This window comes from Peromyscus eremicus, chromosome X, assembly GCF_949786415.1.
Source record: "Peromyscus eremicus chromosome X, PerEre_H2_v1, whole genome shotgun sequence".
NCBI classification, from domain to species: domain Eukaryota; kingdom Metazoa; phylum Chordata; class Mammalia; order Rodentia; family Cricetidae; genus Peromyscus; species Peromyscus eremicus.
The window spans coordinates 90,149,205-90,221,293 of NC_081439.1; the positions used below are offsets into that span (position 1 = coordinate 90,149,205).

Below are 72,089 nucleotides of genomic sequence, written 5' to 3' on the forward strand. Positions count from 1 at the left end.
TGAAGAGGTAAAGACACTTCCTAACTTATTCAGAAAGTTGTGATCCTGATATGAATAGCAAAGACATCACAGTAAAAGATAACGACATCCAATGCCCCAAAATGTTGAAAACAAATATGCAGATGTGTGCATATTCACAACAGCATTATTCACAACAGCTTAAAGGAAAGCAACAACCCAATATTCATCAAGAGACAAATGGATAAATTAGATGTGTATCTCTACAAAAATATTGTTCAGTCACAAAGATCATTGGTTACCCACCCTTCAACTCCCTTCAACAGTAGAGACTTTAATTCTGTGTGTTAAAATTTGAGTACTTGTAGAAGCCAGGAAACTACAGAGGCCACTGAAAGAGGATTGGCTTAAGAGGACTCGCATGGGGTGGGGAGAGTAGAAAATAGAGAGAGGGAATACTGGGGGTTGAAAGGTTTAATCAGGGAGGGCTGGGGATGGGAGAAAACAAGGGGGCACCAAGAGGGTTTATCAAAGCAAAACGGAATGAAAAAGCCATATGGAAATTTACTATCTTGTTGCCAAGTTAAAAAATATAATTTATGAAAGCCAGGCAGTGGTAGCACATGCTTTTATTCCCAGCACTGGAAAGGCAGAGGCAGGCTGATCTCTGTGAGTCTGAGGCCAGCCTGGTCTACAAAGAGAGTTCCAGGACATGCAGGGCTACACAGAGAAACCTTGTCTTGAAAAACCACAAATAAAAAATAAATAAATAAATAAAATTATTTAAAAAGGAGAAAGTGAAAACTATGTACCCACTGTTGCTGGAAAAAACTGTTCCCAGAATCTATAGATTACTAAACAAAAATTCAAATGCCAGGGCATGAAACATCTCCACAAGTAGACAGGGAAGCATCAGAGGCCCATAAAACAACTCAGGCTTTGGCCATTTCTCTTGGTTGCCCACCAAAACTAAGTGATTACATGACTATTCACTATCTAAAAGATCTACAAATTATTAAAATATTTAAGTGAACACAACAAAGTGCTAGATAAAATTAAACAGACAAAATCATTTGTATGTGTATATAATTATCAGCAAACAACTAGAAATAATTTTAAAAGATTGACCAGATTTGTTACTACGTGCCTGTAATCTCAGCACTTGGGAGGTTGGGGCAAAGGATTTCTGTGAGTTCAGGGCACCTTTAGCTTTGGAATGAGTTCCAGGTCAGACCAGATTATATGGAGACACTATCTAAAGAAGACATTTTTGAGAAAACAAGACCATTTACAGTATCATAAAAATCTGAGCTACTCTGGAAGAAATCTAATAAAAGTTGTTTACTATTTCTCATAAGAAGCATTACTGAGAGAAACCGGAGACCAAAATAAGTAAGAAAGACAGCATGTCATTGTTTTGGAAAGTCAATATTATTATAATTTTAATTTCTTTAAGTTGATCTAATATTCAATGCAATCAAACCCCAAGTCAAAACATAATTTATTGGGAAATCAGAAAAAAATCTGAAACTTTATACCAAGTTTCAAAAGACCCAGAACAGGCAAGAAACATTGAAAAAGAAACATTGAAAAACAAAGAAAAGGTTTTATTTTCACTCTCAGTTTTTAAGAGATATCTGAATATCTAATAATTAAGACAGTAATTCAGAAACAGAAAAAAACAGTGGAACTGAGTGACATTTGTAAAACAAAGACCTGCGCCTGGCTGTGGTGGCGCCTTTAATCCCAGCACTCTGGAGGCAGAGCCAGGTGAGTGAGATCCAGGACAGGCTCCAAAGCTACACAGAGAAATCCTGTCATGAAAAACCGACAAAAAAAAAAAAAAAAAAAAAAAAAAAAAAAAAAAAAAGACCTGACTTATGATGAAGACTACACTGCTGTTTATCAGGGGAAAGGATAGTCTTTGCAATAAAAGCTTACCTGATCCATGCTTCAAATAACACTATGTAATAAAGAACACAAACTGCTAAAGTATAGGAGAATATATTAAAGACCTCCAAGTTAGTCAACTTTCTAAACCGGGACACAATCATTCAAAGGGAAAAGTGACAAATTGCAGCTCATCAAAATTAAAACCTTCTGCTTATCAAAACACACCAGTGAGAGAAGAGAATGGAAAGCCATGAATCTAAAGAGGATATTCATAGTACATACATGGTTTCAGTGTTCAATATATGAAAATTGCATAACGTAATTTCTGGAACACTAAATCCACTAAAATATAAGTATATAAATAAGAAAGGGAGAATTACTACAATATCTTTTTTTAAAATATGACTAGAATATAGAAAATATCTATAAATCAAGTTTTAGAAACACAGACTACCAATTTTTTTGATGATTTTGTTTTTTGTTTGTTTGTTTGCTTGCTTTTTAGTTTTTCAAGATAGGGTCTCACTGTTTAGCCCTGGAGGTCCTGGAACTCACTCTGTTGACCAGGCTGGCCTCCAACTCACAGAGATTAACCTGCCTTTGCCTCCCGAGTGCTAGGATTAAAATGTAAACCATCACTGCCCAGCTAGACTTCTGATTTTTAATTGAGTAAAATATGCAAATAGCCTTTTCTCTATAAAGAGCAAATAAATAGACAATTAAGTATAAGGAGCTCAACTCATTACCTACCAAGAAACATAAATCAAAATGGTGGTGAAATACCAGCACACATCCTCCCGAATAGTTCAAAATAAAATACCAACCACAGAAAAAATGTTGAGTAAGTAGAATTTTTAAAGACTCTTGAGTAGGGCAGTAGTGGTGCCTCAGAAGGCAGAAGCTGTGGTGATTGTGAACACTAATAAATTTATCTGGGGTCAGAGAACAGAACAGTCACCAGATATAGAGGCCAGAAAATGGTGGTGCACGCACACCTTTAATCTTAGCATTCCAGAGGCAGAGATCCATTGGATCTTGTGAGTTTAAAGCCACATTGGAAACAGCCAGGCATGGTGACACGCCTTTAATCCCAGGAAGCGATGGCAGGAAGCAGAAAGGTATATAAGGCGTGAGGACCAGGAAGTAGAGCCTGGTTAAGATTTTAGGCTTTTGAGCAGCAATTCAGCTGAGAACCATTTGGATGAGGACTCAGAGGCTTCCAGTATGAGGAAATAGGATCAGCTGAGGAAGTGGCAAGGTGAGGTAGCTGTGGCTTGTTCTGCTTCTCTGATCTTCCAGCATTCACCCTAATACCTGGCGTCAGGTTTGTTTTTATTAATAAGACCTTTTAAGATTCATGCTACAAGGAGCTGGTGGATCTCTGTGAGTTCAAGGCTAGACTGGTCTACAGGGGGAGTTCCAGGACAGTCAGAGCTACACAAAGAAACCCTGTTCCAAAAAACAAAACAGATAAATAAAAAAAAAAGATTATTGGTGAATGTATCAATTTGAATTATATCTACCAGAATCTCATAGAGCTAATTATATTTGGACACTGTAATCTAGCAATTCCAACTCTATACAGAAAGCAGATGAGTTCTCTTCACATGGTTATCCACAACATCTTTATGTAAAACATCTCCAAACTGAAAACAATGCAAAGGTCAGTTGCTAAGAGAGGAAACAGATATACTGTTATACATTTATATAAACAAATAATACAAATTAATATAAAACAACAAGACAACAACAAGGATTAATCTCACAATAATTTCCAATGGGCGGGGGTGGGGGGGTGGGGGAATCAAGATGTGCTTCAATACCTGTTGAATACCAAAGTGAGAGTGGTTAATAATAAAAGCCTACTATATTTCAAAATTGTAAATGACAGATTGATGTTAAGTGTTTTCTTGACAGAAATGATAATTATGTCAAAGATAGATGTGTTTGATATAGTTATTCTGTGATATATACAAATAATTAGTATTTTAACCACTAAGTCATCACTGCAGCACCTATTAGTCAATTAAAAATTTTAAATTACATTTAAAAAAACAAGCATTAAAAATATATATATTATTTAATGTCATTTCTATGAAGAGCAATAACTGTCAAGTCCTGTCTATAACGAAAGAAGTCATTATAGGTACCTTTAGGAAGTATGTACTGGGAGAGGACAAGAAGGAGCATTCCGGGGCAATGCAATTTTATTATATACTTGAACATTATGCAAATTACTGTAATTATGATGGCTATTCTTGACCATCAACTTGACTACATCTGGAATTAATTAAAACCCAAATGGAAGGGCCCACTTGTGAGGTATTTTTGCTTAATTTGTAATGGAAACATCCAATTCTAATCCAGATCTTCCAGGTGGGAAGACCCACCTCTAATCTGGGCCACATCTTTTATTGGAAGCCTATATAAGGATGTAGAAGAAGGAAGCTTTTGCTCTTTGCCTGCTTGCTCTCATCTCACTAGCAAGTCCATTTCTTCACTAGTACAAAACCTACTTCTTCGGGATTTCAGTGTATACTGAAGACCAGCTGAGACATCCAGCTCGTAGATTGAACAGTTACTGGATTCTTGGACCTTCTGTATATAAGCAGCCATTGTTGGATTAGCTGGACCACAACCTGTAAGTCATTCTAATAAATCCCCTTTATATATCTAGGTAGGTAGGTAGGTAGGTAGGTAGGTAGGTAGGTAGGTAGGTTCATAGATTCATTCTATAAATTCTGTTACTCTGTAGAACCCTGACTAATATAGTAACTAAATCCACCTTTGAAGGTTGGACTGAGATAGGGTCTCACTATGTAGCCCAGACAGGTTTGGAACTCAGTATGTATCCCAGGGTGGTATCAAGCTAATAATGATCTTCCCACCTCAGCCACTCAAGTACTGGGACTACAGGTATATGCTACCACAACATCCAGCTGCCACTATGGGTTTTTGTTTGTTTGTTTGTTTTTAGGAATATTTCCTGGCATAAACCTATGACACAACTATGTGCATTTTTTCATTTTTTAAATTAAAACATAATTACATCATTTCTCCCTTTCCCTTTCCTTCCTCCAATCCCTGCCATGTATCTCTCAATCCCTTGCTCTCTTTCAAATCCATGGCCTCTGGCCTCTTTTTCTTTACTTGTTGTTACATATATGCAATTTTGAAAAGGTAATGTATCTGAGAAGGCTTTTGGGAATCCAGTGCCTGTGGTGTGATGCCTTGGTGCAGTGGGGAGGGGCTTGGACCTGCCTAGGCTCAGTGTGCCAGGCTCTGCTGACTCCTCATGGGAGACCTTGATTTGGGGGATGTGAGGATATGGGGTGGCTTGGGAGGGAGGGCTGGGGAGTGGGAGGAGGGAGGAGGTGGGATCTGTGGGTGGTATGTAGAGTGAGTAGAAAATTTCTTAATAAAGAAAAAATGAAAAAAAATAAAAGGCAATGTATTAATACTAGAATTCAGAAACATTGAAAATAAAATGATGGAATGAAGTTATACCAGACAAATACTAAAAATATTGATTAGGGACATAACTCAGTGGCAGAGAGCTTATGTAGCACAGGTGAAATGCTGGGTTCAATTCTTATTACCATAAAATATTTTGTTACTGAAAACATTAATATATTTATGTTATCAGAAAATATAATTAAAGGTAACAGAAAAACTGAACCATGACATTAGGTCCATAAATACATATTCTTTCTGTTTGGGAAGGCAGGCAGAGGAATCATGTATTGTCTTCATAATTTTTTTTGTTTTGACTGGAGTTTGTGGAAGGGTGAAGTTTGGGACATGATAGGAAGGAAAGAATACAAAAGAAATGGATACTTAGTATGAAGAAGACTTCACTGGTAGAGCAAAGCAAGACAAGGAATTTTTCAAATTTTAGTTTGTCATCTTGTTAATTAAATGCTCATCTCTGTCAGAATCTTTCATGGCAATATCTTAACAATCATAATCATATTTTTCTAAGAAATGTGCAGACTGGATGAACCAGAGTCTCAACAAGATTTCCTGATACCAGAGAGCTCTACTAATAACAAAGCCTTATTACATGTTTTTATTCTGAAAATAATTAATTGAAGGCAAAGTTTCCAGCAGGGAGTTGAAAGAATTGTTCTCCCTTGAAGATAAGACTTGTGAATGCCCCATAGAGGAGGCAATTGAAATGTAATGAGGTGAAAATGGATTATGCTCTCACTTCTGTGTCACAGGAAAAAATAATTCCCTTTACAGGAAATTAATTCACACCTTCACTTCTTTCAGAATGGATTCAGAATGGGGTTGTAGGGAGATTTACAAAGGGAAGAAATTTTATTTGGTCACTCAGGTTCAACCACATACTCTATAAGATTTTAATTGAGTGTCACTGGTTAGGGTGTTAAATATGTGAAAATTATAACATATTCTTCACAGGAATATCAAATCTACTAAAAAATGAGTATATAAATAAGAAAAGGGTGATTACTAGAGAATATTTTAAATATAAATTTCATTGTGTCTATTTAAGGTAGATACTATACTACTCATCTCACAGTTCCCCAATTTCCTTCTATAACAAAATCATCTGCGATCTATTCATTTACCCAATTCCTGAATACAATGTACTACAACTAACTAGGAACCTGTGTTGTGTGCTAGCTCTCTAGACTGCTACTTTGTGTCCTTTGACCTGCATCTCCCCATTCCTTCCCCTATTTGCTCCCAATAATCAGTTTTAGTCTCTGCATATGACAATTTTTAGATTCGACATGTAAAAGAGATCACACAGTATTTTTCTTTCTATGTCTGGCTTATTTTACTTATCATTCATATTTTGTCAAATGGCATGATCTTTTTTTAAAAAAACATTATTATTTCTAATGACCATATACATTATTCGATACTGTGTTGGTTTGAATAAACATGGATCCTATAGGTCCATATATTTGAATGCTTAGTCACCAGAAAGGGACACTATTTGAAAGAATTAGAAGGACTAGGAGATGTAGCCTTGTTGGAGGAAGTGTGTCACTCGGCTTTGAGGCTTCAAAAGTCCATTCCAAGACCAGGCTCTGCCTGCCCACCTGCCTGCCTGCCTGCCCCTTCCTCCCCTGCCAGAGATCGGGATGTAGCTCTCAACTATTTCTGTAGCACCATGCCTGCTGCCATGTTCCCCACCATGATCATAATAGACTAATCCTCTGAAATTGTAAGCAATTAATTACATTAAATTAATTAAATCCCCAATTAAATACTTTCTCTTATAAGGGTTGATATCGTCATGGTGTTTCTTCACAGCAACAGAATAGTGACTAAGACAGATACCACGACATTTTTTCCACAAAGAGTTTCTTTTTCTCCTTCTAAAGACTGAATAATATTCCATTATGTCCACACATATACACATATCACAGTTTATCCATTCTTCCATTCGTGGATACCTATGATTCCATATCATGGCTACTGTGAATGCTGTTACATATCAACAGGCAATAAAAACACCGCTTTCTAAAGTTACTTATACTCCCATAATTATTGGAGCATTATATAGATATATTAGTTCATATTCACTAGGATGGCTGTACTTCAAAAGACAAAAGTATTGGGGAATACATAGAAAAATGGAAACTCTTATATATGCTGGGATGGAATGTAGATGGATGTAAAATGTAGGCAACTATGGAAATCAAGCTAGTAGTTTCTCAGCATATTAATTATGTTACCATATGGTTCAGCAATTCCACTACATGGTATCTGAAATGTGCCCACATAAAAATTAACAAGAATATCCAAAGAAGCATTATTTAAAATGGCCAACATGAGGAAGCTACTCAAATAACAATCAATGGATGAATACATAGATGAAATGTGTTGTGTATGTATAGTGGAATGTTATTCTCCAAATTGAAAGGAATGATGTCTTGACATGTGCTATAAAAATATTCTTAGTGAAAGATACCAAACACAAATGATTACATTTGTACAATTCCACTTCCATGAAATGTACAGAATAGGTAGATACCTAGAGTGAGGCAGAATATTAGTGTTTGCCAAGAGCTGCATTGAAAGGGTGAATAATAATCAGCTGATAAAGGGAAACATATTTATAATAATGCTTGAATAAATCTGTGACTGTATGAAAGCTCTTGGAACTGTATGCTCTAAATGAGTAGCTCACATTGTATATAAAGTATGTCTAAATCCAAGTATTTCAGAACACTGTTCAGTATGAATAAGATGCTTTCCAGTTAGAGACCCGAGAGCAAGTGACTGACTTCTCAGACCGCCCCCACCCCCATTTTCTAGATTATTTCTGCTCAAATCTGATGCAAGAGAAAGATTCAAGGAAAGATTGAGGTAACTACCAAGAACTTTAATTCCCCTAGGTCTACACTATAAAAGAGCTTGTTGTACAATACAGCTACAAGGAATCCTAACCAACCCCAACTATTGCTCCTATAGTCTGTTTTGCCACAGTTCCCAACTCCCTCCTGGAGTGCACTGATGCTGCTCCCTACCTCCCAAATTATCTAATCTCTCCCAACGTCATTTTATCAGAGCTTGGGATGTCTCATCTCTGATATGTAAAGGAAAATGCATTTTTCAAACAGAGAACACGTGGGATTCTGAGTGACTCACTTGATTCTCACAACAGTGGGCTTTTCAAAATACACTTACTTATGTATAGTTATCTGTATGGGGGTAGAGGGAGATGCATGCCATGATGAAAATGTGGAGGTCAGATAATAACTTGCAGGAGTTCATTCTCTCCTTCCACCATGTGCATCCTGGGGACTGAACTGAGGAGGTTCATCAGTTTTGGTGCCAGGCTCCTTTTCCAATAAGCCATTTTGTCTACCCCAGCAATGCTTTTGAGATATTATTTCCATTTTACAGGTTGAAAGACTAAGTTTTATAATGCCTAGGTAATTTCTTCAAAGTCAGAGAGCTAGTCAGGAGCATGGTTAGAATCTGAACTCAGACTGATGGCAAAAATCGTGTGTTTAATCACAATGCTATTTGTATTCACGAAAAGTCCTTTAATACAGCTCCTAGTCGCTCTTCATACTTTCAACAATGGCACTCTTATCTAGTGAAGATGAACCTCATTTCCCACCTGGTGTTTTCTTTCCTACTGGTTGTTTTCTTGTCCTCCCTGCCCCAGCGCACATCCAATGGGTTTTTCAAATATTTTCAGTTCAAACTTTCAACTATCAGAGCCCACTAGTTATTTCTATGTCATCATTTTACCCAGCCTCACACTTTTGTGACACCTCAGTGCCATTCTCCTATCGTAAGACAAAATGAGGTGCAAGAACAATCAGTTCTAACTAATTCAATCTAACTCAAGTATCGAGCTCTTCTCTACTCCTTTAGCATTACTGTCCATCCCAGTAGCCATGTCTACAGTCCTAAGAGTAGCATTCTATACACTGTTTCTAGAAAAATGTAATGAGGGAAAGCTTCACAAAAGTGATCATACTTGCCCAGTTACCTGAAGGACAGGTAGAAATGGAGTAAACAAATCAAAAAATAAGAAGAAATAATGATATATAAGTGAATGAATAAACAAACAGCACAGTGTGTTGATCAGACAGTTTGGGTCTGAAATTCTGGGCCCACTCGCTGTCAGCTTGTTTTAAAATGTTTATATGTATGTGAATGTGCCTGAATGTATGAAGACTTATCACATGCATACTGGTGCCAGAAAAAGCCAGAAGATGTCTGATCTCCTGGAACTGGAGTTATAGACAGTTGCAATTTGACTAATATGGGTGCTAGGAACTGAACCCAGGTCCCCTGCAAGAGCAACAAGTGTTCTTAACTACTGAGCCATTTCTCCAGCCCAGAGCCATGTCATCTTAGCAAAGGTTTTTGTTTTGTTTTTTCTCTTTGAGCTTCATCTCAAATTCTTAAAAATATGGGTCATATTAATATCTACCTCTCTGTGTTTTGTGAGGATTGAATGAAATCATATAAAATACCTTCCCTCATTCAAGAAAAGCCAACACCAATATAATAATGAACAGGAGTCATTTTGTGGAAAAACATAGTTTACTAGCCTTTCTTAAATTTGGGAGAGAACTCTGGGAAAAATAAAACCACAACAAGGTAGGCTTTAAATATTAGGAGGACTGCGGGTGTGGGGATAGAGTGACTAAACTTAGAGGAGGTAAAAGTCAAGGGAGCTGGTGGAAGGGGAGAAGGAAAAAGGAAGAGAGGTTAATAAGGCAGAGAGAAAGAAGATGAGGTAGAAAATGTTTTAGAGATTGGCCAAAACTAGCTACTCAGAATTCATTACTTGGAATTCCTTTAAAATGTATTAATACTTACTTGATTGTTTGCCGCTCTTGTTTGTCCATAAGCTTTGTAAAGATACTGTGTCCACTACGTTCACTGCTTGGCAGAGAGCACGTTCCACAATGCCCAGAGCACAGTAAATGATTATAAATATTTGTTGCAGCAATGAACAATAAGAAGAGAACCAACAGCCGGGCGGTGGTGGCGCACGCCTTTAATCCCAGCACTCGGGAGGCAGAGCCAGGCGGATCTCTGTGAGTTCGAGGCCAGCCTGGGCTACCAAGTGAGTTCCAGGACAGGCGCAAAGCTACACAGAGAAACCCTGTGTCGAAAAAACAAAAACAAAAAAAAAAAAAAAAAAAAGAAGAGAACCAAAAATCAATAAATAAATCATGCAGATTCATGCATAGCTGACGAAGAAGAAAATATAGATTAGAAATTAACTGTAGAAAAATCAGTTTAAATTTTGGACTTGAGAGTCTGAGAAACATGAGAAGCATGCAGAACAGTCTCATTTTCACTATTAGTAAGATTCCATACATATAATTTCAGCTTCATAACTGTAGCGCAGAAGTTATAAAACTGTGACTTATTAGTATATGAAGAACAGTGGAGCATCACGTGGGAGTAGCTGCCCCGGAAGTAATAAGAATAAAGGCAGTAAGCATCATAGCAGGCAAACCGGAAGTGACTGAAGCTGAGTCGCGCGCGCAGTCTGAAGAGAAGGCGGTTGCTGTCGGTGCGGTCGTGAGAGCTCGGCAGAGAATAAAAATATGAAAAAATACAGTAATAGCTGGTCCTATGAGGGCAAACGTTATGGAAGATCTGGCTATTCCTCTCAGGATCCACAAACAAGCTACAGATAGTAAGTTTATAGAAATATTTGATTCGAATTTAGAAGTCTGTCAAGGCCGCTTTGGGATTAACCGTTTTAAGAAATGGTGCCAGGGTACTGAAGCCAGTTTGACCCCGCATTTTCATTACTTAAGCTTAAATCTTAGTCACTTCGTAATCCTGTTTGTTGGTCAGTTTGTTTTAATAATGTGGTGATAAAATTTAACTCACAGTTGCCTTAAATAATTGAATATGGATAAAAATGCTTAGAAAAGTGCTTGTAGTCATTACTAAACTGTTTCTGATCAGGCTGTGCTGAATAAGCTGTACACCATAAAACGTGGGATGTTGGGTTTTGGGGGTTTTTTGGTTTTTGGTTTTTTTGTGGGGTTTTTTTTTTTTTTTTTTTGGCTTTTTGGGGAGGTGCTTGTCATTTAATCCCGTCAGTGTGGAGGAAATCAGTAAAATATTTGTATTTTAAACAGTGGAAAATTTTTTAGGTATCCAACTAAGACATTAGTAGCAGAGGCTCAGAGTAGAGAATGTTCTAGAACTTTAAATGGTTTTCAGCCTCTCGTGCAGTAGGCGGTTTTCTGAGCAGTTCCTCAAGTTCTGCCCCCGTTTCCTATTGGCTACTAACCTAGGTTTTCCCGTTTCTCATTGGCCCTCCAGTTTTGGGCCCGCCTCCTGAAATAAAGACATCCTGGTAATCGGGCCCTTTATTTTTAACTTGTGCCAGGACAGGCAAATGGAAAATTGAGATGCGTTTGTTTTCTGTGTTAAGATTACAAGAGCAGGGTGGTTTGTTTTTTTGTTTTGTTTTGTTTTGTTTTTTTAAGGGGGGATGTTTTGTGTTGTTTTTTTGTTGTTGGTTGGTTTTTCTTTTTTTCTCTCTTTTATGCTAATAAACAGTTTGCAAGTAATTAAAACAGATGGACAGAATCAGTTGGAACTGAAGGGAACTGCTGCTTAAAATTGCAACATGGGGTGATTTTAACACCGGGATACAATGGGCAGGTTGAAAAAATCTATGCCTTTGCCGCCTTTCATTTTCTTGCTAAATATTTCATCCTTCCGCAGCCAAAGGAACCATTCTCGTGGGGAGGTAGTGACACCTCCACTGCTGGAGCGCAAGGAGCACACGGTTTCAAGCTCCCCCATGGCCATGACTGTGGTGAGTGCATGTCACCATGGGGTGCTGAGGAGCTTGAGCCTGGGCTGCAGAGGGGAGGGGAAGCTAGAGCACAGCCTGGACGCTTGAGCAAGTGACTAATCAGGGTCTGGCTTGCCAGGCCTTGGGGCAGGGCTTGCTCCCTCCTCCCCCACCGTCCTAGAAAAGATGGTAGGTGGGAGGAAAGCAACCATGGGTGGATGGGGGCTCAGTCATTTACAGCTTACAGTGACGGCCTTTGCATTGGCGCTTTAAAAATCAGAATCTCCTGATCACTCACAAAGAATGGCGATTATTTTTATTTCAAGAAATACGACTTTCTCAGTAAAAGGGTGGTGGCAAAGTTACTTAATCAGGGATCTTGCAAGAACAGTCTGAGGAGAATCGTTTCTTGGTTTTTGGAATTCATTTACAAACAGTAGTGAATGTTTATTTAATGTAAGAAAAGTTTCTGAGTGAGGCCGTTTAGAATTTTCTAAAATAGTTTTTAGAAAGCTCAATAATTTTTGAGCTTGGTCATAAGTTGAAACTCAACACTTGCTCAGTGACTATCCACCCCTCACACCTTGTCTACACCCACACCCACCACTCACCCCCAAGTTACTGTTTCAATGGTGTCCTTTTGTAGGTGAATGTTTTGTAAAATACTGAGGTATTCTTTACTTAGTTTTCAAGCAAAGATCCCAGAGTTATATGTGAAGAGTGAAAAGGGGGATATGAACACGTTCTAAAGACATAGACCTTAAACTAGCAGCAGTTTGCTTTCAAAGCTGAAAACGTTTGTGCCTTGACCTTTAAAATACTCAAATTTATGTGATAGTGGATTTCCCATGCAGCTTTATAGTGATGAATATAAAGTGATAATAACTTCTGTTGCATATGTTGTGCTGTGGAGGATTGGTGGGATTGTGATTTACCTTTGTGAAAATTTTCTTGTAGGATTTTAAAACTTATGTGGATCAGGCATGCAGAGCTGCTGAGGAATTTGTCAATATTTACTATGAGACAATGGACAAAAGAAGACATGTGAGTTTTATAATCTCTGTTGCTCTTTGTTTAAATAACTTTTATCTGACCCACATAAGTAATTACTGTGCACACATTCTTTAAGAGTTGTTTTTATTTGGTTACAGTTTGGTGTTTTATTTTTCTTTTTTGATGTTGTTTTATTTTCTTGGTTTTGAAGGTTTCTGTATTGCGTTTTTGTTTGGTTTTTTGAGAAACTTCTACTTGGGAAGCTAGGGAAAGGATCTAGAAGGACTTTGGGGAGGGGAAGAATATGATCAAAATATATTTAACTTTAAAAATAGTTTTAAATAATAAAAATATAATATTGCAAGATATTTGATCATACTTTGAGCCTGGAGCTTTCATTGTTTACTGGAAAAAACTGTTTCTGGTTGTGGTGTGGCTCAGCCCTAGCACACACCTTTTTTTTAAAAATTTATTTATTTTTATTTCATGTGCATTGGTGTTTTGCCACAGGTGTCAGGTCCCTTGGAACTGGAGCTACAGACAGTTGTGAGCTGCCATGTGGGTTCTGGGAATTGAACCCAGGTCCTCTGGAAGAGCATCCCTGCTCTTAACCACTGAGCTGTCTCTCCAGCCCCCTAGCACACACCTTTAACACAAAAGTTTTCTGCTTGAGTGTCATAAACAGGATTAAATAAAGTCAACCATAGGTCAAGAGGTGGAGCAGTTGACAGGAAGTGAATATAGGATTATCATGAAAAAACCATAGAGGGTAAGAGGGAGTCAGGAGGATGGATAGAGAGACACACAGGAAGTAGAAGGAAGTAGAAAGGAGGGACATTCAGTTTGAGGAGGCATAGGAGAAGGGGGAGGCTTCTGGGATGTCAGCTGAGGAGAAAGGTCAGTGCTTTCTCTGACTCTCTGAGCTAGCAGGCTTTCACCCTAGCATCTGGCTCCTGTGTCTTTATTGATAAAATCAAACGATTAAGATTTCATTAAAACCAACATTTGGTACACAATGTGGGGCACAACCACAAGGACAGAGAAATCATGCCAGCTGTGGACAAACTGAGAAGCCATCAGATTTGGTAAGATACCTGGGAAGTTCTCAAGGAGAGAATTTAAGTAATATTAAAAGGAAAAATTTCCCCCATGTTAAGGATAGGAAATATAATATGGGGCTTTAGGATCCTATACAGTGTTACTTTCGATGGCTTAAAAATAGAAGCAGAAAATGAAAAGATAAATGACTTAACTGAGATTGACATAGTACCAATTATAATCACTATCAGTCTGTAAATTCATATTTTATCCTTAATAGCCATATTGTTTTTTGTGCCAAATATGAAAATGGGTTTGATAATTATGCCAAATATGAAAAGTGGAGTGATAAGACACAAGCCTTAGAAAGACTTATAAATGAAAATAAGAAAAATGCTCAGACATGGAGGAATTTAGACAAGAACCTACCATGCCATCACATGGTGAAACTGAAGAGGGGTGGGACAAGGTTGTTAGAAAACCAACCTTAGCTTATCCAGAACTACCAGCAGACAGTAGACATCCCCAAGGTTAGAAGTTAAATGGAATCCTATAGAAATACCGGATTTGAGGAGATTTAAGGAAGTAGTCATTTCATATGGTATGCATATGTATATTTTAAAGATGCGTTGACCTCGGAATGGAAACCTGGATATGTGTGTTACGTTAGGGAAGATTTTGCCTTTGTTTCCAAAGGAGAAGAAAAGCTGTAAATACCATCTAGATTGATAAAGATTAGATTCGAACAGGAGAGACCTCCTGAATAAGGAGAGGTAATAGTTTATCAGACAGTTTGGTCATTCAGTCCAAGTTAACTTATAAAGACCAACAAATGCTTTTCATTTAAACAGGCATGAAAAAATAAAAATAGAAATAACAATATTTTCGAATGATAATTTACTAAAGGCACACTTGCCTTACTGGCATGAAAGGTGAATAGTTTTTCTTGAGCCACATGTCTTAATTCCATGTTAGAATGTTAGACTGTAATTGCCATCCAGCACATGCCATCTTGGACATCAGCTTTTGAGTGTTCTTAAATAAAATGGATATTTTTGTTGTTTTGGTTTTAAAAACATAGTTAAGAGATTTAAAATTTTGTAAGTAAATTCAAAAGGTTACTATAGTTCAAACTTGTTTTCTAAATCTCTAAGAGCTGAAGTTATTTGGAGTTAAGATAAAAGATTTGAGCAGGACCCCGCCTGGGCAGCACACTAGAGCTGACCCTGTTGTGTGTGTGTGTGACAGATGAGCCATCCCTGAGGGCATGAGAGTAGGAGTGCTGACCCCACCCCCACACCCCTCTACCCCTAGCCCCACCCCTGCCCCCTCTCCCTGTATGCCCCCTACAGCAATCAGGAGAGAGGGCCCTGCACCTTGCCCGGTCAAAACAATAGAGCTGACCCTGGCAATCTAAGTGTGGAGGACGGGGAGCTGAGGGTATGAGAGCAGAATTGCCCCTCCCCCTCCCTGCTGTAGGTTGCACTGGAGGCAGACACATAAGAATTACAATGATTTAAATGTAAAAGCCACTTGCAAAAGGCAGGCTGAAATTCAAAGTGCATGTCCTTTGTGATCTAAAAATAAAAACACTTAAACCTTGAATTTATATATAAAGAGAACAGGGAAACGGGTATGTTTATCCACACTTACTGAGGTATATTTAGTTTCAGAATTTCAAAAGAATTCTGTAAATTAAAAGATAATAATTTTTCTGTTGCCAAAAAACATCTTGCCCTAGGAAAGATAAAACCTTCCCCAAAAGGAACCCCTTTTTTTTATTATATTGTTGTTAAAAAACATAATGTAACAAGAAAAGAAAACAAGTTGCTTATAGACTGTATGGTAAGGTATTAGTGGGGATGTCAGCTCTGGAATAATATCATAAGTTTGCCTTTACCTAGTACCATGCTCTTAGGCAAAGTCTCAACTTTTCATGACCTCATTTTACTTTTAAGTAGGAAAAAAAATTTGCAATGCTGGAAACTGAACTCAGGGCCTTAACATACTATGCAAATGCTCTACCACTGTCCTGTATCCCCGGCTCAGGAATTAATTTCAATACTGCACATAACATTGGGTCCAGCATACCTGTACTTAAGTAGTTGATCATTTTTTTTGTCCCTTGAATTAACATAGTTAAATAAACAGTGCTGGTATGGAAAGGTCTATATTTTCAGGGACGTCTCCTGGTTTTCCTCTTTTATTTTCTATACTAATGGAAAATTTCTGATTAAGGTTCATAATAACTAAAAATCTCCCCAGTAGTGAGTAACTCCACCAATGCAATAAGTCAGATCGGGCCAAATTAATAAGTCCAGGTTTAATCTGAGCAAAACATTCCCAGATGGTCCCAGGAAAGAGGAGAAGCCATGAGGGGAAACCATGAGGGGAAGTCTGTGGGCCAGACGTTAAATACCTGCCAGAGGTGGAGCTTGCTTGGCTGGCTCTTTGGACAGTGTCTGGAGAGGGCAGCTCCAGGGGAGATTCCCCAACATCCCAACCATTTTGGGTATATGTAGAAACAGGTTCAAGTCAGGCTGCTCCCTGCTGGCAAGGGATGATGTGGAGCGGGGGAGTTGGTGGGGACACACTCAGCAGGAGGTATGGGTGAAGAAGCATTCAGTTTGGTACCATCCCGGAGACATCAGGCATCTGTTCCTTGGGGAGGCGGAGAAGACAAGTTGCTAGGAGAAAAAAAAATAGATTATTAACACTGGCCCCATGAACAGGACTAGCCATGGGGAAAAAATGGAACAGAAATGTGCCCTGGTTGTACAGAAGAGGCAAGGGTGAATGTGCCAGATGAAAGAGCAGATATGCCTTTGAGTCTAGAAAGCTGGTACCAGCACTGATGTTCCAGGAGCTTCAGGGGATGGCAGGCCAAATGGATGGATGATGTGTTCAAGAGTACCTGACCCATCACATCTGCTGTTTCCCTGGAGGTGGGGAGTACATCCATCCTGTAAAGGTGTCAATAAGAGTTAAGAGATAATGGAGCTTTTTATGAATGAGCATGTAGGTGAAATCAGCCTGTCAGTACTCACCCGGTTGGTGTCCTCAGAGCTGGTGCAGGGGCTGGCATATCTGGAGGGCCCCCATGTGGGTTGGCCTTGGCACAAGGAAAGAAGTAGACCTCTGCAGAAACCTGCAGGTGTCTGTAAAACAACTGAAACAGATTCATATCTTGGTGTCATAGCAAAAGGCTATGGCTTTGGGTTAAAAGGTATGAACATTTTTCCTAGGGTCTAGTTTCAGCTTGATGAAACACACCTTTAAGTCTATACTTAGAGGACAACCAGAGGTAATTTACTGAACAGAAGACATTGAGTGAGTAAAGGAGGAGGAGGGAGGAGGGAGGCTGAGGAGCGAGGGAGGAACAGAATTGAAAATGCCTGCAGGCTTCCATACCCTCTCCAATACTAACCAGTCTCTAAAAGCTGGGACCAGTAAAATCCACAGAAATTTAAGAACTTCTGAAAACTGTCTGTAGTCAGTGCTCTATCAGTTTATAAGTACCCTCATCATCAAACACCCTCAGATCTGAGAAGGGTAAGTAAGAAGTGAGACAGCTTTCCAGTTACCTAGGCAATTCAAGGTTTCTCCATGGTCGTTGGGGGCGGGGGGGGGGGGACAGAAGTGCCAGAAGCAGTACCTGTCTTCAGCTGCCGAGCTCAGAGTATCGGACAGGACTTTCCTTTGGGGTAGGAGTTTGGGGAGAGTGACCTGCCTTGCCTTGGCAAAGCTGGGCAGTCGGTTTCCCTGTGTCCTGTTCTTTCCATCTGAACAGGCTCTTGGCAGTGGTTGCAAAGCAGGATTTGGCTGCGTGGCTGGCTTTTTGCCACATTTAAAGCAAGCTTTAAGGTGCAAGTTCTTCTGTGGCCTTGGAGGAGATACAGGATGCTGCTAGGGGTCGGCATGTCTCTAAGATTTTTTATTAAAACGCCATATTCTCAGATCTCTGAAGCACTTGAGGATCAGCGGAACAAAATCTGTTAGATATTTCTAAACTAGACAAATGTTTAGCCTTACTTAACTTTGAGAGCATTTATAAGTTAAATCTGGATTTACAATTCACCCAGTTAGTTACAGCTTACCAATGTTAGTAAAAGCAAGGTTAGAAGGAATATTTTTTAGTCTCTAGTTTTCAGCTGTGGTCCTAAGATACAATCATAAGGCAAAACCAAGTTTTAACATTACAGACAATTTAGTGTTTTTTAAAATCAAAATCAAGGGGTTTATTCTTAGGTTACAAAATCTGGCTGCCAGCAAGATACATCCCTATACACGAATGTACGGAGGTACAGCTTTAATACCTCATTAAACCAGCATTGTTTTACATCCTATCTTTTATAAACCTTGTTTTTAGGACAGGACAGGGATTATCATACAGAAATCTATCCTAATCCAAAATAACTTGGAGACCTAATGTCTCCTGGTGGACCCATTTCCACATGGTCATCTCTTCTCTGTCTTAATGGCATCTGGTCCGCATGGTTGTTTTAAATTCGGAGTTACCAGTTTTAAGTTATTTTTTTGTTAGAGATTTTTAACCATTCCCAATTTCTTAACTATTTTTCTTTATAATAAGGTAGAGTGGGATAAAATAACGTTTTCTGTCATTACAAAATCTGAGCCCAAGTAGCTAGTTGTGAGCATAGCTGTGCTGTTACCAAGACACATGGAACACATAATCTCAGGCATTCAAAACCAGTCAAAAACAAGCACACTGTAACCACATTTCTATCCATACACATGAAATAGACGGGACTTAAGATGAGCAAAACTTTCCCCAGGAAGCCATCCATGTCAGATGGCCAAGTTAAAAATCCTGAAATAAGAGTTTACAGAATAAGCAGAATGTAAGAAAGCATAGTAAAGACATTTCCTGGCCATGGCAGGCAGGCAGGCGGGCGGGCGTTGTCCACCACGGTGCTGGGCTCGAAGTGGCAATGCCTCCAGCACTGAACCCAGAGAAGGCTGGGAGAAGGGGATGAAAAACAGTAGCAGCAGGCTGCCTGAGCTGGAACAGCAAGCGAAGGATTTTGGGAAAAGAGATTTTTAGGAGAGAGGAAGGTGTAGCAGAGTTTATTGAAGGAGAACAGAATAGTTAAGGGCAGAGCGGGTGGGTAGAATTTCAGCACAGTACGATGGGGGGGGGATGCCAGATGGGAAAAAGGGACCCCCACCCCTGGGCTGCAGCATGGCACAGTGACAGCGTTGGTAGGAGGGAGGGAGCAAACAGAGACAGACTACTGCAGGCATAAGAGGCAGGCAGCGGCAAGCAGGGAACTCTGGGGGAGGGTGTGGAGACACAGACCATCAACAAAAGCATGAGATGGAAGGAAAGCAGGGAAAGAGATTTGTTGGGGAGAGGAAGATGTACCGGCATGCAGCAAAAGCAGAGTGAAGGGGTCGGGGCAGAGATGCAGAGAAACAGCAAAGGGGATGCTGGTGGGCCGAGAAAAGGGGTGTGATGCTCATCAACCTGGATGAGGGACCTAATTTGGATAAATTTCATAGCAATTGGAGATGAGACTGAACCTGCAAGCATCCATTCAGAAGGCTTATTCTGGGGGGTTGAAGGCTACAAAAACTGCATCCGGTCTGTAAGCCTACTGACAAGAATGGTGTGCAACTGTCTCTCCGATGTGGAACATCTTCGGGACAGGAGAATTCTGGAATGGGCCTGGGGCTGGAGCTACCTGGTGTTGCAATGACCTTAGCAGGTGCTCTGGAAGTCTCCAGCACAGAGGGTCAAAGGCTTGGAAGGGATCCTGAGTCTTTTATAGGCATTTTGGTTTGGAAGTGGGTGGCTTACCAAGTAAAGTCAGTCTGGTGCATCAGAGGATGTGGTATGTGTGTTGGGGGCTCACCCAGGCCAACACATCAGATAGATGATAAGTAAAAATCCCCCCGTAGCAAGTAACTCCGTCAATGCAATAAGTCAGATCAGGCCAAATTAATAAGTCCAGGTTTAATCTGAGCAAAACATTCCCAGATGGTCCCAGGAAAGAGGAGAAGCCATGAGGGGAAGTCTGTGGGCCAGACGTTAAATACCCTCCGAAGGTAGAGCCGCTGCTTGGCGGGCTTTCTTTGGGCAGCTTCTGAGAGGGCAGCTCCAGGGGAGATCCCCAACAGTTCACAACTGTAGCTGATGTTCAAAATAAGGATCCATGTGATGTAGATGTTTTTAGTAGATCAAGATCTTATGTCAGTTTTTTTATTGTAATTTACCCTTCAACTCTAAGGAATTATTTCAGTATGTGATCAAATAGTCTTGCCTTAGTTTCCTACCAGTATAGGACTCTTTTATTATTTAAAAAAGAACGTTGGTGTTTTTTTTGTTTTTTGTTTTGTTTTGTTTTGTTTTAAGAAAGAAGCACACCTTTAATCCTAGTACTTGGGAGGAAGAGGCAGGCAGATCTCTGTGAGTTCAAGGCCAACCTACTCTACAGAGTGAGTTCCAGGACAGTTAGGGCTACACAAAGAAACCCTGTCTCGAAAAACTTAAACAATGAAAAAAGAAACAAGATAAAATGTGTTGCTATTGCTGACATGGACCCGGAGGTGGGAAAGGCTGTGACTGCAGAGGTTTATTGTCCTTTGTCATGAGTATTTGTCACTTGTCCTGTCTTGGTGTTTCAAAATTAAAGTAGCCTGCTGGTTTTAGTAGCACAGGTGTTTAATCCCAGCACCTGGGAGGCAGAAGCAGGCAAATCTCTAAATTCAAGGCCATTCTGGCCTACATAGTGAGTTCCAGGGCAGCCAGAGCAACATAGTGAAACCCTGTGGGTGCAACAGAGTCAAGTTCATTATCAGTGCAAGGGTATGTGTGAGCCTTTTCATCCAATTTCACTTTGAGTATAAAAGAAGTAATGTGTCACTTGACCCAAAAGAGTTAAAGCTATTAGATGTTGTCTCATTTGGATCTTATCACATTTATTGTGGTCACTCCACTTAAGTGCTTCTGACTCTTTTGTACTTACTGTGGCAATACAAAAACATGAATTAGTCCCTGCATAAAAGCATCAAATGATTCCTATGTATTTAGTCACCAGAATTAAAGCGCGTTAAGGACGTAATTCTCCGAATTGGAAATGAGAAACTTAAAACAAATTTGAGACTGGATATGCTTGGGATTTGTGATCATTTAATTCATTTTCAAATAGCAAAACCTTAAAACTCTTACTGTTTGAAGAATGCAAGTTTTTCTCATTGAATCTAAAGTGGAAATATTAAAATTATATGAATTGCCATGTTTATAGAGTCGGATAATACCTATTTAAGGCAAGATAGACTTCATGATCACATTGTTTTCCAGTAGCAAGGTGGCAAAGGAAGTGGAGATGGAGACAGAGTCATGAAAATGTTTACATTTCATCTATAATCTTATGCATTTCTAGAAAATGTTGCAGAAAAATTAATTTTTAAAAAATTTTCCTTTATTTTTAGGCAATTGTCAGGCTGTATTTGGACAAGGCCACTCTAATCTGGAATGGAAATGTTGTTACAGGGCTGGAAGCCCTTACTAATTTTTTTGAGATGTTGCCTTCCAGTGAGTTCCAGATCAATATGTTGGACTGCCAACCAGTTCATGGTAAGATCATGATCTTTCAAAGCATCTCCTTTATTTGCTGTTAGTAAACATTGAGGTTCACACCTAAAGCAGCAATAACTTTTAATAGTAGATATATTTACTTATTTGAGTAAGTGAAGTGTCATGAAAAGTAATTTATACAGCCAGGCTTTGGGACTTTTAGATGCTTTTCACTCCGGAGAACTATCCAGTTTAGATAGTGTATGATTATTGGTTATTACAATTTATATGAGGAATTGCAACTAAATGTGATTTTTGTTGAAAAGGAGAATGCCTACAGAAAAAAAGTCTATGCTGTATCATAGATTAATATGTTTGCGGTTCTGTTAACATTTCAGAGAACCGTATTCTGTGAAAGAATGACATGATAGAATTTGATTCAGTAGTTGATGTAGTGTATAATATTTACCTCTAGATGGAGTACTTACTATCTTAAGTAGTTGTTTATAGTGATATTTCCCTGTATAGTTCCTGAAGAATGGCTTAAGAAGCAAACTGTGAATGATGTTAGATATCTAATGAAATATTAGTACATATAGGAAACAAATGGTCATGTTAGATTTATAATCTTTATTTTGAAACTTAAGAGTACCCCACAAATCTTTCTGGATAGAAAAATTACCTTAATTTTTTTTTCATATTCAACTTTTGACTTCAGGATGCATGTTCCAAGTGCAGAACATTTATGAAAAAATTTTAGCATTCCATTATAAGCTTATTTAGACATGTAAATTGCTATCTTTCTCTTGTTTGTGTTGCTAAAGAGCAAGCTACCCAGTCCCAGACTACAGTTCTCGTTGTGACCAGTGGAGCTGTGAAGTTTGATGGAAACAAACAACACTTCTTCAACCAGAACTTCCTGCTGACTGCACATAGCACTCGTAACAGCACTGTGTGGAAGATCGCAAGTGACTGCTTCCGCTTTCAAGATTGGGCTAGTACTTAAAGGAGCAAAAGCCCATTCTCTAGGTCCATTAGTTCCAGCAGGAGAGGTTTAATGTGAATTAATATATTTCATTGCCTAAGTACTATATACCAGTACCATATACCAGTATGTGCTGAAACAAAAATGTATGTAATATATTTTTTATTCCTAGCAACACTTTTGCTAGAGCAGTTGCCAGTTTGGATTATTGCCCCTAAGAACTTTAAAGATAGTTTTTTTTACATACCTTATGTATACATTCCACTACTGATACTCTCGGGGTAATATTAAACATGACCCAGGTACTAAGATGCTCACTGTGAACCCAATCTGTTGCACAAATGGAGTCCTTTTGTAATACTGTCTATGGAATAGCACAACATAGCTCTGGAGGAGGAAGTAGTGGCTTTTCTGTCCTTAGGATAATTTTTCAATGAAGCACATGCCTGTTTACAGTCAACACTGGTAATATAGTTTTGATATATAAGCATAGATTTTTGAAGTCAATTCAAATTAGTTTATACACCAGTATTCTGACATATTTGAATTAGATATAAGGGTTTTATAGTCCGTATTATTTTCTTACATCAACATGTTTCCTTTTGAAATAAGGTGATCAACTAGATGGGCGAAAAAATGTGCTTGGCTGATACTTGAGTATTGGGTGCATTTAGTGGCAATAACACCTTTCCAACATTTTCTTGGCAGCTTCAGGTCAATATAGTTATGTGATAAGTGGTAGTGAAACTAAAAGCTTTAATGGGAGAATGGGGAATAGAAAATGTAGAAATCCAAGACTGAAGCCAAAAATGAGAGAGGTGACCAAGTGATAAAATCAGTTCTTGTTTCTTCCTGGCAGTATAACCTAGTTTGGGGATTTGAATCCCCGAGTCTTTTAAGTATTCTTGCCAAATGGTCATAAGTTTGCTTTTGTTCTAAGAATTGGATTTTAAGACCTTACTTCTCTTCATACGTGTCTCTAGTATCCATCCCAGTTTATTTGAGAACTTATATGAGTCAGTCGTCAGCAGTAAACTGAACTTTGTGACAGACTCTGAAAGTTAGAAAGAAAGCTACTGCTGTCTCTGTGCACCCTGAACTCCGAAGGCTCCCACATCAACTTCAGGCCCAAAGACTTCTGTATGTTACCTACCACCCACATGAATGGTTTTCACATCAACTTCAGGCCCAAAGACTTCTGTATGTTACCTACCACCCACATGAATGGTTTTCGCCTCTGCTTTTTGTACTATCAACTGTATTATCTACTATTTAAAGTTGTCTTTAATTTTATAATTTGTTTTTATGTGGCACTGGATAAAAGAAAAATCAATATTAAAACATTTCTGCCTATAGTTAAAAAAAACCATAAAAACAGAAAAGATCTTCATGATAAACTTTAAAGGAACAAACTCATTAATTTTAATGTTTTAACTTCTAGAGAAAAAAGATGTGTTTTTAGTTTTTAGTTAAACTTTAAAATTCTTTGTAATTAAATATTTTAAGCCAAATATGCTAACTTTGTTCTGTAGTACAACCAAAATTAAATTTTTATCACTTAATTTTAAAACTGGTAATTTACTTTGGCCCAGAAATACACACTGTATTTCTAATTAATGTATTATTAAAACTGAATTAAATATAAGGGGATGGAACTGAGATTAAAACCATTCCTTTTTTCAGTGCTTAGCAAGACTTACACGTTCTATTCAGAGTATGTTTACACTTATTTTGAATTAGCTTTTTGAAAAACTACATCTTTAGCAGAAACAATTAAAATGCCCAAGTACTACCCTTTCTGTTGGTAGAGAACAATCTCAAAAGCTGGGTACAGCTAGCAGTAACAGAATTGAACCATTGTGAATTACTTTATCCATACTCTGTATAACTCCATAATCTGTATGACGTTTAAATAGCTGGAACTTCTCACATATGGACTAAACTATATTTTTGACATGTTCATACTTTTATAACTTGAGAAATACAATAAAAATGGCATTTTGACAAGTTTTCTCAAATCTTTCTTAAGGTGTTTTTGTATTTAAGTTCCCAGAATGGGAGCTTATTCTTCATAAGCCTCCTTAAAATGAAAAAAAAAGTTAAAATGTTAAAAATAATAGTAGATAATTTGGATTTTTTTCTTTGTCATTTCTATAGTCCATCGTTTTCTCCCTCTTTTCCTACCAAGTATTCCCATTGCAACTCTTTGAAGTACCAGTGAAGTTTGGGGTGAGAAGTTAGAACTCTTAACATGGAGAAAATAGCTGAAACATTATATTCAGTAAGCATTGAAACAGAAATACATTTGTATTCCAGAAATATTTATTCGTTCAGCTTTAATGTTACGTTAAAAATATGTCAAAAGGATCTGGAGAGAAGGTTCAATGATTAAGAGCTGATGCAATACAAAAGAAAAGAGACTAACCCTTGGTGTTATTTACACAAGAGTTGGCCTGATTTGTGCAGAAGAGTCCTAATCTCTCCCCTAATCTCATTGATCTCTTGAACAAAGGCTATCTACTATATATTGAACAGCATGTCAAATGTATTAAAAAGGAATGAGGAACTTTTGTCTTAATCCTTTACAGAAGTCTTGCAAGAGAATAAATTGGTTTTTTGGTCCTATTGACTCAGAACAGTACATGAAACCACAGTGAGATATATATAACCCCATGTTGCTTTCAACATTTTTCTTAATGGGTGAGATGGGCATTGCTTTTAATGCCTCATTGTTTTCAGCACAACATCTTATGTACATACATTATTCCGATCGAATAAAGGATAAATGTGGTATTTGGGAAGGAAACAAGAAGTCAACTAAGCAAATAACAGCCAAAGAGATAATCCTCTTATTCTAAAATTTCGCTGGATTAACTATTGCCAGCAATTAGAGGGGACATTTAGTAGACAATGCTTTCATTTGTTAACATCTGTTGTAAGATTGAATGTGAGATCGGAAGGATAAGCATGCTTTATTCTGGTTGATGTGGTAATCCAGCATTCAGGAAGCAGAGGCAGGTGGATCTCTTTTGAGTCAGGCCAGCCTGATCTACGTAGTGAATTGCTGGACAACCAGAACCACAAGATAAAAAAGATAAAGTGCAAATAGTCCATGTGCTTTAACACAGCCATGTATTTAGCAGGGAAATGGTAGGCCTTTTTGACTTGAGAGTTGATTGTAAATCAGAGTACTTTTTCAAAACATTACCAAACTGTTCTAGTTAATATGTTTCCTTTGCCAGGTCCTTCTACACAAAAAGATTTCTCTTTGGGCTATATAGTTAAATCTAGCCTTCTATAAAAAGCAATAAAAGGTAGAGGAGTGTGCTGGGTGGTGGTGACACACGCCTTTAATCCCAGCACTCCGGAGGCAGAGGCAGGCAGATCTCTGAGTTCCAGGCCAGCCTAGTCTACAGAGTGAGTTCCAGGACAGTCAGAACTGTATCACAGAGAAACCCTGTCTCGAAAACAAACAAATAAACAAACAAAAAAAGGTAGAGAAGTATAAGGATTATTGTTGTAGTAATGTGTCAGATGAAGGCTTTTAGGTTACAGTCTGTATTTGTGGTTAAATGTGCAATAAAGTTCCAGATAGTAAGGGCTGGTGGGACTACTTAGCTATTAAGAGCACTAGTTGCTCTTCCAGAAGACCTATGTTCAATTCCAAGCATCCACATCATTGCTCACAGTGAAGGAATCTGATGCCCTCGTCTGGCCTCTGCAGGCACTGCATGCATATGGTACTCAAGGATACATGCAGGCAAAGCACCCCCTATGCATGTCAAATAAAAGCAACTCTTAAAAAAACATATTTCCGCTGGGCGGTGGTGGCGCACGCCTTTAATCCCAGCACTTGGGAGGCTGAGCCAGGCAGATCTCTGTGAGTTCGAGGCCAGCCTGGGCTACCAAGTGAGTTCTAGGAAAAGGCGCAAAGCTACACAGAGAAACCCTGTCTCGAAAAACTTAAAAAAAAAACATATTTCCAGATAGTTTGTACAAAGTTTACTCTGACTCACAAGCTGTTATATTTTACTTCACAACCAATTATTAGAATGCACAAATAAATGAAATGTTTATAATTCATACATAACCACACGATATACTCCTGGAATTTATTTATTATTTATTTTGTTTTTTCAAGACAGTTCTGTATAGCCCTTGCTGTCCTGGAACTCACTCTAACAGACCAGGCTGGCCTCAAACTCAGAGATCCACCTCTGCCTGCTAAGTGCTAGGATTAAAGACATATGCCACGAGTACCCTGCATGGAATTATATTTTAATTTCATGCTATTATTTTTTGTTTATTCCAGTTATAACCTGCTCAGCTGACTTTTAGATCATCTTTCTTTTTAAAGATTTATTTATTATGTATACAGTGTTCTGCCTGCATGTGTCCTTGCAGGCCAGAAGAGGGCACCAGATCTCATTACAGGTGGTTTTTGAGCCACCATGTGGTTGCTGGGAATTGAACTCAGGACCTCTGGAAGAGCAGCCAGTGCTCTTAACCACTGAGCCATCTCTCCAGCCCCTACTTTTAGATCATCTTAAAGGATTGAATCAATAGTTGGAAAAAGACAAAAATTGAACTACATGTATCATCACTATCCCTTTCTCATGGGGAATGTAGGGTCCGCCTCCAAAATAATGGGCCGTGTGTCAGTGATGTTACCCTAACGCACAAATTATCAAAACTTTCTCCTTTCATGCTTATCTTCTTTAGTGAGGGCAGTTGTATTGGTTACTTTCTATTGCTGTGATAAAACACCATGAACTTCTAGAAGAAAAAGATGATTTCTTATTAACAATGCCAGGCAGTATCCCTGATGACAGAGGGGAGATGACAGACAGGAACAGCGAGCTGAGAGCCCAAATCTTGAACTGCAAACAGGATTCGGAGAAAGCAAACTGGGAATGGCTGCAGTCTTTAAACTCTCAAAGCCCAACTCCAGTGACATACTTCCTCCACTAAGAAAAAACACATACCTTCCTGAACAGCACCACTAGCTGTGGTCTGAGTATTCAAATCCCTATGGGGGCCATTCTCATTCAAGCCAACACATTCCATGCTGTTTTTCTCTTGAAATCATACATTTTTATTTTATTTAATTTTGCTTCACATGCTTCTTTTCACTGTTGATCTGCATAAGAGTGTGGTGGTTTGAATGAGAATGGACCTCATAGGTTCATATGTTTAAGTACTTGGTTCCCAGTTATAGGGACTGTTTGGGAAGGACTGGGAGGTGTGGCCTTGTTGGAGGAGGTGTGTCACAAGGGACAGGCTTTGATTTGAGGTTTCAAAGGACTAGTACTATTCCCAGTATCTCCCAGTGTCTATTGCCAGCAGCTTGGTTCAGAGAGACTGAGTTCCCTGGAAGGGAGCTCATTTTATGCCACTCCCAAGGTTTTGGCACCAGATGAATGAAAAAAAAGAAAAAGGAAAGTACATGACTGCTCCTAGGTATGCTGGAGGAGAAAATTTATTGTAAATAAAAGGGAGAGCATAGCCAGAAGCAGAGATATTGTGGGAATCTAGCAGAGTCACTGAACGTTTTCTAGACGTACTTTGATCTTGAAGAAATCTTGTTGGAAATCAGCGATTGTTTTCTGTGACTTATAGAGTTATTTTTCTGAAGCAGCTTTACAGCCTTTTTGTGACTTTAGTTACAAGACAGTCCTAGCACACCTGGAGCTCTTGAATTATTGGGTACACAATAAAGACTAAAGTGGCCAGGTGTGATGCTTTCCTTCAGAGAAACATATAGATTAGATCAGAGACTTTAGTATGAGGAATTGTTTACCCCCCAAAACAACTTTGTGTAACAATCAGTAAGTACTCCTTTGAACGGCTGTTCAAGGTTCATTCCAGAGGTTGGACCTTTCTGCTGCCACATAGGCCTAAAATTCATCTCCCCCCCCCCACCGGAGCTGGGGACCAAACCCAGGGCCTTGCGCTCTACCACTGAGCTAAATCCCCAACCCCTAAAATTCGTCTTGAAGTTAGTTATTCTCTTTCTTTAATGGTCTCACACAACACAGAACATTTGACACAGAGATATCTGGGAGAGTCCAGAATGGACAAGACCTTGAGCTATGTGAGGAGAGGGGAAAGAGGACATGAAGGTGCAGTACCCAAGAGGGAAAAAGGTTAAAAAAAGGGATGGTTAACCAAAATGGCTGGATTATATAGGGAAGGGCAGCCCAGCCTCTGGGCTAGAGAGTTCAGGGTAGAAGGTAAGGTATGCTAGCCATAGCCTGTAATAGGTAGGGACTGAGGGATGCTGGGAGAACTTGGAGGACAGGTCTGCTTTGATAGGTTAAATAGGCACCTCAGTCATTTGTCCCAGGGATTGAGACTTAACAATAGGATACTCTTGCCTCAAATGACAAATGACAATTAGATTTATCAACATCTCAAATCAAAATCACTGTGGACATAAATGCATTTAAAAAATAAAAAAGAGAGACGTCAGAACACTGTCCATGAAGGAAGTTGTGTGAGATTTCTGAGAGCCTGTGAGAAAACTCCAAGTAAACAAGACTAATAGTTTAGCAGCAGAAGGTGACCTTGGCGGGTTGGAGCCAAGGGGTACCACACAGTCACAGCATGCAACAGAGCTCATGTGGGACATTTGTTGGGAGGAGGTGCAGAGGCGGCCTCTGAGGGAGAGCAGAATGGAAGAGAGATGGGGGTCAGGAAGGGCTTGCCTTTTATAAGGGGATATGGTGCATGTCCATAGGCAGAGTGCTCTACTTAGTGGCTGTAGTAGCTACAAGTGTCATATCTTGGTTGCTGCTGTGTATGTGTCCTACTAGGTCCCTGAGAGCAAGCCAGTGTAAATGCCTGAAAGCTAACAAAGCCAAGAGTCATGTGTCCTCTGTTCCCCCGTGACATGGATTGTTCTTGGAATGTGCTTTGCTGCCCCTCCCAGATGGAGTAAATAGGAGTGGGTTTTACTTGACATTACCCATCATCACACCCAGCATTATTCAGAATGATGTTTCCAAGATTGAGTTTCCTGTATAGCGCCTAAACCCATGTGGCCTTGCCCTTGTGACTATATACAACTTGAACTCAGGTGAACTTTGTTCACATGACCTTGCTTAACCCTCAGAATATAAATTGTCTGGTGCCCTGAATAAAGTTGGCTATGGCATGAGACTTAGTCCACATCATTTTAGGCACCGCTCTCCCAGGTACACGACACCAAATAGAGTGGTAACAAAATGATGTGATGCTCTATTTTTTTTTTGTTTCAGCTCCCACTCTCTAAACAAGCATTTTTTGAGGGCCTACTTAGTGCATTATCACTTTTTTTGTCAGGGTCCCCATTAGTTAGAATGGTCCTCAAAAACAGAGCTAAAGAGTACTTACTATAAATGTTGTTAACTATGCACAGGACAATGATGAACTTCTTCAAAGAAAATACATGTGTTAGATACGATTCTTCAGCAATGAATTATCAGGCTTATGGCCAGCGGTTGAATGGAAATGAATCCGCAGCATATAATAAATAAGTTGTCTTTAAACAGAAAACTACATAAAACAAGGTTATATTTTTGTAAGTTGCTAAAAATATTATATGTACCTATATGTACTTTATAGCCATAATGGTTCAATACTCACTAATGCAATATTCATAATGGCTTTATAGAACATAACTACTGCAAACAATGACACTCTAATGTACTTCTCTCAATTTTCACAGCCTTCCTTTTCGGCCAAGATACCATGCTAACACCTCTTTCCTAAGCTGCTCCAGTATCTTCTAGAATGATCTCCTTGCTTCTGCCTCTTTCTCTGCCTTTGTACTCTCAGAGCAGCCAGAGTGATTATTTTCTTCTTTTTAGAGGTTTACTACATTTTATTTATTTCTTTTGTGTATGGATCAGTGGTACATGTCACAGTGGGTATGTCATGGCATCTATGTGCAAATCAGAGGACAACTCACAGGACTTGGTTCTCTCCTTCTACTTCGTGGATCCCAAGGATCAAATTTAGGTCAATTGTCAGGCTTGGAGGCAAGTGCCTTTATCCAGTAAGCCACTGAAGGCCCTCAGAGTAATTTTCTGGTATGATGAGTCAGATTATGTTACTTTCCTCACAAAACCATTGGGGAAAGCATCCTGTTATGCTTAAAATAAAATCCAAATTTCCTATTCTATTAGAATTATCCAGAGAAACAGAACCAATAGTGTGCGTGTGCATGTGAGTGTGTGTGTTGAAGGTGGAAAGGTGGACAATCAGGCTTATTATGGGAAATGGATTATATATTATGGAGTCCAAGGAATCCTGTAGTCTACATTTAAATGGAGAATCAAGACAGCCACTAGCAAAGTTTGGCCTGAGACTCTGTAGCCTGCTGCTATATGCTCTGGCATTCAAAGTCCCCAAAAGCCATAATTCTAGTGTCCAGTGGGGAAAAAAAAGATGAGTGGCCTAGTTCATGAAGAAAGAGTGAATTTGTCCCTCTTTCTATCTGCTCTGTCTGGACTCTTATAAAGCAGATGATATATATTCATAGTGGGGAGCATGCATGTTCTTACTCAAGAGCTAATCTCCCTCACAAACAACCCTTACAGAAATACTAAAGAACTACTGTCTTCCTGTTATCTCTGAACTCAGACAATCTGGCACACAAACTGAATTCTCATACTTGCTGATCTGCAACTGTGTGATCAGGATCCTGCCTGTCTCTCCATCATCATCTTCTCTCACTCTTTCTCCACGCTCTTTCCTTCTGTTTTACCTGTACTGGGCCTTTACCCCCCCCCTTCCTTGAATATGCCAAACTCATTCCTTCCTCAAGACTTTTGTGATTATGGTGATTATAGAAACTTAAATGGCTGATTTCTAGCTTTCAATCCTTAGGTAAAATTGTCTATCAGGAGAGCTGGCTCAGTGGGTGAAGGTGCTTGCTGCCAATTCTGACTACCTGAGCTTAGTCCCCAGCAACCACACAGTAGAGAGAGAACTGACTCCTGTGGATTGTCCTTTGACCTCCACATGCACACTACGGCATGTGCACACACACACACACACACACACACACACACACACACAATAAATAAGAAAACGGATCAATACATAGATATGAAACCATTTTAAAAATAAAATAAAACTGTCATCCTGAGAGAGGTCTTTGCTGAGCATGCTAACTAAAGTAGCCATTAGGTACTATAGCACCCTGTTCCTTTCTCCGGAAGAAATACTGAGCTTAGTGGTTATATATTCATGCCCTCTTCTTGCGGCCGTGACAACACTTCTTCCACAGTTGCAGCTTCAGTTCATAACTGAAGGTTCTACTTTTAATCAGGCTCTTGAATACTCTAAGATTGAGAGGATGATGGGAGTCTCAGCCGCCCTTTGGTTTGCACAGTATCCACGGAACATGGGCCTGTAGAAGTACCTGCCCTTTGTTTTTCTCTTACCATCCTCTAGCTGTTCTTTTCTCTTCGTTGAATCTTGCAGACATCTCTGACACTTTAAGTAATCCACCTATATTACTTTTGCCCCCTCTGTTTTTAGGTTGTTTTGAGATATGATGCTATGTTTAAATTTTCTCATTTCTTCCTTCTTTTTCACTTAAAACATAGGCAGCCTTACTCCCCAATGTCTCAGGGGAAGGATGGGTGAGATTGCTTTTTCCAGTTCCTGACACCGTGTCAAGAAGACAAGGCGATCTGCAACATATAACTCCCTTTTCAATTTAGCTGCTTACAAGCGAGGCGCTAATTCTACAACTACTTCCTTCCAAAATCAAAACAGCATAAGCGTCCATTTGAACATGTACAAATAGTAAGTGAACCTAGTATCACTCCTCTTACCAGTAGGAGGTATGGACACTCTGGAACTGTGCTGTATAGGAGTCTCTAGATCATTCACAAATAGTGTCCTGTGAGGGGATATTTTTCTACTGTAAATGTTTGGTTCATTTATCAATTTTTCTCTTGCGCATTTTTGATCATTTGGGGTTAAACATATAGTAATCCCTGACCTCTTTCTAGCACTTTTTCCATTCATAAAAGCACTGTGCTCTGCATTAGGAGTCCTGATTTCTTAGGCTACAGTATCAGCTTCTATAGTCCATTGAGGGATTCCATAATATTCTACAAATGCACTAATCATTAGTGACAGCTTTTGCCAGTCCCATGAGGAAAATTCTCAGACCAGGGTTCCTGTGAGGAGGAGAAAATATTAGGTAGAAAGAGAGATCTAGATGGTGAGAAGAAAGAGAAACACAGGACAGCTTCGGGAGGACCTGGGTCAATACCCAACAGCCTCGAAGGTTTATTCAAAAGGCTTTTTATAACAGAAAACACACACACACACACACACACACACACACACACACACACACACACACGGCCAATAAGCACAGAAAATAATGACAACTCTCATTAGCAATCTGGGAAATGCAAATTAAGATATTGTAAGTATTACAAATCAAGATTATAAACAGTGCTTTAAGCTCATGGCAAAAATCATCAACCAATCCTAGCAAGAAAGGCATGTCAATTAATGATAACTGGGCCACTTTGTTCTTGTTCCCTGACCTTAACTAGTTATTCATTCAACTACGTGCCTTTCTAAAACTTTAGCTTGTCTTTGTGGGTTTTTTGCCTCAAAACTATTTAACAAAAATATCTTAGTCTAACTTTAAGTTATTTTCAAAGCTTTGTTTCAGCTATGATGCACCCCAAAACCTATGAACACATATCTCAACATGAAGATTAAAAGAATTCTAGTCAGCCTGGCTCCTGAGACTCAATTGTTTTCCTTAATTATTAACCTGATCCACAGTCTGTATGGCTCCTCAATAGAAACTCGTGTGTTCTAGCTGTGTGACACTTCCTTGTTTTATTTTTTATTCATCAAAACTCTATGCAAAATAACATTATTATTATCAGTTAGACAGTACAGCTTAGGAAGAAATCATCTTCATAATAATCCACAGGTAAAAATGCCCAGTAGGACGGGATGTTTCCACAAGATAAACATACTACATTACATGCAGTGGGAATCTCCCCACACCCATTCACATCATACCAGATACCAGAGAAAGATGGCAGCAGCCAACATGTAAAGGCACAGGAGAAGCAAAAGACATTCTGGAGTCTGTGGTCTCAGGGACTTGCCTATCTAAGATTCACCCATCAGGGATTCTCCTCCTGGTGGGCTGACACCCTGATGTCAACTGCCATCTGCTGCTCCTCTGACATGGTCACCAGCATCAATGTGTGCATACTTGGTCATGGTTGCACAAAAGAAATATTAAAAAAATCAGTCATTTACACCTTTACGGCAAAGAAACTATGTGTGTGAAGGCACAATGTGTGTTGTTAAAGGTCTATGGTACTATCCCATGTTATGTTTTCCAAAGTGTTAACTAATCCATAGTGGTTTCAATCTCCCAAAGGGCACAATTTTCTCTCATTTTACATAATAGTCCTATTCTTGGAAATTGCAAAGTTCCTTTAGTTGTATATAAGAATAAAATTAGACTCTGGATTCAGATAAATTTAATCAGGTTTTTTTCACCCACTTGAGCAGCCATCCAGGTCTTTCAAAGTTATAGGGGACAATAGTTTATTATGTAAGAACGTTCCAAACACTGCTTGAGTATCCTCAGTCCCTATCCATTTATAATTAACACCATCCATGAATTACTGTGACAAACAAAAAAATGTCCTTACAGGTTGCTCAACTTTCTCTTAGAAAGAAGAATGAATGTTGTTAGCAGTTTCCTCCAAATAGAAACATTCCCTGGAGCAATCATCTGAACATGTCTGGGGAAACAGAAACTTGCACGATTCTAAAAGGTCCCTCCTCAGCTTTTAGAAGCAATAAAAAACTGCTGGAGGAGGAGACCGGCCTGCCAGGCTGCCAAACGGCCAAGAGATTTCTTAGACATGTGGAGCTGTCTGCAAGCTATGTAGAGATCTCCAGGGTTCCAGATTTTGTGAGTCATACCCGGTATTGGGTTGGGCTTTTCAGTGATACAGCTGTTTTCTATCTAGTCTTCCTTGCTCCTGTGTGTAACCTCTTACCCATACTCCTATTAGTAATCCTTATAAAAACTCATTTGGTCACCAAGTTGGACTTTACCATAATTGCTACTTTGATTTGCCATGAATTCCGTGTGTGTGTGTGTGTGTGTGTGTGTGTGTGTGTGTGTGTGTGTCTGTCTCTCTGTCTCTCTGTGTGTTGTGTTGTATTTCTCTAGAAAAAAGTCTGTCACAAAACAGAGAGTACCATCAGATTCACTGCCCTAGTGGAAAGAACAACTTGGTATCTTATATAAATAAACCAAGGAACTCATCAGAAAACCTTTCAGATATGACCATCAGGAATTGATGTGAAGCTGGGTGTGGTGGCACATGCCTTTAATCCCAGCACTTGGGAGGCAGAGGCAGGTGGATCTCTGTGAGTTCGAGGCCAGCTTGGTCTACAAAGTGAGTTCCAGGACAGCCAGGGCTACAAAGAGAAATATAATCTGGAAAAACAAAACAAAACAAAACAACAACAAAAAAGAATTGATGTAAGATAATAGAACATAAGTGCAAAAAAGATGAATGGATTATTTTGAGGGACAAAAGGGACTATCAGGGGAAGGAAGGAGTAGGAGAAGACATTGGGGGTGAATAAGAACAAAATATACTGCCGGGCGGTGGTGGCACACGCCTTTAGTCCCAGCACTCGGGAGGCAGAGCCAGGCAGATCTCTGTGAGTTCGAGGCCAGCCTGGGCTACCAAGTGAGTTCCAGGAAAGGCGCAAAACTACACAGAGAAACCCTGCCTCGAAAAACCAAAAAAAAAAAACCAAAAAAAAAAAAGAACAAAATATACTGAAATATATTTGCAGATGTTAAAATTAAACTCAATTTTTAATTTTTTGTAATGTTAGCCAAAATTTTTCTTTTTTGTTTTTCATTCTTTTTTATATTTATTTATTTATTTATTTATTTATTTATTTATTTATTTATTTATTTTGGTTTTTTTCTTTTTTTCTTTTTTTTTTTTTTTTTGGTTTTTTGAGACAGGGTTTCTCTGTGTAGCTTTGCGCCTTTCCTGGAACTCACTTGGTAGCCCAGGCTGGCCTCGAACTCACAGAGATCTGCCTGGCTCTGCCTCCCGAGTGCTGGGATTAAAGGCATGCGCCACCACCGCCCGGCTTATTTTGTTTTTTTTGAGGCAGGGTTTCTCTATGTAGCTTTGCGCCTGTCCTGGAACTCACTCTGTAGCCCAGGCTGGCTTCAAACTCACAGAGATCCGCCTGGCTCTACCTCCCGAGTGCTGGAATTAAAGGCATGCACCACCACCGCCTGGCTCATTCTTTTTTGATTAAGAAAATTTTTTAGACCAATCAAAGATCCCCCTCTTCCCTCCTCTTGGCCCTCCAGCCTCCCCCTCCCATCCCACTCCCCATTCCCTCCTACAAGAAGGTAAGGCCTCCCATGGGGAGGTACATTTAGTAGAAGCAGGTCCATGCACCTCCCCCTGCCTTAAGGATGTGTGAGGTGTCCTGCCATAGGTAGTGGGCTCGAAAGAAAACCTGCTTGTGTACCAGGAATGGATTCTGGTCCTACTACCAGGGGGACCCTTAAGCAGATCATGCTACACAACTGTCTTGCTATGTAGAAGGCCTAGCCCAGTCCCATGCAGGCTTTAAGCTGTTGATCAAAATTTCATGAGTTCCCACTAGTTTGGTTTGGTTGTCTCTGTAGGTATCCCCATCATGATCTTGATGCCCCTTGCTCATAGAATACCTCTTCTCTGTCTTTGACTGGACTCCTGGAGCTAAGCCTGGTGTTTGGCTGTGGATCTCTGCATCTCCTTCCATGCATTACTGGAGAAAGGCTCTATGATGACAGTTAGGGTATTCACCAATCTGATTACTGGAGTAAGCCAGTTCAGTTCAGGCATCCTCTCCACTATATCTAGTAGTCTAAGATGAGGTCATCCTTGGGGATTCCTGCCAACTTCCCCAGCACCTGGTTTCTCCCTCTCCTCATGATGTCTCCCCCATCATGGTATCTCTTTCATTGCTCTCCTACTCCATCCCTGTTCCAGCTCAACCATCCTGTTCCCTTATGTTCTCATCCCCCATCCCCTGCCCTCCGTTTCCCATCCCTCATCCCTAGTTTACTCATGGAGATCTCATCTACAAAATTTTACTTTTTTTGGGGGGGGGGGTTTTCGAGACAGGGTTTCTCTGTGTAGTTTTGCGCCTTTCCTGGAACTCACTTTGTAGACCAGGCTGGCCTCGAATTCACAGAGATCCTCCTGCCTCTGCTTCCCGAGTGCTGGGACTAAAGGCGTGCGCCACCACCGCCCGGCCAAAATTTTGCTTTTTAAAGGTCCTTAGTAATTGGAATCAAAATCACACTGACAATATAATCATGGAATAAGCTTTGGAGTCGGTGGGAGTTCCGATTCTAACCTTGCCAATAACTAGCTAAATAAACTTGGACAAGTTACAAAAAAAATTGGTGTGAACAGAAGAGGGAGGGGTGTGTGTGTGTGTGTGTGTGTGTGTGTGTGTGTGTGTGTGTGTGTACACACGTGTGTCCCTGTGTGATTGAGGTTAGTTTGGAAAGATAAAGTGGACAGGGTGAGAGACAGAAGAAAGCAGAGACAAGGGAGATAACATGAATGCCAGGCAGTCCTCAAATTAGGAAATTCCTTCAAGACAGTATGTCTTCTGTGAATGTTCAGTTTAACACTGAATAACCCCTCCTTAAACGCGCACTTACCAGGACCACTGAAAGATCCAAGAGAACCTTGAGGCACTTTAATGGAATAGAAGGGAAGAATCCCCACTTGTGTTTGCAATGGAGAGGAACTTAACCCAAACTAAAAGAGTGCTGTAATCTAGGTCGGTTTAAAAAAAAATGGACTTCATAATTATGTAGCTTTATTAAACCTGTTGAAATGCTGAACCCTGGGAAAAACAGGCAACGTATCCAGCACATGCCTTTTCTGGCAGTGTCCACAAAATGTCACCAGGCAGATTCCACCAGCCTTCTTTTCCTTTTATTGATATTTGCAGAGGAGCCCCAGCTGTCCACTGACCTCAGCCTTGGGGTTGGGTCAGGGGAGGGGAGAATGCAGAGTGAAGAAGGAAACAGGCTTAACAGATATGCAATTGAGCTGAAGGATAGGGTGGCTCAGAATAATCTAGCAAGACCAAAAAACCACTTGATACCCAGGTGTGGTGCCAGGAGTCAAGGACCGGAGATTGGGTCCAGTTTCGGAAACTGGGCATCCTGAGTCTAAGATAGCTGAGTGTTTGGAAGGTCACACTGTATGTGGTAGAGAGCAACAAGGATCACTGTGCACATAGAAAGCCCATCCTTAGTTCAGCCAGGAATAGAGAAATGCAGCTGTCAAGGTGATGCACTGTAATAATCATCTTCTCATTAGGCAGTTAGCAGGGAGAAGTAAGGTGGAACTCTCTTAGAATGTGAAATAAATGATCAGTTGTGTAAAAAAAAAAGTATGAATCTCTCTTGAGAACCAGACTAAGGGACAGAGGTCCAGCATGCACTTTTTGAGGACTCTACATTGTAATACAAAAGTCTCTCATGCCCATAAATTACTTAATCCTATTATTTCAAGACAGTTAGGTTAAATAAAATACTGTTTGCAGAGCAAGTTCCTGACCAATGAATAAGATCTAGCTTAATTTGAATATTTTATTCACCACGGTGGAAAAACAAACTACCTATACACATTCATAAAAGTTCAGATAGAAAAGGATGGGTATAGAACTGTTAACAGTGGTCACTCCAGAGCTGGAACTGCTTATGGGAGTGAAGTAGCAGATCTATATTTTTTATAGCCTCTACATCACTTATCTTGATTAACTGACACATGACAGAGATCTAAAAATTAAATGTGGTAGAATGGCTGGAGCTCACCCCTCCTCTGCAGATTCAGCAGAAATTGGACAGAGAGAAGTCCTTGATGTTCGGTAGACACCGGAGACAGCAGAGACATGGGGCATGGTCACATTTTTTTTTTTTTTTTGGGTGTTCAGCAGATTTCGAAAGACTACCCTGTTGGGAAGGGTGGGGCATATTCCTAAGAAAGAGGAAACAGGGACATAGGGAAATGAACTAGTGAAAGGGGAGGGCTTAAGGAAGGGATAAAGAAAAGGGCCTATCAAAGAAGGATAGACAACTTTGCCAGGTCTGTTGTGTCCCCAGAGACCAAGGCAGTGAAGCAGTGCATCTCTGTGAGGGAATAAGGTAGCTAAGCTAACATCACAATGAGTGTCCTCACTCTCCTCCACTCTCTGCTTGGTGTGAGGTTAGACTAATTAGCTCATCTCTGAGAACTGCTTCAACCTCTCCAGGATAGAAGATTTGTGGTATACTTACAAAGGGACCTGGACCAGCAACACAGGATGGCGAAGAGGAACCCATTGCCTTTCTTCTACCAAGACACCAACCAGCACCACACTTGGACTTGGGGCATCAAGAAGTGCCTACCTGCAAACAACTGTGAGTGACAAGGTTACAAGGATTTTCTACTTGTGGATGTGGATTCAGCTGGAAAGACAGTAAGGATCTTTCTCCCGTCCCCCCTCCACTGCTGTAGCTCTAGATTCATGTAAAGAGTCAAATAGAATACAGGGAGCTGAATAATAAAGCAAACCCAATCTCCAGGGGCCTTCTGTGTCATCAGAAAAAGAATGAGCTCTTTTGCTACCATTCTATTATTTAGTTGAATTTACTTTATCAAAGTCTGAGGTTATGTATCAGTTCAGTAATTCTTCCTAAATGAAAGGTAGTCTGAATCATCTGAATATGAAAGAAGTACTTTTTAAAAAAAAACAAATACACTTGTCCTCAGCCCCAGGTAAGAATTTCTACCTTGGCAACAATTACTCTGAGTGGAAGAATGTCATAGAACTCACATGTTCTGGCAGAAAAATCATCAACAATGAGAATGAGAAGAGTAATTTTTCTATGCTAGTAGAAGTGCTGTCCCTGGACCAGCAGCTTAAACGCCATATGGGAACCTGATAGAGATACAAGCATAAGGTCCCAGCCCACATTTTACTGAACCTGAAATTCTTCTGATGGTGCAACCCGGAAATCGGTTTTTAACAAACCCTTTGGAAGGTTCTGATGGGTTGGCCCATGTTGAAAAGTCATGCCCTCTGGCCAAACCAAAGGCTTAAAATGATCACCCTCTTTGGTAGGTCAGCACACCAAACTGCTATAGAGAAAGTGTAAACAAAAAAACAAACAAAAACAAAAACAACAAATGTAACAAAATACAGTGGAAAGTACAAGACCAAATACATTTGTTATCATAATAAACAAGAATGGATTATACTATCAAAAAATCAAAATCAATGAAAAGGACTCTTGGTTTTTAGAAGTCCCACTATATAATACTTATAATGAGTATTTCCTGGGAAAATAAAGCAAAAAATGTCAGAAAATATAACTACAGAAAGATTGTGTCAAACTAGTACCAACAAGAGTAAAGCAAGAGAGAGACTATTAAAGAACAAATTAAATGAAATTCAAGACCAAAAGAATGAAATGGAACAAGGAAAATGTGACAAAGGGCACATTCTACATGCAATTTGTCTTAAACTTTGAACAATGTAGGAATAAATACATAAGGATTACTAGAAATACAATGAAATTTAATAGAAAGCCAATAATTATATCAATAAAATCATATACTTCATGAAATGTTTAGCAAAAAGAAGATAGTAGGATATGAAGAATCTTAATAGTACATTCAATTTATTTATTTATTTATTTATTTATTTATTTATTTATTTATTTATTTATTTATTCTGAGTTAAACAAAACTACATATGAGAAATTGTCAAGGAATACATGATAGATGTTCTAAAAAAATTAACAAAAAAGTTATCTTCTCAATTTATGTAGAATGAAGAGGAGCCTGTATCAAACAAGAAATGAAATTGGAAATTAAAAATTAGATAGAGCTGGGCAGTGGTGGCGCACGCCTTTAATCCCAGCATTTGGGAGGCAGAGCCAGGCGGATCTCTGTGAGTTCGAGGCCAGCCTGGTCTACAGAGGGAGATCCAGGACAGGCACCAAAACTACACAGAGAAACTCTGTCTCGAAAAAAAAATTAGATAGAAATTCATTATAGAGAACACTTCTTAAAAATAGAACCTCTAAATTTGTTATGATTTTTTCATATATATATATATATATATATATATATATATATATATATGATTGTTTTGCCTGCACATATATCTATGTACCATACACATCCCTGATGCCCGAGGAGGCCAAAAGAGATTGTCAGGTCCCCTGGAACTGAAGTTACAGATAGTTGTGAGCCAGATGTGAGTGCTGGGAATCAAAGTTAGGTCTTCTGGAAGAACAGTCAATGTGCTTAACCACTGAGCCATCTCTCCAGCTCCACCTCAAAGATCAGTTAATAAAATTTAAGTGAAAAAAATGAAGTAAGAATTTAATTTAATATCAGAAAAATATCAACTTTAGACACCAGAGCTACAAAAGTTAAAAAACAAAAAAGAAACTCATTCCACATACTCTACCTATCCCTATTCAAATAAAATTTATTCTACACAGCCTTTAAAAGCTGAGAAAGCTAGAACAAAGAAAAACTCTGTAGACCACTTTTACTTATAAAGACTAATGCAAAATAAAAATTAAAAATAAAAATGTTTTAATAAAATGTTAGCAAACACATCGTAGCACCACAGAAAAAAGTAATTATGTAAGCCGGGTGGTGGCGGCGGCGGTGGCGGCGGCGGTGGCGGCGGCGGTGGCGGAGGCGCATGCCTTTAATCCCAGCACTCAGGAGGCAGAGGGAGGCAGAAAGGCTCCAAAGCTACACAGAGAAACCCTGTCTCAGAAAACCAAAAGGAAAAAGAAGTAATTACTCCAGGTTTATTTGAGGAATGTAAATATCCTTAAATAACTTAGTTATATAATTCATTGCACTCACAAATTAAAGAAGACAAACACCATGCATTTTTTAGTGAAAGGTGGAGAAGTAATTGATATAACTCAGCAGGTGTAAGTAATAACAAAAGACTTTTAAGACAAACACAGAAGACATCTATTTCAATCTGATAGGTGACCAAAATCCAATGAAAAGTGTGGGAAACTTTGCTAGAAAAGGTCACACCAGGCCTGGGCTGCCACAGGCCTGTCTGAGAAATGACCTTAGCCTCTTAGTGTGCTGAAACAGAAAAGCTAAGGTAAATAAACCTGAAGGACATTCCGCTTGGTGGAATAAGGCTGCCACAGAAATGCAAACAGCATCTGATATTAGTGCTCTGTGGAATCTCAAACTGTTGGACTCAGAGAAGCAGCAAGTAGAGTGGTGGTGGGAGCGGACTGTGGATGGGGAAGAGCACAGCATTTCATCTGGATAGGCAGAATAAGTTTTAAGGCTCCATCACGAAAGACAGCAGATGCAGTCAATGGAAATATATTGTATATTTCAATACAGCTAGAAGAGTAAATTTGAAGTGTTCTCACCACAAGAAAAATGATCATTTTGTGAGGTAATGAGTTAATTGATTAACTTGATTGAATTTTTATACAGTGCATACATATGCCAACATGTCGAATTATACACTGTAAATATATAATTATTACTTATCTTCTTTTTTTTTTTTTTTTGGTTTTGCGAGACAGAGTTTCTCTGTATAACGAACCTGGCTATCCTGGAACTCGCTCTGTAGCCGAGACTGGCCTCAAACTCACAGAAATCCACCTCTCTCTGCCTCCCAAGTGCTGGGATTAAAGGCATGTGTCGCCATGCCCATCTCAACTATTATTTGTCAATGAATTTTTAAATGTATACCTTTTAAAAAGACAAATGACAGATGGAAAACATTGAGTCTGTCTTGGTGATTAAATAAAACTCTCTCTAGATTGGGCTCTCTAAACTTTCTTGCAGACCTTTGGCTTGCACGGCTGGAATTAATAAACACAATCAAAGATATAGGCCTGCCCTCATGGTGCAGGCCTGTAATCCCAGGTACTCAGGAGGTTGAGGCAGGAGGATTACAACTTCAAGGTTTGTCAGAGTGAGTTTAAGTCCAGCCTGGGCAACATAGCAAGACCCTATCTCCAAACAAAAAGTGGAAAAGGGGGTAGGCAGACAGCTCGGTCCTTGCCTAACGTGTGCAGTGTTCTGGATTCCATCTTTAGTACTGCAATCAATCAATCCGCACCATTTTCATCATCAGGAAGGAATGTACTTTGACAATATAATTGAAAGAAAATTTTAGACCTTGTGTCACATGTAAAATAAAATCCAGATGGTTTAGAAATAGAAAATTTCACATGAAAATCCAAGATGAGCATAAAGAAGCCTCTTTTTGCAACCTTAGAATATACGAGGCCTTCTTTAGCAAGATAAAGACCACAAAAAAGATAAATCTATTTGGCAACGCATTTTTTAAACTTTCTATGGAGCAAAATAGGCCCTAAAAGTCTCACTGGGAGGCTCTAAAGATGGCTGAGTGTGGCAAGTGCTTTCAGCTCAAGCATAAGGCCCTGAGTCTAGATTGCCAGTACCTATGTCAAAACCTGGCGGTGTGGTGTGCATCTGGAAGGGGACAGAGACAGGCTGACCATACAGATCTGGGGGTGGAGGCCTCACTGTTCAGCCCGTCTAGCCAGAAAGGCAAGCGCCAGATTTAGAGAAAAAGTTGGAGTGTGACTGAAACAGAAATCTTATGCCTTCCACATACACATACATGGTCAAGAACACTGGAACACACACATGCTCATGCACATCTTAACATCATGCACACACATGCACACACACACACACACACACACACACACGTACATGCACATGCGCGCGCACACGCGCGCGCGCACACACCAAAAAACATATCCTTGAGAGCAAATTTCAACATTTCAAATGAAATAAAACATAACAGCCCTATCATTTTTTAAAAGTTTTAATTTTTTTCTGTGAAAAACTCAACAACCTAGAGGTATGGTAAAGGTTGTAAGCTGTCAAATAACAAATGTGGAAATACAGAGATCAATAACTACATGAGGGGGATGGAGAGATGATTCAATGGTTATAGAATACTGGCTGCTCTTGCAGAGGGATTGATTCCCAGCACCCACATGGTGGCGCAAAACCACCTCTAACTCCAGCCCCTGAGGACCTGCACCCTCTTCTGACCTCCTCAGAAACCACACTGCACCCATAAATATAAAATAATACTAATAAAATTCCTTGAAGTATATGAGGCATTTTTTAATTTACAGGTTGTCATGGAACACAGTGTTGAAGATTCCTTCCTCTCCTCTCTGTCATCTCCTTTCTCCTCTAGCCACGCCCCCTCCTCCTCATCCTGCTTCTGATTTCTTAGAACATCAGCTAGCCACCTTCAACGAAAGTGACTTAATCTTGATTTATGGTGTTCAGCCTGGTTCAAGTGCTCAGTGCAAATCAACATATTTCTTTTTTTTTTTTTTTTTTTTTTTTTTTTTGGTTTTTCGAGACAGGGTTTCTCTGTGTAGCTTTGCGCCTTTCCTGGAACTCACTTGGTAGTCCAGGCTGGCCTCGAACTCACAGAGATCCGCCTGGCTCTGCCTCCCGAGTGCTGGGATTAAAGGCGTGCGCCACCACCGCCCGGCCCAACATATTTCTGTGAATTTTGTTTAACACTAGTCATGAGAACAGTACACAGACATCGAACTGTGAACACTGGCTGTACTTGAGAGCTCATGTAGGCAGGGGACCCTCTTTCCCCCTGGGGGATATTGGTGTATTGATTGAAAAGAAGCAGTTTCAAGATAACCATGGCAGAAAAGTTTTAGAAACAAGAGAGCGAGCCTGAAAGACTACAAACAGATAGACAAATGAGAGAGGGGAGAGGACACCGAGAAACAGTGTCAGGCAAAGGAGAGGTGCGCAGCTCCAGGAGCCTGGTGCTCGAGGTCAGCTGCAGCCTTGCAGTATGGCAGCTGCTAATCCCTGAGCGGCTGTAGCCAGTTGTCAGCAGCAGCATGACCCAGTGGCTGCTACAGTAATGTGGGAAAAAAGCAGGATCTCACGGAGCAATTTTCTGAACCCATACCTAAGCGAAATCTCTATATTCACGCTTTCAACTGTATTACTGTATCAATGACAGCAGCTGAGGCACGATCGGAAGAGGAAGGAAAGGCATGTAGGCCCCACCAGCTGGAGTGGAGTTGGTGAGGAGGTCCACCTGCCAGTAAAGGGCCCTGTGGAAGCATCGGATTCATTACCCATTGCATGCACTACCCATCACTTGAACCATTAAGGTCAGACACAGCAAGTACCTCTTGTTACAAGAGGGTGAGAATCCGGGGTAGTAGGTAAAGCAGTACAATCAAACACTTGGAAAGGGATCAGGGAACAAGACAGAGACTGGCCAGCCATCTGTACTGATTCTACCTCTCACAGTTCCCTGCCTTTAAAGTCCGGTGGTAGAAAGCATCTCTTGTCCACACTCCACTCCCCACATTTTGGAGATTTGGGTGAGGTATTAATAATAGAAAAAGCCACGGTCTTTACTCTGAGAAAACAGCTTGTGTGGAGCTTGAGACTGGAGCTGGGAAATTGGGCCCCTTACTCTGTCATGCCTGACTTACTATGTTGCGGGAAGAAGATGGCTGCTCAAGCTATGGATTCAACTCGGTGTCTGCCATGTGTTAATTGAGACCCTGGACAAAGTTCTTGACCTCACTAGGATTCAATATCTTATTGCAAAATGGAGACAATGATAAAATGGTCCCTCCCACAGAACATTGAACAATTAAAGACAATCATATGAAAGAGTAATGCTCAGGAAAACTTGATGAGCCCAACAAATCCTATTTATTATTAGGGCATTAATTAATGTGTCTTTTTTTGTACAGAGCCCTAGACCAGGTGTGTCTCTTTGATATCCCCAGAGGCTCCTAAATTTCTTCAGTTTCCACCATCCCTGGCCCTCCTCATCTCATCTTCCTGCCCCCACCAGCTCCGGATTTAAAATTCTATCTTGCCTTGGAGTGTTTCCAGCTGTTTGCTCATTTTCCACCAGCCGGCTGTGGGCTGTCCTTCATGCCAATATATACACAGCCCCTTGGGGCACACTTTCACTTGGAGAGCAAAGCATCTTGCAGTCCAAGTTTATGTAGACCCTGAGGTGTGGAGCTACTGGGTCCCTGGTGGGGAGACTGTCCTAAATCACAGAGAGGGAACAGCAAAGGGATAGCAAGACAGGGACCTGCTTGTGAGTCCCCTTGGGATCCATAAGGCAGCCAGCAGATTACAAATACCTAAGGTTGATTTTTTTTCAAGCATCTGCAGTTGCTCCATGTAACCCAAGCCTTCTTCCTCCATGAAATTTGTGAGTATGCTATTATTCAAGCATTCCACATAGTGATTCTCTCACTTTTCACTGACTTGATCCCTCTCTGCCTCCATTAACCCCACACCACGGTGCTCTTTTAGATCCAGGGCGACCTCCACAAATGGTCAAGTGGCATCCTGGTTAGTTAACCAGCCATCCCCTATTCCCCATCTCTTCTCAGAATATGCCATTCTCTAGCCGAAAATACAGGGTGCAAGGGAGAAGCCAGCAATTATTTCTTTGAACCTTTGCTTGTTTTTGCCAAAGTATAAATATCAATGCTGCAGAATGTGTGGAAATGTTCCCAAAATAGAACCTGTGCTGTGGCTCTACTCATGCCTGGGCATTCTCAGGACGGGTTCCTCTGTCCGGCTTCAAGTCGCTATCTACGCAGAAGGTGGTGAGGAATTCTCACTTCTTATGGTGCTGAATAGCCAATCCTTCACGATTAGAAAAGCTTCTTGATTTAGGAGACATTTGTTATGGAAAGATCTCAGTCCCTCTTGGAGACTCTCTCTCCCTGCTGCCTGTCCTGGTTCCCCTCAGCACTTTCTCAGGCAGGTTGTAGTAGTGACCATTATGGGCAACTGTGATTGTCCACATTCAATGTATCCTTTCCAAGTTGCTCAAAGCAGACATTCTGTTTTTCAACTGCTGGACTGACAACTCCTTATTCTTCCCCAGCTTACCTTTAAAAAGGAATGTGTATTGTTATTGAAGCTAATCATATAAGTCAGACACGAATATTACCAAGTTACAAAACCACGACATAATTCTGAAACGGTATCAGACACACCTAGACAAACACCTTGACTGCTTCTCGAAACCATTACGATCATCTAAAGCCAGAAGAAGCCTGAGACACTCATAGCCTGAAGGGATCTAAAGAGGCATGACAACTAGATGTGCTGTGGTGTTCTGAGTGGCGTCGAGGAACAGGAAAGGGGCATTAGACAGAATGTGGTAAAAATTTACTAGGGTATTAACTGCAGATAATAATAACATATCAGTAGTGGCTTGAGGGTCGTCATGAATGTACTCCATTAGTGTTAAGATTCAGCAATAGGGGAAACTAGATGTGCCATATATGGAAATGCTCCATTTGTCTTGTAATTTATTATTGTTTTATGCTTATGGCTGTTTTGTCTGCATCTGTATCTGTGCATCATGTGTATACAGAGCCCTTAAAGGCCAGAAGAAGGGGTCAGATCCCCCTGGAACTGGAGTTAAAGATGGTTGTGAGATGCCATGTGGATTCTTGAAATTGAATCTGGGTCCTCTGGAATAGCAGCCAGTGATCTTAACCAGTGAGCAATGTCTCCAGCCCCTGTCTTCCCATTTTTTTTTATAACTTTAAAACTATTCTAGAATTAGATTGTTTAAATATTTCAGAATTAGATTGTTGTACTAAGTGTCCCAAATGTTTCCACTTCAACATTTTCCTTTGTTCATCTTTTAAAGTGCATATTAAGGCCTGGGTCTACAGCTCAGTGGTAACCCTTGCCGACATACATGAGGGTGGGTTTAATCCCCAGTACTGCAAAGGGAAAATAAAAGAGTGCAGAGCAGAACTGCTTTGTTTTTCTTTGGGTTTTCTGCTTTCACGCCTTGAACATGGCTTGCCATTCTTTCCCCTTTTTGGTTCACACAGCAGCCCTCTTGGGTAGAAGTAGAGAATGTGCAAAGGGCACCTTAGTTGCCCCACCCTCACACAGATCGTGATGAACCTAGAACTCAAAAACAGACCACTTTGTTACCTTTTGTATTACCAGAAAGAGTTGCTGCCGCTAAAACTTATGGGGGGTTTTCTCTCTCTCTCTCTGCTGCTAACCCCTCCCACAAAAATATATAGTTAGATCAGCCTTTGCACTGTCAGCTCATGATGGATCTTCTCAACTGAATCCTTGCTGCCGCCACATAGTATTTGTCATTTCCTTTGTAATGTATTGTTTACAGCTCTACCATCTTGAGCATACCTGATCTTGTCTTACATAGCTCATTAAAACTCCCTTCCCAAGTCCTTCTACTTGGGATATGGGTCTAACTATTATCCCCTCCATTTCCCGATTCCTATAGTATCAATACCTTCTTCCTCTCTCCAGATCCTCCTATCAGCATTTAAACAGGCTCAAACATCTCCCTTCTCAAGAAATAGAGGCCCCCCAAAAAAAACCATGCTTCACCACCCCTAGGTTCTACTCCAAAGTGTCCCTTCTTTTATCTTTTTATTTGGAAATCTCAGTGGTAGAGCGCTTGCCTAGCAAGCACAAAGCCCTGGGTTCGGTCCTCAAAAAAAAAAAAAAAAAAAAAAGGAAGAAATCTCCCCACCCCCTCAAGACAGGTTTTTTTTTTTTTTTTTATGTTTTAACAGCCCTAGCTATGCTGGAACTTGCTTTGTAGACCAGGTGGCCTCAAACTCACAGTGATTTACCTGTCTCTGCCTCCTGAGTGCTGGGATTAAAGGTGTGCGCCACCACACCTGGCCTCCAGATTGTTCCTTCTGTAAAAGCAAATTCCATGACTTGGCACCAAGATGTCTGAACTCTTATGTATGAGAGGGGGAGTTGTTTGCTGTAGGGGAGAAAAGGTTGCTCCAAGAGAAAGTGGGGTTTAGTTGAGGAGAGAAGAAACTGACTTGAGAGACCAGCATGGCTCTTGTTTCCCCTCTGGCCCATGGAGTTCGAATGAAGTGCCTCTAATGAGAAGAATGACCAGAAAGCAGAAGAGATTTCATGAGCTTCTGGAAGAGGACTGAGGGCCAGTGGTTACTGGAAATATTCACTAGCAAGTTGAGACTTCTGGCCTGGCTTTGGGTCCCACTGAGCCAGTGTGGAAGAGAATTCAAGAGAAAAAATTTTCTGCCTCTGCCCATAACTCAGCTCTCTAGTGGAAAAGGTGGTACCAGCCAGGTAGATGCCTAGGCCTGGACTCCAGCATGTTCATGATGGCTCCCTTCAACAACAATACCCAATGTACACCATGGATTCTATTCTAGAATAGAAAGAAAGGAACAAGGTGAGTAGTTGAATGAACAGGTCAACTCAAAGGTATACAAGAGGTATCACTTTGAGAAATCTCTAGAAATAAACAGGGTATTCTCTGACAGATCCAACATCCTACCCAGAGCAGCTGAGAGGAGAAGTATAGAAACTTGAGCATGGCTGTGAATGTGATCTGGTGTCCTGGGCTAAAGGGGCCAAGAGGGCTTTCTGTGTTAAAGGCCCATCCATGCAGAATCACTCAGAAAGGACAAAAATCACTCTTCAAGACATCTGTTCTTCTTTCCAAAAAAGTGATGGATCAAGTTTTTCCCATCGCTTCAGCCACCTATGTACAAGGGGGCAAAAACAGTGGGCTCTGTCACATTGTAGGTCATCCTGTGATGGCCACAGGAAATTGGTATTGGAACACAGTTCTCTGGGTGCTCAAATGCTTTTCATGCAATGGCACAGTGTTTGCGTGTAACTCACAGGCATCCTCCCAGGTATGTTCAATCATTTCTAGACTACTTATAACACCTGTTGTGCTGTGCTGTGTGAAGGCATATAAAAACTGGGCCATGTTCTGTGGGAAACAATGAACAGGAAAAATGATGATGTTCAGTATGTGCTCATTTTTTGCCAGGTGCATGGATCCATTGATTGATGGAGTCTGTGGATACAAAGCCTTGTAGTTTAAACGGCTGATTGTGTTGGAGTTGACCTTGGACTTAGAGAAGAAAAGTTGCTTTTCTCTAGATGGATGGGAGTGGGCTTGTTTCACGGAAGCCAAGGATGTCATTCTGATTGACTGACAGAACTCCATGGCAGGCTTCCCTGAATCAGCTCCAAAACCCCTTTATCCCTACTTCTTCTCTACCAGTCATTAGCTTGCATCTAGTTCTCTCCTGGAAGAGATTCCCATTGAAAGAGACTCCCAGTTAGGAATGGTGAGTATCTGCCCAGGCAGCAATTCCAGTTGCAGGGATTTTGTAAAAAAAAGTTATAATTTTTCCAACTTTCACACAGCTTTAAGGCTGACTTAGGTAGAGGAACACAGGAAAGGATATAATTGAGGATAACTCCAAAACCTCGAGGGAAGGAACAAAGATAGAAGAATCATAAAACTTGGAAGAGTAGAGGGGAGACATGATGAAAACATGAAGAAAATCCCTTTCTATGTATGTTACTCCTAGATAGAATCCTTCAAGAGCCAGAGCTATTGTATTGACTAAGGGGCCCTCAGTCAACACTTTCTCTGGGATAATGGATACTACAGTTAGCTGCCATTCCAGCAATGAAAACCGCTTCATCAATACCTTAAACCTGGTTTAAACCAGGTTCTCAACCTGTGAGTCTCGACCCCTTTGGCAACTGTCTATCTCCAAAATTATTTACATTATGATACATAACAGTAGCAAAATTACAGTTTTGAAGTAGCAACAGAAATAATGTTTTGGTTGCAGGTCACCACAACATGAACTGTATTAAAGGATCACAGATTAGGAAGGTTGAGAACCACTGGTTTAAGAACTAATGGAAGCTCCCCTATTGGAGGAAATGTATCTCAAATAAATACCCATTGGTCTTATACTTGGAAATATCACATAAGCACAGATATGCCTTGAAGTCAGCAAGCTGTGAAGGTTAAGGGGAACCAACTGGCAGGAGCAATGTAGTAGACTAAAAGCAACTTTCAAAAGAGTGGGTTTGCATCCATATCGATTTGGGGAAGTTTGCTGCAGCTTGTCAAATGCAGGCCTGAACAATAAGTGTTTCTGACCTCTGTGGTTTTAGCAACATTCTGAAATGCTTTTCCAATCCTCAAAGACTCAGAAATATTTAGGAGAGTTTTAGGCAATGCATGTATTAAAATGAAGACATGAGCATTGCGAAGGGGGGGGGTATTTCAGGAGGCCTTCAAATGAGAGCAGGGGGTGTCTTAGTTAGGCTTTCTATCATTATGATAAAACACCATCACCAAAAGCAACTTTGGGAGAAAGGGGATTATTTCAGTTTACTACTTCGGGTCAACTCTATGACTTTCAGGGCAGGAACTCAGGGTCGAAACCTGGAAGCAGGAGCTGATGCAGAGGCCAGGGAGGAGTTCTGCTTACTGACTTACTCATTATGACTGACTCAGCACGATTTCTTATAGAGTCCAGGACCACCTGCCCAGGGGTGGCCCCACACACAGTGATCTGAGCCCTCACATATAAATTATCAAGAAAATGCATCACAAGCTTGCCCACAGGCCAGTCTGATGGTGACATTTTCTCAATTGATGTTCCTTATCCCAAAATGACCCTAGCTAGTGTCAAGTTGACAAAAAAACAAAAAACAAAAAAAAACAAAAAACAAACAAAAAACAAAAAACAAAAAAAAACACTAATCACATGGAGGGTAGAGAAAGAGGAGGAGAGAAATTGGGAATTTTCTATCTTACCAGTGAGCACTGGACTCCAACATCAAAGGCTCTGAAGCTTTAAGCTGGTTTTTTTTTTGTTTGTTTCCTTTGGCGTGTAAAGAAAGAATGCAATTGTGATAAAATAGGTTTCCTTCAAATGGAACCACTGATGCTCCAGCTAGTCACCCACATGTAGAGTTTATGCAGCTTCATTCATTTCACTTTACAGAGTGGTAACATGTTGAGTTTCATCTGTTTTAAGCCATTTTAGTCTAAGTTTAATTCCCACCTCTTGGTTCCTCTTGGGGTAACCCCAAGAGTACTGCTCTTTGTTGATAGCAGTTGGTGACTCCAGTCTAGCCATGAGTGATCTCAAAGGTTATATAGGCTGAATTCAGGAATTTATTGATACTCAAGGACATCGTCATTGTCATTTATTAAGCGTATACTAACAATGGCTCACCATGTACCAGCTTTCTCAGGATCCATTTTGTAATTTAACTGTAAAACTCTGTGGAAATTGAGACTTCAAGAAGTTAAATCACAAGCCAGGTATGCTCATACAAGCCTGTGAACCAAGTACTTGGGCGGCTGAGGCAAGAGGTTTATGACTACAAGGTCTCCTTGGGCTATACAATGAAAAGCAAAACAAAACTAGACTTGTTGGTTCACGCCTGTAGTCCCGGCAGTTAAGATTGCATGAGGATTGCTCTGAGTTTGAGGCCAGCCTAGCTGGTTTGAGACCAGTGTGGGCTACATAGTGCGTTCCAGGGTAGCCTCAACTACAGAATGGGACCCCATCTCAAAAACAAAACCAAACAACAAGAAAAGATAACAAAACATTAAGTCACCCAAAGTTACAGAACAATTAAGTGGCAGAACGGGAGGTCTGACCTGCCTGCAGGACTCAAAAGGCTTTGACTAACTGCTATCAAACGTTTACCAATCAATAATAATTCGCCTTCACCTTATTTGCAGTGTTTAATGCTGCCTTCTTTTTGTTTTGTAACAGCTATTTTGGTATCACATACTTTAACCACAATGCCCGACAGAAACAACGTAGTCAAGGAAAGATTTATTTTGCTTCAGTTTCAGAGATACTCAATTTTCCATAGAAGGGAAGGCATGGCAGATCAGCTCAGTGCATGGTGACAAAAGCATATAGTGGAGACTTTTTGTATGGTGGCAGACCAAGAAACAGAGCAAAGGAAGAAGAGACTGGGTATAATTTTAAAAAGCTCACTTCCTAAGTGCTGTGGGATGTTCTGTATGTTAAATGTGTTGCTCTGATTGGTTAATAAATAAAACACTGATTGGCCAGTAGCCAGACAGGAAGTATAGGAGGGACAAAGAGAGAGGAGAATTCTGGGAAGTGGAAGGCTGAGTCAGAGAGACGTTGCCAGCCGCCACCATGACAACCAACATGTAAAAGATACCAGTAAGCCACAAGCCATGTGGCAACTTATAGACTAATAGAAATGGATTGATTTAAGATATAAGAACAGTTAGCAAGAAGCCTGCCACGGCCATACAGTTTGTAACCAATATAAGTCTCTGTGTGTTTCCTTGGTTAGATCTGAGCGGCTGTGGGACTGGCAGATGAGAGATTTGTCCTGACTATGGGCCAGGCAGGAAAATTCTAGCTACAAGGTCCCACCTCTTAAAGATTTCACAGCCTCCCCAAATAATGCCAACTTACTGAAGAACAAGTTTTCAAATCATGAGCATGCAGGGAACATTTCAGAGTTAAATCATAATCTACTTCTCCCACCAGCTCTTTCATTAACCTGTTCACTCTGGCTTACTCTGTTCTCCACAAATCATGAATTTTCCAGTGACAGTCATCAGCCTTTAGTTGCATCACATTTCCAGGAGCAGATACTCTTTCCTTCTTGAAACTCGCCTTTGACCTTAGCAAATTTTCACCTTTCTTGTTCCCCCCACCGAGCCTTCCAGTCTCCTCTCTTTACATCAATGGATTTCTCAGATGCCCTTTCCCCTCTAGGAGATTTGGAGGTTCCCTGAGGCTCTGCCTTCCACCTTGTTTCTGCTGTCCAAGATAGAGGATGAAATGGTGAGTCCAAACTGGTCTAGAATGATAGTTGTGATCCCTGAATTCCAGCCTCCCACCTGTCACACACTAGTTCATTTGACAAGTTTCTTTGTGCCCAGTTTACTTTTCCATACTATGAAAAGTCATTGAGGCTCTGCCTGTAGAGCTCTTGAGCCAGTGTCTAACAAACAGGCTAGCCTAATACATCTTTTTACTAACATGTAGTCCAGGCCACAGTTCACGAGTTCCACTTGCACTCCACTTCTGCTCCAACGGTCATCTTATACCTCTCCTTTGGAGGTCTCAAAGCATTCCGATACTGGGCTGGGATTGTAGCTCGTTATTACAGGCTTGTCTGAGTTCCATTACCTGCACACCACCACCACCCCTGACACACCTATACCATCATCACTATCATCATTGTCATGTTGCTAACTTTGTATCTCCTTCATTTCTCTTTCAAATGATCCTACTTGTTAGTTTACTCATCCTGATTAGTTATGGCCACTGTCCCCTGTCATGGCCCATGTTAATCCATCTGATATACCCATTGGCATGCTGCAATAATCTAATTGAATCTAATGCACTTGAAACATCCCTCTTATTCATTATATATATATATGTATATATATACACATATATTCTAATTGTTCTGCCAATTCCACCTTCTATAAGTGAAAATGTTACAAAATTGACCCTGAGGACTAGAGTGTGCACTAAATTCCACAGCACTGTGCACTTTAAAGTGTTTTATATTATATATATTTGTATGTTATGTATACTTTATCATAATGAAAAAAATCGGAACCCATCTCTCCACTTCCATTGCCACCACAATAGTCTGGACCACTGTTTCCTCTCTTGTGAATATTGTCACAACCTCTAACTGGTGTTTTATGCTTCAGCCTGTTTACTCTTTGTACAGCTGAGGGAACTTAGTAGGTTTGGGAACTCGTCCTTCTAACAAGCAGGGTGTGCTTATTAAAGTTTGAGAATCAAACTATTTGGTCTGAAAAAAAATCTTCTATGGGGTCCCTAGTTTGTCTCCTTTCCCTCTTCCTTGACTTAAAAAAAAATCCCTTAGATTACACAGATCAACTAATATTAAGTAAACAGTTGGGAGAATTGCATTTTTTTAGAGAATGATGACCAAAAAAGTCCCAACTTTTTCCATTAAGATGCATTTTTTTTTCAGTTACTTTTGATCCTTGATTTGTTGAATCTATGTATTTGGAGCCAACAGATATGAAGGACCAACTTTATTTATGCATTTGCAACACCGTTGAAAAAAAATGAGTCTTAGGCCAGGCATAGTGGTGCATGCTTTTAGTCCTAGCATTTAGGAGGCAGAGGCAAGAGACTGTCAATTTGAGGCCAGCTTGATCTACATACAAGTTCCAGGACAGCCATGCCACATAAAGAGACACTATCTCAAAGGAGCAAGCAAGGAATAAAGAGTTGAATTTTTGATTAGGAAAAAGAAACAATATATGTTTATGGTATGGTTTTCAACGCAACTCAGAGTTATTTTCTCTGCACTTAGTTCAGTGCATAGCCCTTCGAAAAGGCTGTTTATATTTTCTTTTTTGTTATTTTTTTTTCATTAGAGTATGCCAGTGGAGAGTTTAACCTTGGCAAGGTGAAGAGGCACTTCTTCCAGAGAGCCGGAAGCATTAGACATAGCTGTATAGAGAGACAGCTCAGTGGAAGCCAAAGAGCTCCTGTTGGTTGGCCTCAATCTTCCCAGTAACGAAGGAGATGAAGTCATCTCCTGAGAATGAGGGGGAGGACTGGGGTTGGGGGCTTGAGGAGAGGGCAGGAAGTCAGGAGCAGCTGCTGCAGGGAATGTGATAGGGAGTCAGCAAGCGAGGAATGAACGGATTGTTGAACAGCCAGAGGGGCCAGCTTAGGGTAAAGAGCAGCGTTGGCAGGGAACCTGGCGAGGATTTCTCCAGTGAGCCAAGCATGGAAACGGGCACCTCCGAGGAGTCACTCGGCGCTGCAGATTAGAAAGGGCAAGAGGGGTAGGAGAAAAGGTAGGCTACTGTAGGAGTCTTGGGTGAAACTCTCCACAGATCTGGGCTGAAAAAGAAGGTGATTTATTCCTTCAGAAAACATTTAGTTACTACACATTTTATACTTATTTTTCAAGTGCTAGGCACCAGACACACAAAATGTCTGCAGTCTGCCTGGGTCTCCACACAACGACTCACATACAAATATCCATCATGTGCAAATTTACTTATGACTGGAAATAACCTGAAATTCCTTAACAGGTGATTGGATAAATACACTGTGGTACATCCCTGTAATTAATTATTCAACAATAAGAAATGAACTGCCGAGACTTGCAACGCATAGATGAATCCCCAAGTCAGTGTACGGAGAGAAAGAAATATGTGCTGAATGATTATATTTGTTGTAGGAAATGTGAATTAACCCATGGCAACAGAAAGCTGATCATGGTTGTCTGGCTAGAAGGAGAGAGGTACATGGGAAGAAGAAAAGAAGCTTGCGAGAGTGATGGATGGTTTTGTCATTTTGATTTTGCTGATTATTTCACACATGGGTAAAGACATGTCACATCAGAGGATTTTAAACTGTGTGTGCCACTTTCTAGCATCAATTTCACATCAAAGAGTTAAACAAAACAGATACTTAAAAAAAATTGACCTTGTAAATCCCTCATGAAAATTACAGCATGCCTAGGAAATACTAACAACAAGGTAATAAGTAAATAAACACTAATTTCAGAGCATTCCTACTGTGAAGTGAATATACAGGGAACTAGGGTGATGAATGGTGTGAACAGGAGGTTAGATAAGAAGATCAAGGAAAGGACGTTTGAGCTGAGATGTGAATGATAACAGTAAAGCATGAAAAAGTGTAGTGGAAGGATGTTCTACGCAGAGGAAGCAGAACAAGCAACGAGATGTGTACAAGGCAGAGAGATGAGGACAGGGTGGCCCTTTTCTGTAAGAGATATGTTCTGATACACTCAGTGGTTTCCAAAAACCACAACAGAATCAAGTCCTTTATCTCCCAACTACACACACACACACACACACACACACACACACACACACACACGCACACACACACACACGCGCGCACACACACACACACACACACACTTTGTGCCTTTTCCATCTTCTTCATGCTTTTTCTTTCCTTTGGAGAAAGGTTTCAGTACAGTGCATCATAACTCGCTAGTTTCAAGTTGGTCCTCCTGCTTCAGCTTGCTAACTGGCTGGAACTACAGGCATATGACATCATGTCAGATCTCCTTTTCCATCTTTTATGTTACATTTGTATTAATTAAATTTTTTCTTTTTATGAATTAAAATTTTTATGAATTAAATTTCATACACGTATATAATGCTTTCTGATTATTCTCCCCCAACCTCTCTTATCTACCTCCCATCACTGTTGACCACCCTCTCTCTACAAGTCCCTTTCCCGTAGTTGTGTCTTTTTGTTTTGTGGCCCACTGAGTTTAACCAGGATCATCTGTGTGTCCGTGTTTGAAACTATCAGATGGAGCGTGTTTGGTTTACCAGTGGGTACACAACTGAAGACAATGGCCCCCCTCCCCCAATCCATTAATACCCTATAGTACAGCAAAGAGGATTAGGGCCCATGAGCCTCTCCTGAATCCATATCTGATTCTTAAAAGTCTCACCCTTGTGCCGGCATAGTGCGGGTAACCATAGCCACTGGGAGGTCATTACTGCTATGGCTTCAGTATGTCCAGGAGGCAGCTTTTCACAACTCTTCTCCCTATCTTCCAGCTCTTATATTCCTCTTTAAGTTATTTATTTTTTGAGATAATAATATAATTACATCATTTCCCCCTTCCCTTTCCTCCCTCTAAACTCTCCCATTGCTCGCTTTCAAATACATGGCCTCTATTTTTCATTATGCATTTTTACATTCTTTCTATACCCTCTTCCATCATATTCTTTGTGCCTTAGAGGGGGTGATATAAATGCCCTATTAAGGGCTGAGCACTCAACCTTCTGTCATTCTCAACATCTTGAGCAGCCATGAGTCTCTGCTTTCACCACCGTTCACTGCAGAGAGAAGCTTCTAGGACGAAAGCTGAGAGTAACCTTTGTCTGTGGGCATAAATATACAAGACATACCATGGACGGCGGCTGTCACTTTTGCAGCTTGAGGTATGACAGCAAAACCAGCATGCATTTCTTTTTTCCATATTCTCAACTTCATTGAAGATTTGTTCTTATCATAGATCTAAGTGACCCTAGTATTTGATTAAAAAAAAAAAACACCTTTAATAAGTTGAAGGCTTTCGCTTGCAACTTACAATTTATCTTTAGCATATTCAAATTGCCAACATCACTATTCTTGTACCTGAGTTATTACTGCATAGAAAGGAAGGTTACCTGAACCCAAACATTGCGATCATTACACAGTCAATCTTTTAACTTGTCTGATAACTGGGCTAACTACTAGATGTCATATGGGCAGATAACATACAAAGTGTGAATACGCTTCACAAAGGGATGACTGACATTCTGCTGGGACTGAGTGTGGCTGCACAAAATTTCATTACACTACTCAGAGGAACCGGCACACAATTTTGAATTTATAAATTGCTTTTTTTTTTGGTAAAATTTCCCATTGAATATTTTCAGACCACAGTTTACTATGAGTGACTGAAACTGTGGAAAACTAAACTGTACAGAGGAACTGCTGTGTCAGAAGTTGATGTTTAGAGAACTTGGCAAGGGTCAAATCAGGCAGGACTTTCCAATCATACTAGGGGTCTGGGATTATATTCTGATTGTGTGGATAATACAAAGAAAGGCTGCCGGGCGGTGGTGGCGCACGCCTTTAATCCCAGCACTTGGGATGCAGAGGCAGGTGGATCTTTGTGAGTTCAGAACGAGATCCAGGAAAAGTGCAAAGCTACACAGAGAAACCCTGTCTCGGAAAAAAAAAAAAAAAAGAAAGAAAGAAAGAAAGAAAGAAAGGCCTTGAGTAGAGACAGGGGATGATATGCTTTTAGGCTTTTCCCACATAGTGTAGAACTATATAGCCTATGCTCTATGCACTGTACTCTCTTGCATAAGTGGGCGATGAAGAAAGTCAAAAGGCACAGGCTCTTGAACTGACCAGCCAATAGTCTTGCTACTAGAAACTCTTCAACTTCCAAAAGATGGTACCAGTTACTTGAGATACAACACAGAAAGTAATCTAGCTGATTCTGGAGCATCTTCCTCTAAGCAGGGCTTGTTATTTGGCTGTGCCCTTGACTCAAAACATGCTTAGAAGATGATAAAAACTTCATTCTCACAACCCTGGGAGGACAATGTCATATTTCCTTGCTCAGTCATCTCATCTTTCCTCTTGGGTCCTGTTTGTGAAGGTAGCCTTTTAGTGGACAGAAGGTTAAAGAGAGAACATTCCAAAGGTTTCTGTCATACTCTGCTTACCCATAATTCATCCCATTCTAACCCCATTCCCCACCCCAGGAGGCTCACATGGAAAAGCAGATGTGTTCCTAGACAGGCATCATTTGGGTCTTCCAAACTCTCCCAAAAGCAGCCACAGGTAGCCTTATATTGGATTTGAAGGTCCTCAGATGAAGACCCCCTTGTCTCTTGTAGCTCTCTCTCTCTTCCACGGGTATTTAAGAGTTGCCACTGAAGATACATACATCCATATGGTTGTTGCTGGGAAGCATCATAGATTACACAGGAATGAATAAGATTCTTGAATCTTGGCAGTAGGGCAGGAAGAGTTTGAAGCCCTGGAACTGGCAGTGGCAGGGATGAGCTTGGTCAAGAAGGGGGAAATAAGGTAAATGCTAATCCCATAGCATATAGCACTCCTCAAGAAGCAGTCCTGTGAGTTCGAGGGAGCTCGTAATAAGTCATTTGTCTCCATTTTTTTCTTGCCAGCCCCTCCCCAAAAAAACCTGCCACCTCTACCAGATCACATCCAGATCCCAAAAAGAACCAAAAGGAAATTTTCTGTACATTGCCATAATGGACATCTTTTAAGTCAGGTATATGTGAATTGGGTAAATTACAATGACTGCAATCCAGTCTTTCATGACTACCTCTTTCTCCAGGATCCCAAGAGCAACTGGCAGCAAGATCAGAACATTATACAGTGTATCCCTCAATACCCTCTCCTACTCACATATAGCCTCTCCTACTTATTTATAGTAGTTCCTAGGTATCTTTCCATTCTTAGTCCTCGGAAGCCTACAACTAGAGATTCTTTCCTTAGTTCACTTTAACTTGCTCTAGGTGATCTATTTAAGATGTAAATACTCCCGGGGGTCCTCTGAGCCAATGACAAAGCTCAATTATTTCTATACAACTTAGCCATTTGCCCTTTTCGCTGACTTTAAAGGGCAGTGTGGCACAACATGGCCAGTTTTCTTTGATGAAATGGTAAAATGTGTATGATATGTGTTTTACCACACTTGTGCAAAGCGTATCTGAAGCATCGTCCGGTCTTCTCTGGCTGGATTTCCTTCAGAGGAAAAGACATAGGACACAGCTTTAACTGTGGCTTTAGCTTCCCTCAAAGCCCAGTCGACAGGACACTGAGTGATGTGCTTTCTTCTTCTGAGGCTTTAGCACTGAAGAAAAAAGTGTCACCTTGACCACATTGTTTTACTGGGCATGCTTCAGGTTAAATAGCTGAAGAGCTGAAGGGTGACTTCCCATCAGCTTCTTCTCCCACAGCCCTGTTTGATGATCAAGCAATTCAAGTTCACCTAGGGTGGCTGCTGATTCATCCAGTCTAGTCACCCTTGGTAGCACTCAGTCATGTTCCCTTACCTGCACAGAACCTTCTAAACTATTCTTCCTCTTACCTGTCTCACAAGATCCATAAATCCAAGGGATGGTGCCAGTTACTTGGGACTGTCACTTAGGATCTAGTAAGATCCTGAACTTCTGGGAAAGGGCTAGGGGAAACGCAGCAGCCAGAGGTATGTGAGATGTTTGTTTATGCATTCATTTTCCTTCCTTGGGGGAGTGAACTTGGCAAATCAACAGGGTAAGTTGGGGAGAACTAGAGAAGCCTCCGAATCCTGACTTTTTTTTTTCTTATGCTCTACCACTCCCTGTGGACTCGTGCCTGGTACAGCCCTCTACACATGATCTCATACTCACATTTTAAACGGGAATTCTGGGCCTGGAGGCAAAGCGAAGTAGAGTGGGGAGACACTTATGCCTGGTTTCCTACCCAGCCAAGATTTTGAGAATGGGGAAAGTGGGTTAAGAACTGTGGTAGTTGCTAGTTGAGTAAGGCATTGCCAGTTCTTCGGGCAATCTGACTAGATTCTACAGAGTGGGGAATTTTCTCTTCCCTTTATCTCCCCTATTTAACTTCCCAAAGAAGGAAAAAGCAAGTATAAAATGAACACTTACACATCTGTAGCTGCTGTGTTTCTCCTAACTATTGCCCGTTCGTGACCTTATTTCATCCTCAAGTTTGCCAAAGCTCTGGGGACCTAAGCCCAGAGAGGCTAAGCAGCTCACTCTAAGAAAGAATACTGGGTAGCCGGGCGTTGGTGGTGCATGCCTTTAATCCCAGCACTCGGGAGGCAGAGCCAGGCGGATCTCTGTGAGTTCGAGGCTGGCCTGGGCTACCAAGTGAGTTCCAGGAAAGGCACAAAGCTACACAGAGAAATCCTGTCTCGAAAAACCAAAAAAAAAAAAAAAAAAAAGAATACTGGGTAATTGGCAACACCATGGCTAGACTCCAGTTCTGGGGATTCCTGGTCCTCTGCCTCTCTCCAAGACATCACAATACATTTGCTTTAACCTCCAGGCAAGATTGCTTGGAAAGCAGCCCAAGCCCTTCCCTCTCTGCAGATTCAAATCTTGTGCAGATCATGGTTTTTAAAAGCAATGGCAAATTGAAAAGAAGATGGTAACTAGAAATCAATGAAAGGAACCATTTACATCCCTCTAGAAAACCAAAATGTACCACACAGAAGTATGCTTGTAATGGGAGGGAAGCTTCTGTTCATTTCTGTGCTGGTCATGAGCACTTTGGCATACTGGAATGCAAACATTGCTCAGGACTCCTCTGCTCAGAGCCTCGAGTTACAGGAAGCATGGCTTTTCTGCTTCATTATTGTTACGGAGCAAAGATCCGAAGCTGAGTGGAAACAGGATCTATGTGTGCAGGGGAGGGAAACAGAATATCAGATGGGGTGAAAATTGGTCACTTTTATTGATTTGAAAGGTTTACCACCTTTGAAATCAGTTAAAGGCAAGTCTAAATCTTCCCGACTTTAAAGAGTAACCTCATGTTATTTGAGGCTACGTAATCAAGACTGGAGGTTCATGCCATCTCCTTTTTCTCTTGTCTGTGTTTTGTCGACTGTGACATGGTCACTTCAATGCTATGGACACCTCGTTGGCTGGTAGATATCTGGGTGTCCAAACTTCTGGGAAACTTCATTATCTGGGGCAAACTTTCAGCTATGAAAGTATTTGACAAAATCAACTGAACAGTAAAAGCAGGTCACTCTCCCTCCAGCCGGTTCACTTTTCTGGAAAGGAGCCTTCTGTATAGCTAGTGTGTGTGGTAGTACTTAAGGGCATCTAAGTCATCGTGAAAGGGTTAAAAAGGGTATCTAAAATCAGGACTGACTTGTCATGATATTGTTTTCCACTGCTAGTACTGTAATGCTTTTTTATGGATATTGCTTCAACTCTGTCTAGCTTATTCTTTTGTTTTTAACAGTATATACTTATGAATGTTGGTGATAGTTACAAATATACTTCCCAAGTTTCAGTACTTAAAGAAACCATTACATTTCATTCCCCAAACAACCCTTTTTGCTCAGTTATGCCAGAGAAATGAGTGGCACTATTGCACTTAACACACAGTGCTGGTGACTGTCTCCCATGTCCTTCAGCATGGCAGTGAATCTCTACCCTTCCTCCACAGCTTCCTCAGGCCTCCCTATGTGGCTGGGGTGGCTCTCACAGCATCTTCTAGCTTCCCATCATTATCCTGGACTCCTGCCTAATTCTCAGCCCCCACCTTCAAGAAAAGGAGGTGACCTTAGGTCTGGAACTGAGACTGCAGAGGAGCCAATGGGGCCATGCCAGCATAGCTTCAAGGAATGAAGCCTAGGAATGAAAGTAAGTTCATTTAACTTATTAATAGCTCCAGTAAAACACCAGATGAGCTGGAAGGTCAAGGGCAATGACTTGAATAAGGTTTCTAGATTATCAATGCATGTAACTGATCCATAATGTCTTTGCCATGCTATTACTGAGAAATCAACTGTGCTGAAGCAAACTGGCTAATTTTTAAGAAATAATTTCATATGTATTTGATGAAGTCCAAACTATCATCATAGGTATAAGTATTTCAGCCCTAAACAAATTAGTTTCTGGTAACCTGGAAGCAAGGAGAAGGACTCAGTAAATATTCACTTCTAGAGCCAGATAGAATGGTACAGGAGGAGGATGAGTTCAAAGCCAGTCCGAGCCACATAGTAAGTTTGGGGTGAGCTTCAACTGTATAGTGAAACCCTGTCTTACCCTTGCATATAAAAACTAAAGGAAAACACTCACCTCTGATTTCAGGGTTACAACTTTACATTGTGTAAATCTCACATCATTATAAAGGTAGCTATAAAATTAGCTTTGATTAGAGCTAGTACTTAGGGGACTTTTTAAAAAATTACATTAATTTTTAAGTTTTATATATGTGTACATCATGTGCATCTACATCACCCTCTCCCTCCAATTCCTCATGTCTTGAAGGCTTTCTTTTTAAATGAACATTCTGCAAAACCACAAAAAGGAGGTAGGAAAGGCTTAATTAGCACTGTCATATTAAAAAGTGATGAAAAGGCAATAAAGCTGTTATAACTTCTGAAACATATTTAAAAACCCATTCAGGCATAGAAACCTCTTCACTATGTTGCCCAGACAGACCTTGAACTCATGGGTTCAAGTGATCTTCCTACCTCAACACCCTCAGTAGCTGGGGGGACTCTGTATACGTTGCCTTCCTCCCCCCACCCCACATTTATCATACCTGGCCTATCATAACTATACATGTTACAACCACCCAACTCCCAAATGAAAAATAAACAAGTCCTTGTCTAGCCAGTACTGGCTCTCGAGGCTGGGATCTTTGAGACAAGAGTCTTGAGTTATTGTTTAACAACTTTTATTACCTGCCTGTGGCATTCATTCCCCAGGGTTACAGAGCTGGGGGTGCCTGAGCCTCATATTGGATGAAGCACACACTGCAGTAATAACTCAATCAATACAAGAGAAGCATTTGGAATCATTAAGGCTAAGCAACTAGTAATGATTATCCAAGCCAGATATGTCCAAATTACTAATACTCAGACCTTTGGGATGACAATTAGGAGGACAGGGAGACAAGAACACCATACCCCTGGGGCCATAGATCTTCCTTTCCCATTGAACCTTCCCTCCCCTTCAGTCCATTCTATCCCACAATAGTGTCTCCCTAACAGCCTGCTGAAGAGAGGGAGACGGAAAAGATGTCTGAAGTCTCCTCATGTTCTTTGTCTCTGTCCCCAAGGCAACAGAAAGCCGGAGCTGCTGCAGCCGGCCTGGCAGTGATGGCTGACCCCGTTAGCTGTGCAGAGTGAGCAGTCCTTGGCAGCCCCTGGAGCAGCTGCCAGTTAGACGGCCCTGAGTTCTGCTAGACTTCATTGCTTCAATTCAATGCCAAGTGTTGGACATGCTGGACTCTGTTCCCAGAAGGCTGGAGCATGGTGTTGGGGCTGGCTGAAGACAAGAGAGCAGAGGCAATTTAATTCAGTTGCATGTGTCGGGTAGGGGTGCGGGCGTGGAAGGGAGGGGAGAGAGAAAGTGGTCAGGTGTGAGTAAAGCGATGCATCTCCTCCCAGGGCCTTGCCTTGAAGGTGTTCTGACCTCTCATCATCATCTGGGCCTCGGGTAAAGCAAGCTCTGAAAGGGCAGTGAAAGAGCGGGATAAGGGATCCAGGCCCAGCGATAAGCAAAATGAGGACAGTGGATCTAGACCCGCTCAGCGCCCTGGGCTATCACAGGTAGCGCCCCGGGTGCGAGCTGATGGCCGCCCTCAGCCAGCAAGCCCTGGCCATTCTCAGGGTCGGCGGATGCGCCGGCGGCGGGGACCCATTCCTGCTCAGCGACGCAGGCCAGGGGTGGCTCGTCCTTGGCCTCGACGAGCTTACGGGAGCGGGTGTAGGCCAGGATGAGACCTCCGGCTAGGCAGGCATAGAAGATCATGATGAGCAGGATGTAGAGATAAGCATCGTTGCCTTTGGCGCTGGTCACCTCTCGGCCCACGAAAGGGTCAGGTACGACCCCCATGCCCATGCTCGGGCCGGGGCCGACACCCAGGCCGCTGGCGTTGCCCCGATGGTGCAGCTCCAGCAGCAGGCGGTTCAAGAGGGTTTGCAGCCGTTGGCTCTCGCTGCAGTTCATGGCTGTTGGAGAGTGACACGGAGGCTCCAGGACGCCGTTGACCTTTCCTCCCCAAGTGAGGGGAGGCAAGCTAGCAAGGGAATAGGCAGAGCAGACAGGGAGCAGAGACCTCGACAGTGAGGTGGCACCCAGCTCCCCAGCGGGCGCGCAGTGGCTGGGGGCGCCAGCCGGGGCCTCCTTATCCCCTCACCCCCGCTCCTCCTCCCCTTCCCCACCACGCCCCCTCCAGCCTGCCGCCGCCTCTTTCCAGGCTCAGACTGTCTCGCCACTTAGGGGAAAGGGGACAGCTGGTAGGGGGAGGAGAAGGGGACAAGGGATGGGGCGAGCCCAGAGGAGGGGCGGAGGCGGTGGGGGCTCGGAATGTGCAAGGCCCCAAGGCAGCAGAGGTTGGCAAGGCAGCATGCTGGGGCCAAGCCTGGACCCTGGGCTGCGGAAGAGAATTCCTTCCAAGTTCTAGCCACCAGCCCTGCAGGCCTGGCTTTGGCCCAGATACAGCAGCTGCCTGCTTCCCCCAAGGCAGGGCCTGCCCTGGAGCGCCCAAGCAAGACTTCAGATGCCTTCCATCAGCTCTAGCTGGATTGTGGCAGCTGAGACCCCTTGTTCACATCCTATGCCTGATACTGCCATAGTTGAGGCCTATGTAGTTTCTAGTCCTCACACTTTTTCTCACGCTCTCCCACCCTTAGTCTGAAGGTAATAGCTTATTTCGAAGATACCCAGGCCAAATTTGGTGCCTTTAGAAAGCCAATACAGTGGAAGACTCCCAGGTTATTCAAAATGCTTGCTGATGATACACGGTCTGCTGGGAGGTAGACTTGTTCTGATGTCACACCTTGACAGTTGTCCCTGTGTCTTAAGATGTCTGTGTTCTGTGCACAGTGTGACCTTATTTCCTTTGAGTAAGCCATCTTCCCAGAAATGAAATCAAAGTCTACCATTAGGAGGAGCAGGGATAACAAAAAGTCTATGACTTACTCCCTAGATGTCTCACGGTCTGAAAAATGCCAATTCCAGAAAACATACTTTCACACAGCTGTGTGACTCTCCAGCGCTTGATAACAGCTCTAGTGTCTGATGGCTTCTGGAGCAGTCATGTTTTCTCGGGGAGGTATCTTCTGGCAGGAGAAAACAAGGCACTCAGACGAACATCAGTTCCAGACATGTCTAACCTGAGGACTGCTTCATGGACTAGATAGTTATGACTGCAGTCCAACACATTTGTATATGGTAGTGTCGTGTCTTGTGCCAAAACTTTAGATCGTGTTAAATTGAATATAGACTAGGATTGACAAAGTCAAAAGGGTTCATATGTAGATAAAAATGAGGTAGTTGCGGTCATATCTGGCTGCCTAGAGATATATACGTGAGAAAATAGCAGGAAAAAGTCTATGCCCTATGAACTAGGCTGCCTGATCAATAAATGCCATTTGATCCAGAGACCAAGCTGTAAGTGCCATGGGGGTCCTAATATTTATTTTTATTTTATGTGTTTGAGTATTTTATCCACATGTGTTTCTGCACACAACATGTGTGTCTAGTGCTTGCAGAGGCCTAAAGTGGATACCAGATCCCCTGGAACTTGAGTTGCAGATGGTTGTGAGCTGCCACGGGGTTGTGTGTGGGGGGGTGCGGTGCTAAGATTTGAACTGGGTCCTCTGGAAGAGCAACACGTGCTCTTAACTGCTGAGCCATCTTTCCAGCCTTACCATTGAGTTTCAAAGAGTTTTGCTGGCGCCTTTGCCCACTCTCCCCTCAGGGGCCCCCAACCTTATAAGTGTTTAGGTGAAGTTGGTACCAATCTATCCTAGCTTCACAACTTGTAACAGGCCTCAGAGACATTCCACAAGATGTGGATGGATGCCTCAGGCTTCTCACCTCAGAGGGGCTCAGAACAGGGAATGGCTGTTAAAGTGACTTGGAGATGAATGCCACAAGACACCACTAGGGACTTTCCAAGGCAGTAACTATCCAGGGATAAAACTGTTGAACTAAAAGACTCCCCTGTCTGTTAAAGCATGCCTAAAAATATCTAAGGTTTGGGCAGCATTTAAGGCAAAAATGCTCCTCACCATAACATAAAGAATAACCAGTTAACCTTGGATTTTTCAACAACTTCATGAACTTGTAAGATTGCCGTCATTTTCCAAAAAGGAAACAGTTTAAGGAAGTCAAGTAGCAGTTCTGAAACTATAAGATTTGTCTGGGTGGTAGTGGTACATGTCTTTAATCCCTGAACTTGGAAGGTGGAGACAGGCAGGTCTCTGTGAGTTTGGGGCCAGAGTACTGAATTGCAAGCCACCCGGAGCTGTGTAGTGAGACCCTGACTTAAAAAATGGTATGATTTGATCTTCTCATCACTACTAAATTGCTCTCCTTACATGGGTAGAGGCTGTGAGCTACATCTATTTCCTCACGTCTCCCTCTTTTGTCCAACGCTTTCTACCAAACCTCTCTTTTTATGTGGTCACCTGTGACCTCTTGGTCAAATTCCGGGGTCTCTCCTCAGTTTGCCCCTTTGACCTCAAAGAGAAGTTTGACGCTGCAGTCACCAAGTCCTTCCTGTCACTGTCTTAGCCTTGGCATGCCTGGCATGGCATTCTCAAATTTCTCTTCTTATCTCTCTGACCCATCCTTCTCTGGTCTCCCCGTGGGCCCCTCTTCTTCACTCCTCCAATCAACTGCCGGAATCCCTGCACACTCAGTCCTCAGCTATTCTCTCTTAATACCCATTTCCTTGGAAAGTGTCTCCTTACATAGTTTCACCTGCTACCTGGCAAGAATTTAGTCAAATTTGAATCTCCAGCTCTGATTCTTTCTGCATAACATCTCTCAGATCCGTCCGCTTCTTCCTTTCTGGTTTTATTGCCATGAGCTTAATCCATGCTCTCATTACCCAGGTCAAACTCGCAGACTGAGAGTCTCTTGGCAAATCTCCCTGCTTACAACCCAACCCTCCCTGCTTTGGCTAGAATAATTCTCTAACATCGCTGCAATCAATTCACTCTGGATTCTGAAGCCTGGGTTGTTCCCCATGGCTTCTTTAATGGAACCCCATGTTCTTTGGTGGGCCTTAAGTTCCTGCCACTAATAGACAACCTCTCTTCCTTTGAACTGGAAAAACAGCATATTCCTGGGAGTTCTACCACTTTGTGAATTTTTGCCTTGCTAAAAATAAGAAAGCGTGAGGCTCAGTGGCACACACCAGTAATCCTAAGATCTAGGGTTGTTCCAAGTTCAAGGCCAGCCAGGGCTACACAGAGAAAGCAGGTCTCAAAAGTAAACAAAATGAATGCTACTGACTGAAGGAAGTCTTGTTCCATATTCCTGTTTATACTATCCATTTCTTTACAGTGCACACCTCCTCATGTCCAAATTTAGACTGAACATTAAATGCAGAAGTCCTTTAAAACACAAAGCACCCCCAAAATCAATTGTACATGTTCTCTCGCCTGCATCTGTGTATAGCCATGTATGCATGCACACTGTCCCAGTAATCTTTCTTATTTAATATGTTGTGCTTTTCTCTGTGTCACTTTCTTTTTTTCTGAAAATATAATTTCATTATCTATAAAACCTTCCAGACAATGGATCTACTATCACTTATTTAAATGAGTCACTATTATAATATTTTTATTATTCCTAGAAGTTCACTATCGATCCTAGACTTTATAGATTCATATCATCATGTATGTGTAGATTACATGAAAGCAGAAGCAAAACAGTCTAGGATAGCAATTCTCAACCTGTGGGTGGAGACCCCTTTGAGGGTCAAATGACCCTTTCCCAGGGGTCACTTAAGACCATCAGAAAACACAGATATTGGGGTTGGGGATTTAGCTCAGTGGTAGAGTGCTTGCCTAGCAAGCACAAGGCCCTGGGTTCCGTCATCAGCTCCAAACACACACACACACACACACACACACACAGATATTTACATTACAATTTATAACAATAGGAAAATAAAAGTTATGAAATAGCAATGAAATAATTTTATGGTTGGGGAGTCACCACAACATGAAGAGCTGTATTAAAGGAACAAAAAAAAAAAAAAAAAAAAAAAAAAAACTAGACAGAGAGGGGAGAGGGGAGAAAAGGGGAAGGAGCCACATATAGGGGAATATTCTCAAAATACGTTACGTACTTGAGTGAAAATGGCCACATGTAATTAAGTTTAATAATTTTTAAATCCATGAAAGTAGTGTTTTATTGAGGACATACAAGGATATGCCTAATTCCATGAAAAGAAAGCATTACCAAAACAAAAGAAAATTACTAATGTGCAGTCCCATTGGATGTGGTGGATGTGCATAAGAGGATGGAAACAGAAAGAATAGTAATAAAGTTTAAATAGGCCAATGTTCAGAAAGAGAACATCATATGGGGGAGGGGGATCTGGCTCTCTTTATACTCCAGGGACTACTGAACATCCCTTCAAATCCCAGTCCCAGGACAGCCCTGAATGGCTGAGATACCACTTCCACACTTAATGAAACTGATTCTATCGGACATTGATTCCTTCTTAATCCTCCTCACCCTTACAGCCCCTACCTGTACCACACCTGCTAAATAATCTTCTGTTTCTCCATCATCTACCATCATTATTTTTTCAATGGTAATCACATGTGTTGGCAAAGGGAAGTCATTTGTAATCATATATTTGGGCATTAAAATTGTTTAGAAAAGGTTCTGATCCATGTCCACATTGTCTTAAAAATACAATCGAGGCACCGTGAACTATGAAATGTTTCCCCATTTTTTGAGACTGTGAGTCCTTCTTGCCAACAGAGCAGCTCCATGGAAGTGGGTTGAATGGAACTTTGTTAGGTTTGGCTAGTTGCCAAAGGACAGGCACAGATGGCAAACACTGCTGGAGCCCAGAAGGCTGGGAAAGCCATGAGTCTGGAGGGGAAAGGCTTCATGAAATACCGACTGAGCCTGGAAACACATTATTCCATCCTTCTTTCAAGCATGCATTCATCCAACACTTTTCACATATTACTCTGCGCAATGCCCCATGTTGGGTCCTAGAGACACATCAGTGAGAGGGTCACATAGATGAACAGTCCTGTGGCTTTATAACTCTCCCAGCTACTTTTTTTTTTGTGAGTTGGAAACAAGCAGGGAGTGCCAGGACGTGGTGCTAGATGAGCAGTGGACAAGGCACCCAGACAGAATTCTGGATTAGAAAGAATTGTGTCCCTGGACTGAAACTCTAAGCACTAGAGTCCAAAGCCTTGTCTGAAGAAGCCTCCAGGCGGTCTCAGCTTGCTGTCTGCTTTGTGGCATCTTACCCTGCAGGCTCCTACCAGTACCATTTTGAGGGTCTGGCCTGCTACAAGCCATCCAGCTTGTCAGATCCTATATTGGTGGTACCCATTCCTCATTTACCCATCCCTCCACCAATGTATCCAACTTCTGATATCAGTACACTGTAAGCACTTTGCTCACACCTCAGTATTTACTTATTATTTTTTTCACCTTTTGAAATAAAATACACACAACCAACTATATGAATAGTTATTGTACTCTTTTTCTTGTTTATTAAACCAAGCTTTATTGATAACATGGAACTCAGAATATATTACTAGGAACAGCAGCAGGCCCAGCCAATCATGATAGGAAAAAAATGGGGCAGTCTCCTACTGTGTAGGAAGCTGCTGCTTACCAATTAGTAACTGAATGTATTCATAAAGAGGTGCAAAGAATCAAGGCATCTTAGTCCAAAACTAATACTCTCATGAATATATGGTCTCACCTGCAGCGCTCTAGGCTGCAAGGAGAGAATTTCCTAGAGACAGGTAAGAAGGAATGGCTGTATCAATCCCTTGCCAGAACACAGACAGTTTTCCAGAACTCCCTGGATGTTGAGGTTTGGAAGATTTTGGAAGTCTTCACTGCCATGTGCACAGGAGCATCTAGCTATGTGGCTGCTGCTTTCCCTATCTGAACCCCAAGTCCAAACACAGCATGGCTGAGTATACCCGCTGTGTCACACAACAAGCCAAACCTCTCCTTTATCATTGATAGTGATTTTAAAGCAGTTCATAATTAAATATGAGCACTTTGAACAAGGACAATTACACTTTACAAAGAAACAAAAATCATACAACAAAAACTGCTGGAGTCTGATTTAAAATATGAATTACGGCTTGAAATCACGGTTACATAAGTCTCAAATTCACAATTAAAAAAAAAAAAATCCGTTCGGGGTAGCTGTTCCCTGTTGAAGCTCTCTGATGTAGTCCTTCACCTATGTTGTACCCCTTGCGTAAAGTTGGGGACCGATGTTAAAAGGTTGAGCTCTACTTTCCTTCGGAGATGAAGGCGAGTCCATGGCTAGATGCGCAGCTTTACTACATATCATCAATTGTAGAATCAGTGTCATCACTTTTGTAAGAATTCAGTCTATTGTAAACAGCTTCAATTAGATTCCGCTTGCTTGCCAATTCACCCCCTGGTGGGAGGTTGGGGATGTTCTCACTTGATAACACTCGCATCACATGGGCTAAGTCAGGGACATCTTCCCCCTGCCTCTTTATGATTTCTTCTACTCTGCCTTCCAGGAATTTGTCCAGCTCTGCCTCCTTCTTCACCGCTTCCTCTGTGACTTTAGGTGCCTTGGGAAAACAGATCAAAATCACACTCATGTTGTCTCGACTTCCCTTATACAAACAGGTGTCGACTACTTCATTGCAAACTTTCTTGAGGTCATCACTGACTTCAAGTCTGGATCTCACAAAGTCACAGAGCTCTTCGTTTCCCATGACGTCCCAGATACCATCGCATGCAAGAATAATAAACTGATCACTCTCTTCAGACCTTTCAATATCATGGACTTCCGGCTCCGGTGAGACAAGCTGCTCTGTGGGACCTTTTCCATGGACGCATTTGTAATCGAAATCCCCAAGGGCCCTTGACACAGCCAGAGCGCCGTTCACACGCTGAATCATCACAGAGCCCCCTGCATTCTGAATTCGTTCTTTTTCCAGCGGATTGCTTGGTTTGTGATCTTGCGTGAAGAAGTGAACTTTCTTGTTCCTACAAAGTAAACCTCTCGAGTCTCCACAGTTAATGAAATAAATATGTTGCGGAGAAATTAAGACCCCCACAGCTGTCGACCCACT

General features: G+C 41.1%; 3 protein-coding genes across 3 annotated transcripts in view; 1 reads left to right on the forward strand and 2 right to left on the reverse strand.

The window, feature by feature from the left end:
* The first annotated feature begins 10,836 nt into the window (after positions 1-10,836).
* Positions 10,837-23,858, forward strand: Nxt2 (nuclear transport factor 2 like export factor 2). The gene is made up of 5 exons (XM_059250246.1): positions 10,837-11,008; positions 12,058-12,151; positions 13,088-13,174; positions 21,617-21,761; positions 22,526-23,858. The coding sequence occupies exons 1-5, from the start codon at positions 10,917-10,919 to the stop codon at positions 22,705-22,707; spliced, it is 600 nt and encodes a 199-aa protein (XP_059106229.1). The 5' UTR covers positions 10,837-10,916; the 3' UTR covers positions 22,708-23,858.
* Positions 23,859-64,514: 40,656 nt separating this feature from the next.
* Positions 64,515-65,101, reverse strand: Kcne5 (potassium voltage-gated channel subfamily E regulatory subunit 5). The gene has a single exon (XM_059249984.1). It carries the CDS (start codon positions 64,963-64,965, stop codon positions 64,534-64,536), a length of 432 nt encoding a protein of 143 aa, XP_059105967.1. The 5' UTR covers positions 64,966-65,101; the 3' UTR covers positions 64,515-64,533.
* A 5,378-nt stretch (positions 65,102-70,479) lies between these two features.
* The window catches only part of Ppm1a (protein phosphatase, Mg2+/Mn2+ dependent 1A), a 2,048-nt gene continuing 438 nt past the window's right edge, over positions 70,480-72,089 (reverse strand). Inside the window, exon 1 of the mRNA XM_059250199.1 lies at positions 70,480-72,089. This exon is cut by the window's right edge and continues 438 nt beyond it. Coding sequence (XP_059106182.1) covers positions 71,319-72,089 — 771 coding nt within the window. The 3' untranslated portion in view covers positions 70,480-71,318.

Coding starts and splice junctions, on each gene's coding strand:
- Nxt2 (XM_059250246.1), top strand. CDS start 10,917: ATGAAAAAATACAGTAATAGCTGGTCCTATGAGGGCAAACGTTATGGA. Junction 11,009..12,057: donor CCACAAACAAGCTACAGATA/GTAAGTTTATAG, acceptor ATCCTTCCGCAG/CCAAAGGAACCATTCTCGTG. Junction 13,175..21,616: donor CAATGGACAAAAGAAGACAT/GTGAGTTTTATA, acceptor CTTTATTTTTAG/GCAATTGTCAGGCTGTATTT.
- Kcne5 (XM_059249984.1), bottom strand. CDS start 64,965: ATGAACTGCAGCGAGAGCCAACGGCTGCAAACCCTCTTGAACCGCCTG.